The sequence below is a fragment of the Silene latifolia genome, chromosome 3, assembly GCF_048544455.1.
Source record: "Silene latifolia isolate original U9 population chromosome 3, ASM4854445v1, whole genome shotgun sequence".
NCBI classification, from domain to species: Eukaryota; Viridiplantae; Streptophyta; class Magnoliopsida; order Caryophyllales; family Caryophyllaceae; genus Silene; species Silene latifolia.
This window is the reverse complement of record NC_133528.1, coordinates 108357480-108429568: the sequence shown is the minus strand read 5'-3', so window position 1 is coordinate 108429568 and position 72089 is coordinate 108357480. Positions and strand designations below refer to the sequence as shown.

Genomic DNA, 72089 nt, shown 5'->3' with positions numbered 1-72089 from the left:
TACCTTACGCTAGAAAAAGGCAAATAACCCTTGAGAAAGCTCCTAAAACCCAAAATTACTCTTCATCTTCAACCACATATGAGTCACCTAAAATAATTATGTGAAGGGACGATATTAACGAATTATCGTTATATAAAATATGAGGCGGAAATTAATTTAATTATATTTTAAATAAACCAAACTAGCGTCAAAACAAGTTATAGACACGGCCCAAAAGTTATTTTGACAACCTCTACCCACGACTAAAAGGAGTCATTGAACGGTCCTACACCCGTCCCCAAGCAATGGAAACGGGTTTAAAACGTTACTCCGCGCATCCCCAAAACAGAGGCCAAACACACACCAAAACAACCAGCTACTACTCCACCTAATGGGCCACCCAACCATAAACAAAGAAAAGGAAGAAAGGGGAAAAACAGGGGTATGAGTACCCCGTGTCCAACCCAACACCACCCCGTTCAACTCTCCCTCCCCCACGGGCGCTAAGCGACCAAAGAACCATCCCTACCAACACCTATTATGGCTGACCAGACAGGCCATTTCTACCGCCATCCACCATCCCAAAACAGTCCTAGCAATGTATACAACCATCTCCAAGTCTCAACCAATATTCATCCCAAAACAATCCCTGCATGTCAGTATACACCGTCTCAAATATACCACTTACTAGCTAGCATCCCAAATGATCCCTAGAGGTCAGTATACACCGTCTCAATCATCTCCTCATATCAGTATACACCGTCTCAACTATACAACTGACTAATTAACATCCATAAGGATCCCTATATATAATTATACACGGTCTCAATTATAAAACAGACTAACCAGCATTCGAAATAAACATATTTTTTACTAGTAAAATCGAGTAACCTATAATTGTTACCTTTTTCCGATTGAACTAATCATTTATGACTAACAAATCTTATACAAGACCGTCTATCTCAGCATCTACAACCGTCTTATAATAAATAAAGCTGAAAGTATAAATTGGGTTTTTAAAAATACATGACGAAAATGAATGTTACTTACATCGGAATGACGAGAACGACGAGAGGAGCGCTATGGAACAAAAATAGTTGAAAACGGATAAGGAACGAAACACCGACGTCGATTAACAGATCAAATTTTGAAAAGGAAAGAAAAAATCGCCAAAAGAAGAAAACAAAGAACAAACAAGAAGAAAAGAGACGTGCGTTTTCTGAAATGAGACAGCAGCCTGCTAGCCTGCTATTTATTATACGTATCTTTCTTCATCGTTAAGTAATTTCGCTCGTTTTTAAAACCGTCTCGAGTTAATAAAATCGGTTTTAGTAAAAGTTTCAGTAATAAAACGGAATCAGTAATAAATAAATTTAGTGAGTGAAAATAAAATAAACTCAGCTAGTTAACGTAAATAATACAAAATCGGATCGAATTGGAATTCTTAGTGATTTTTACTAAATTAGTGGAATTTAACGAAATTGTTAATTTAGCGGAACAAACTCAAAATAGCTAACTAGACAATTCTTCTCAAGTCCGTCTTGAGCCCACTTAGCTCGACTTTCATAAAGGACTCGTAAAAGGAACATAATTTATTAATGATTATTAAAATTTAACGTAACGAATTATAATGAAATTAATTAATTAGCTGAGAAAATAAAATATATAAATCGTTAACCAACGTAATTAAATACAAAGTAGCAATTAAAATAATTTTATCCAACTTATTAAAATACGGGGTGTTACAATCACCCCATCTTTTAAAAAGTTTCGTCCTCGAAACTTGAAAGTATAAATGAAAGGTTATAAAAATAAAACTGGAATTGGAATCGGTAACCAAAACATTTTAAAGGTTATTTATCGTAAGAATCAAAATTCTTTCAAAAGTTTCAAATAAAATTTTCCGACAGAACCAGATTCTCATCAAGGGAACGAAAGTGTTCTCGTTACGTATTCAAGAACATCACATTCCAAATCAAAGATAAGGTCAAAAGGCAAATCATTTGTATAAATCAAAAATCAAAATTCCTTCAAAAACATTAATGAAGAGTTTTCAAAAATATAAGTCTCATTCATGGAACGGAATTGCTCTTGTCGTGCACACAAGAACGCTAACTTTCCAAGTCAGAGACAAATTTAAAACAAAAACTATTCGCCGACAAGCGTAGAACAAGTTATCAAACGTTTCCAATAACTAGTTCTAACATCAAATCAAAATAAGAGAAAGGTAATCTACTCAAATTTTCTTTTGCAAAAAGCCAAAATAGAAATAAAGGTTTCACCTTTAAACTAAAAGGGGAGTTAAATTCCTGAAATATAATATTAAACTTTGACAAAGGCATTCTGATTAGATCAAAGTGAATAGAAATTGGATAAAATTTACAAAAATCTCGGGTTTAGCGATTAAAATCATGATAAAGAAGTCTATATTCAAGGAACAAATATGGAATTAAATCAAATTTTCATTTTCAAATCCTTAAAAATTGGTTAGGTTTGCAGAAGTGACATAAACTTTTAAGAATGAATCGAAACTGGTAGCTTGAAAGTTTAGAAGTTGTACAAAAAGGAAAGTAACTTAGATAGCATAAAAACAAAGTATGTTAAGAGAGCTCAAACTTAACCAACAAGAGAGCTATAATGACTTTCATAGGGTAAAAATTGAAGTCAAAATTACAAGGATGTCAAGGATAGAGTTTCACAAGATACGAATGTCAAACTTAAAGGAGGAGCAAGATGAAGCGAGGAAATGAGGTATGAACGGTAACGCTTATGATCAAGGAGAAAGGGAAATTAGACAACAAGGAAACTTAAGCAACATGTCAGGGTGTGAGACTAAAAGAGTCGAATCATAAAGATAACTAGTTAACAACCAAAGAAGAGATATTAGAATTAGGGAGGTATTCAAGACAAGGAAATAACGAGTAAACTTTTATACTTAAGAATCAAATCCAACCAAGGTATGAACGAAAGGGAGGAAAACGATTAATGGTATGAAAGAGGATTTTAAGGCTTAATCCATACGCTTCCTAAAACTTAAGGTTCTCTCTAACAAGGTCACGCCTATTAGGGTATTGTACCTTCATAACACAACGACCAAATCCCAAAACAAGGGTCAAGGTAAAATAAATGCTCGCTTAAGGGGTAATAAATCGGTTAGATACTTCTTCCACCTATCTTATCACATATTAGGATTTCCCTAAAGCAAATCTACCACTCAAGTATAAAAGCATCTCTTTATCTCAAGCACTCAACACAACCTCAATTTTTTTTAAAAAAACCAAAGAATGAATTGACAAAGACTTCTCAACAAAGTTCTCAAGGATTAACTAACACCAAATCACATTCCCAATCTATACGGGATTGTTAACATCTAAAAATGGGTTTTCTTCCAAATTCATATTCTAAACTTATCTCATGTTTACTCCTAAGGTGACGACGCTCAACCTACTAAGCTTTCAAATCCCAAACATAAACAACAAAGCCAAGTTCTATAACTTTAATTACATAGGCAACTCATTCCTAACACAAAGAATCCACCAATCGATTATACTCACTTTGTCAAGGAACTAGGTATAAGAATCACTAAGTATGTCTCATCACATTACCTAAGTCTTTCTAACATCACATCCTCTCAAAACCAGGGTTAAGGGTCAGACACAAACAATCTCCTCAAAAGTCGAATTTTCCAACCCAGGTCAACATTCCTCACAAGAAGGGGTACTATCAAATGGCGTTAAGGGGGAATAAGCAAACAACAAAGGACAAGTTAGGAGTACAAGCGTAGCTTTTAAAGTAAAACAGAAGGGAGTTTAGAAGGAGGATAAGCACCAAGAGATTAAGAATAAGGCGAGATACAAAAAGAACGAGAAACATCTTCAAGGAAGTAGAAACATTCTTCAAAGGTTGAACAAATCTTTAATCCTCAGCAATAGGCACTAAATCTTGATTTTCTTAAAATATAAGTGTCCTTTCAATGGAACGGTGATACTCTTGGCGATCACTCAAGAACATCAATATTCCAATTCAAAGACATAAAAATACATTTTTACACCAACAAATGATAAAACTAATTATCAGACGTCTCCAATAACAAGCTTTAACACTAATTGACGTTAAAACCAGTGAAAAACATTAAAATATTTTCAAAACCTTTAGTTCAAAAATTTTTTTATAATAAGGGTAATAACTCCATTAGCTATAGATAAGCTCACGGTCATTGATCCAAGAACGCAACAATTATTAAATGACAATCAACAAACAGGTTAGTACCTAACAAAGAGCAAACACAAAGAGACTACAACATAAGGTCCTAAGTCTACCCTTCTTACCCATCTCTCAAGTATATTATTTTAAGGTCAAGTTATTTATATTGGGGTGCACAAACGTGCGTCGGGAGCAAATATGCTCTGATACCAACTGTGACACCCTCACTTATCGCGGAAAAGTAAACACGTAATTCTAGAATAAAACTGCATGGATATGTTTGTAATAGGTTCAATTGGGTAAAAACCTGTAATTTTAAAACCTGAACCTGTTATAAAGATATCCAAATTGGAAGGTGTCAAACATACAAGGTCTAACTAGAAGTGTCATAACATAACCATCGCTAAAGTCGCGAATAGCAAATTATACAACCAAATGTAAAGAGGGAGACATATGTCCCTAAAATGTATGTGACATAAAAAGTGTATAAGGGTCACAATAAAATAAAACCAATCTAGGTTCCAAGGTTACTTTGCTCGCTAGCTCGTCCATGTACCCCATATATGCATCACCTACCTGTCGTTCGCATTTTATACAAATACGAAAACCACTCTCGATATGATCAGTTGCAAGTACGACCTGAAAGACACCTTGCATTGAGTGGGAGATAATAATAGGACAAGAGAATTGGTGACGCACACTTGTCGAGGACAAGTGGGAGATTGTTGGAATATGTGTCCTCCGACAATAATGCGATCACAACTGTCGATCATGATGATCACATGTTTAAATCTCATTTTAAAGAATACACGTGGGAAGTAATATTTTACTGTCAACTGGTCCACACATATCGGTAATGATTGGCTGAATAGAGTTTGACATTGCTGTCGTGCGACGGTGGTGATCAGTTGATCCCCTTAGGTCATACCTAAAGGGTAACACTCTTAATTGTTTATTTAATTGATCGTATGATGATACGGGTTAATTAAATTACTTAAAATTGACGAACGATTTTGGAAGTAATATTTACGTATCTCGTTATAATTTGATTAAATAAGATACGGTCTAAGTAATCGAATTGTTTTATAAGTTAGATGAAATTATTGTTTACGGAAACAATTGAAACAGAATGAATTGATTATTATAAATACAGAATGTTGTAATTTATGACTCGGGAATTCATTTCGGTACAAATAATTATGAATTACTAGGTTAACTTTATAAGTGATATATTTTATTAATATGTTGATTTTTAGTTGTTAAAAATACATTTTATATACCTAATGTCATGAAACATGTTACATGTGACAAATTGACAAAATAATGTGTAAAATGGATTTTCCATTTTACACCATATGTGCCGAAATAAGGAGGGAGTATTATGCTTATTTTTGTGTTAATTATGTTTAGTGGAAGGCATAATTAAAAGACCTAATGCATAGCCTTACATGCCTATAATTCTTGGGAAGATTTGAAGCTCATGCATTGGCCATTACCCACCCCTCCTACCCGGTTTTCCTTGTAGAAAAGACCAAAGGGTTTTCTCTATAATTTACCTAATATACTACATCATAAGTTAGTGTATTATTCATTCATTCATCATCTAAAATATAGAGTTTTAGAGAGATAAATTACTTCTTCTTCTCCCTTCTCTTAAACCGAAAATTAAGAGACCAAAATATATATTTTGGGTCAATTTTATTAAGATTATTATTATTCTAGATCAAGTAATATTAATCTATTCGGGGGTTATCTTGGGTATTCATCTTTGGGAGAGATTCTACCTTTGAATCTTTGTTCATCCATATAAGGAAAGTTCAAGAACAAGTAAGAAGGAGATCTTACTTGTGCCTTTTGATCTGAATTTTTAATGTGAGGAAAACGATTTCTTCTCTTTATTTATTTATGTTTGCATGCATAAGATCAACATTTAATTTTATGACTAAATTAATTCATCACATATATGAATATGTAATGTAATGAGATATAGATTTCTAACATATACAAGGGACAAGGGCTTACAATTTCAACACACCCCTTGAGATGCTTACAAGGCGCAATGACTATGCTCAAGGGAATTCTTATATCAAGACCTTTGTGATAGGAGGCCTAATCACAATCATGGCTAATGAACTTTGCCTCGGGTTCAATGCCAATGTGAACTATGAAAAGCTTAAGGGAAGCACTTTGATTGATGAGGATGCCATCTTCAACCACCACTGGTGGTGTACTTACAACCAAGCCGGTAGTGTAGAGTGGTTCACAAAGGGTTGCACTTCACTTGTTCTCTTAGGGTTAAACATACCGCCTACCGAGCCCCAATTGAGCCGGTATTCGCCTAGACCGAACTACCTCCTCCCCATTGAGATCCACGTCAACCCACCCCAAAGAGAAGAAGCACCTCGTCAACCTCGTGAGTTGCCGGAATGGGGAGATGCACCACCATCCTATGTACCCATTCCACCCTACCCAACACCACATGTACAATTCACTCCCTAAGATCCAAGAGCTCTAAACATAAATGATTTAATGCAACTCATGCAAAATGTCGATCTTGGAGTACACGAAGGGAGGGTTGACAACTACTTGGCCCAATACCGCGCCTACTACAAAATGGCTCAACAAGGGTACATCAACCCTAGAGGCCTCATCCATCTTGGGCTCGACCACACCTTTTGTTCCCTAACTATGGGAACCAAGAAGGGAACTATGGTGACGAAAGTGGAGGATTCTTTGGCCAAGGAGGCGGATATGACCAAGGAGGGTCTAGCGGACGTGGGTACCACAATGATGATGATGATGGCGAGTGAAATGGCAAGAGGTGTTTGACCACACCACCTCCATTTGTATGATACTCTTTCTCCCATTCTCTCATGTATAGTTGCATTGCATTTTAAATTATCTTGCATTTAGTTTACACCTCACTTGCACTTGTATTATATTTCATATCGCATTAACATTAGTATAGTTTTCATTGTAATATATCTTACATGTCTCATATAGTTAGTTGCATATAGACTAGAATTCATTCATAGCCACTAATGACCAAACCTTTTCCTTTCTACACTAGAAATAGTGCTTAAATCGGTTTGGAGAGGTTTAAACATAGGTGACCATAGCTTAATAGAGAACATGTATCATCTAGTGTAGTTTAAATTGCATTCATTTGTTATATATGTCATATAGAATTGCATTTCGTTAGAGCATGCATTCATTCATATCATTGCATTTGCATTTGTACTTTAAAATTCCATAAAACATTAAAAATACAAAAAACATGTATTTCCTTTTATTCCTACTCCTACATGTACATTGAGGACAATGTCCAAAATAAAGTGGGGGATGAGAATTTATATTCCAAAAATAAAAATTTAAAATTTAAAATTTTTCGAAAAATCCCAAAAATACGTTCTTTAATTTCATTAAAACAAAATCCATAAAAAATTGAAAATTTCAAAAACCAAAAACATGTTATTTAATTTAGTAGTGTAGAATTGTATATACTTGTGTTTTTGTTCTCTTCTCACATTGATACAATACTACATTTGAGGCATTGTCAAGGGAATGTGAAGACCGCTTGGTATGATCGCTCTAATCTCTATTTCCCTTCTATTTATTTTCATTATTCACATGAGGAGGATGAGCTTACATGTCAAGGAGGATGTGGTGTATTTTGTTGTGGCGGTTTGTGTATCTATGTGTTGTTAGGAGTTTGCATTTAGATTATATGGCATAATAGTTGATAGAAGCATATGCATTAGAGTTGTATAAATGTTAGTTGCATCATGACATGTAGTTGCATGGTTAGAAAATTTTATGAAATGCCTATTTGGGAATCTTGACAAGTGTATATAAGGCCCTTGTAGATAATTTTTCTCCTTGAGACTCTGTTTGCTAGAATACCCTCAAGACACCCTAGGATGTGTCATACTAATATCTTTTGACACATGGACTAAGGCCTATTCAAGAGTACCTTGTGGGGTGATAATTCCTTGGCTACCGTTTATTCCAAGGTGACCCTTGATGCCATGCAACCGTTCTTACACTTCTATCTTCATATTTTGTCAACAAAAAGGGAATGGGCACAAAAACATCAAGTTGAGTTCAACTACCAAAGTGAAAATCAAAATCAAAAAGTTTGCAAAATGCATCAAATGAAAAGAGGAGCAAAAATAAACTCCTATGCTTCAATAAAAGCACCCTCGTTACAAATTAGGGTGACTTTGAAAATGTTCAAAAAAATGCAAAAATTGAAAATTGTCAAGTATCAAAATGCCAATCATCAAAAATGGCAAGAAATGTTCTCAAATGTCAAATACCACAAGAAATTGGGGGGGGGGGGGGACAAATCAAAAAGCAAACTACAAATGTGAAACTTAAAACATATTGACCCCTTTCATCCATTGATCTTACTTTGTTGCATGGTGGAAAGGGAGCAACCCTTCTTCTTGTCTAGGCAAGAGGGGGAATTCCGCGATCCTACAGTGTTTCTAACACCATAAGGGACTTGGCTCTTGACAAAAGAATTTAGCAATTGTGGTAAAACGTAACCTAGTTTAACACAACTTGGAGGTGATTTGTTGGTATCCTTTTAGACTTAGTACCTTGGAGAAATGATATCTAGAATGGAGTGTGTACCCTTGAATTGCTTCCCCCTTAGATAATTTCCGCCACTTAGATGAGGAAAGTGGCTATTCTTTTGTAGATGCATCCATTACTTGTTTTGTGTGCTTAATGTTTGGATGCATCGCCATTTTGGCATGCCCCACCTTGCCTTGCAAGAAGGCATCTTACCTCATGGATGTCTTGTTGTGATTTGAAGGGGCGGAGTGAGACCCTCTAATTGTTTCACATCGGTTGTATTATTATTAGGATAGTTTAAATAAAGGTCTAGTTCTAGTCACCTCTTTACTCGGGACGAGTAAAGGTTCGGTTTGGGGATGTTTGATGATACGTGCATTTTATATAGTCTTTTTAGCCTATTTTATGCACGTATTTCTATGCTTTTATCGTGGTTTTATGCTACGAAATGCCCCGAATATGCTACTTTGGGTTATTATGTCTTATTTGCAGGTATGGACCCGAAAGGAGTGAAATCAAGCCATTTACCGTCCATTTTGCATGCATTTGGAGGAAGAGATGATTTGGAGCAGGAAATGTTGCTGTCTTGAGATGCGTGAAGGTGTTCCGGGAGCTAAAAGGACAAGTCAAGGCGAACTAACAAGAATTCTAAGCTGCTGAAGTTAATAATCACTCGATCGAGGACATTCTTAGTCGATCGAGTGGTTTTAGGATGAATAAACAGTCGATCGAGCAGTTATATGGTCGATTGACCAGTTCTCTATATGCCCTTACTCGATCGAGCACCTTCTAGGTCGATCGAGCTGTCTCTGAGTGAAGTTCACTCGATCGAGTGATTTAAGTGGTCGATCGAGTGGATATTGCTGACGGGCTGGGCTTTTTAGTTATATTCCGTCATTAGGTTTAATCCTACTCCTAATTTCTTATAAATAGGAGTTAGGGATTTCATTTGTAATCATCTCTCTTTACCCGGTGGCAGGGATCACGTTATTCTTCCCCCTACCTTTGCTACTGTTGCTTTTATTTCCGGATCAATAATTAGTATTAACTCTTTCTCTTCTTTTCTTACTGTTATTTATGTTTATTTCTTCTCCTTTATTTCTTGTTTCCCCCATTCCCATGTCTAGCTAATTTCCCCTAGTATGTTAGGATTAGGGAAGCCGTGGTAGCAATGCTTTAACTGTATTAAATAGATTAGCCTTGCGATAGGAATTGTATTAGGCAATCTAATTGTTATCTGGTCGAATGTATGCATGCAGGAGACCCATAATTCTAGTTAACCCCGACCTAGATCGAAAGATTGGAAGGGAAGGCTTGCTTAATTACAATAGGGTATTGCAGTGAGGGCGAAAGTTAAGCTGTTTACACTCTAGGGCGGTTTAAGGACCGAAAGGTGACGACCATAGCTCTTCTTATTAATAGTCTAATCGCCTTAGTATTCTCGATAATATAAGATCTGATAGCTGCCACGGTGGACCGACTCCTAGCATACTCCCTTCTCTCTTGCTGTTAATTTCTCTTATTTATTTCCCTCGCTTTAGCTTTTAGTTAGAATATCGCTTTCAAACCCCCATTAGTGACATTAGACAGATAAATAGACAAATAGATAGTACACCGCCTCCCTGTGGAGATCGACCCTACTTGCCGCTGACTTCTGTTAGCAGTAACTTAGGTATTTTATTTTTGGTACCTGACGACGGTACCAAATTTTGGCGCCGTTGCCGGGGAGGCAATCTATTTATTTATTTGTTTAATTTTATCTGTTTTTAGCCTCGATTTTTCCCTTGAGGTCGTTTTTTAATCTTTTGTTTAGTGCTGTTTTGATAGGCCTTACAGGTACTACCTAGACAGTTCTAGGTGAAAGACAGTCAAAGGGAAGGCTTGAGTACCTTTGACCCACCACCGATATCCCATTTTATGGAACAGACGGTGATATACGGCGGGAGATGTGGTTCTGCTGAGCACAATGCAGCTGTAGTTGTGCCGCCACATCCGCCCTATCAATGGCCACCGCAACAAGATTCCCCTGAGATACAAGAAGAAGAGGTTTATCTCACTGAGAGCAGTTTTTCTCGTAAGGAAACCGTGTTGCCCAATGATGAGGATGACTTCTATGACTCGGACGACGAGTTCCTATCATATTTCACTACCCCACGCGAAGATTTCAGCACAGACAGAGGTATCACTTGATCGAGTGACAATTATTGGTCGATCGAGTGATTTTTCAGAAGAACTTGCTCGATCGAGTGATATCACAGCTCGATCGAGTGGAATGCAGGAGGATAGTCCTCGATCGAGTGATTCTGCCACTCGATCGAGTGAATTGCGGGAAGAAATTGGTCGATCGAGTAATAATTCTGCTCGATCGACTGATTTGGTCATTGGGAGCTGTAATTCGTCATTTGGGCTTGATTTAGATGACGACTTTGACGATGATAATGGTTACGGTGAGTCTCCCTTATTCAAAGCCGAGCTGGATGCGCTTGAGGCCGAGATTTACGGGACGAATTCCACTGAGGGCGACGAAAGGACAGCTGAATCGGTATTTGCTCCTAGCACGGATGAGGTATTACACTCTTTTATCATTGATTCCATCGAGAGCAATCTACCTGAGGTAATTAGCGATAATTTTATTATTGTTATTAATCAAAATATGCTACCTCGTTTGACTCATGCTATTCCTTTTAATGCTATACCCCCTCCCACGTGGACGAATAAATTAGCAATTATTCACCGTCCTTGTCGTCTCAATTTTGTCAATCTGAAATGGAGCCCTACTTATTTGACAATTGCTCCCGCGCTCCTATATTTTGTGGATAAATTTAGGAGCGCCCATAGGAAATTTGTTAGACTTAAATGCTTACATATTTTTATTTCCTATTTCTGTAATCCACTTTTGTGCTACTTATGCTTTTGTGTAGCACATGCGCAGCTATTTGACAGGTTGCTGCGCGCTTTGAGTTGCTTTGATTGTAACTAATTAGAAGGCTCGAAGAAAAAGAAGGTCGAGCTGGGACCTGACTGAAGCTAGCGCTACCCGGGAGGCAACCCGGAGATTTTATTTTGTTTTTATTCAATTTCAGTTGTAATAAATGGTTCTTATACCATAAAACTATCTCAGTAAGCTTGTTTTTGTTAGTTTGCGGGCTGTTTTAATTCCATTTTGCAGGAATTACATCGAGAACCAGTCGATCGAGTAGTCATTCTACTCGATCGAGCACTTTAGCTGAGAGATCCTCTCGATCGACCACCTGCAGAAACAAATCCTCTCGATCGACCACCTGCAGAAACAAACCCACTCGATCGACCACATCACCATTCGATCGAGTTGTTCTTGGATGCCCACCCACTCGATCGACCACTGTTGGACGGATATCGAGTGTTTTTTTTTTTTTTTTTTTTTTTTTTTTTGACTTGGATTAGCTTCCTGAGACGGTTTTCCGGACCTTAGCAACCTCCCATTTCATGGTCGGTTTGGGGAGGTCCCCTTATTCTGCGTATCTTGTGAGTTTTCCGCATTTACTCTCTTTCTCCTTCAGTTTGCGTTTCCTTTCCATGTTTTGGTACAATGGGGGCATTGTACGGTTTGGTTTGGGGAGGTTGTGCATCCATATCTGTGTCTGCATATTGTTTTTATTTGCATTTCTGTTATCACGTTTAATTTTCTGTTTGCATTTTTATTTATTTCAAAAAATTTAAAATTCCATAAAAATTGAAAATTTCAAAATTTCAAAAATTTCACGTTTAATTTAGCATATAGGTTGAGTCGGAACGGTAGATTTCCATGATGATATTGCACTACAACTGTCTTTTTGCTTAAGTCTTGCAATAAACTGTTATCTTATTAGCTTTGTCTCTTTGCATATCTACGAGTTAATGTTTAATTTAGCTGAACGAATAGACTTGACCTGAAATTTTGGCAACCTACTTATAATTTCTAAGGATTAGAGCCTTATAAACTGGTGTCATTTATGACCAGTTTCATGTAGGATTGTGAGTAGTATACTCCTTGCATAACATGTATCATCAATTTGCACATATATGAAATTCAATTGCTTTTTGCTGTCATACATTCGGGTTAGTGGTTGGTGTCACATGCAGGGAGGTGCTTACAAATTCCCTTTCTTTCATTTTTACCCATTTAACTCCACATTAGCCAAATTTGCCAGTTGACCCTTAGCTACATCCAAATTTAGCCTGCCTTGTCAAGCTAGTTTAGATTGTTGTTTTGCGGTATATATTTCATTGCATCAAATGTTGGCGCATATTCTGTTGATTCGGAGTTGGTATCTATGAAGAAAGGGAGGATGAGGAAAAAAGACGTGAAAAAGAATGAAAGTGAAAAAATGAAATGAAAAAAAAAAGAAGAAAAAAAATGATGTGAAGAATGAAGAAACCGAAAAATAAATAGAAAAAGAAAAGAAAAAGATGTTTAAAAATGGTTGACGGTTTCTGCTCCTATGTTTTATTTATATCTTTTGAGGAGTGTTATCAGTTTGGTTTGGTGAGATTTATGCCAATTGAAGGGCATGTGCTTAATTTCAAAATTGAGTTGGAAATGGATATGTTTCATATGGTTTTGTTTAGGCACTAGCTTGGCCGCCTATACCTCCACATTCCCATAAATGTTTCGCCTTTTCTTACCCATTGCCTCACTTTACCATATTTTTGTAAGCCCTCGGCTGTGACAGGACCTCGTTTGGTTGGAATGTATGTATGGTAGTTAGAATTGTCTATCATATTAGTTGCATGCATGTTTATGTGGGTCGTAGTTTAGGTGAGCGACTATTTTTCTTTCTCTCTTACATATATATGTTCACCCTTTGCTTCATGAGAGAAGAGTGACCCGTGAGAGTCCATTGTTAAAGGTCTTGCAAGGTCGACGGTTCAGCTTTATTTATAAACATCCTATAACTCGTTTGCATTTGACTTTTTGCTATAAGTGTTTAGTTTGCTTGCATTAAATTGGCTTAAGTGGGCATTTGTAGCTAGCTCTGAGTTATTTTTTCCGTTCCATTAGCGTATAGTTTTTAGTTTACTCGGGGACGAGTAAAGGTTTGGTTTGGGGAGATTTGATACGTGCATTTTATATAGTCTTTTTAGCCTATTTTATGCACGTATTTCTATGCTTTTATCGTGGTTTTATGCTACGAAATGCCCCGAATATGCTACTTTGGGTTATTATGTCTTACTTGCAGGTATGGACCCGAAAGGAGTGAAATCAAGCCATTTACCGTCCATTTTGCATGCATTTGGAGGAAGAGATGATTTGGAGCAGAAATGTTGTCTTTGTCTTGAGATGCGTGAAGGTGTTCCGGGAGCTAAAAGGACAAGTCAAGGCGAACTAACAAGAATTCTAAGTCATTGAAGTTAATAATCACTCGATCGAGGACATTCTTAGTCGATCGAGTGGTTTTAGGATGAATAAACATCGATCGAGCGATTATATGGTCGATCGACCAGTTCTCTATATGCCCTTACTCGATCGAGCACCTTCTAGGTCGATCGAGTGCTCTCTCAGTGAAGTTCACTCGATCGAGTGATTTAAGTGGTCGATCGAGTGGATATTGCTTGACGGGTGGGCTTTTTAGTTATATTCCGTCATTAGGTTTAATCCTACTCCTAATTTCTTATAAATAGGAGTTAGGGATTTCATTTGTAATCATCTCTTTTACCGGAGGCGGGGATCACGTTATTCTTCCCCCTACCTTTGCTCTCGTTGCTTTTATTTCCGGATCAATAATTAGTATTAACTCTTTCTCTTCTTTTCTTCTTACTCATATTTATGTTTATTTCTTCTCCTTTATTTCTTGTTTCCCCCATTCCCATGTCTAGCTAATTTCCCCTAGTATGTTAGGATTAGGGAAGCCGTGGTAGCAATGCTTTAACTGTATTAAATAGATTAGCCTTGCGATAGGAATTGTATTAGGCAATCTAATTGTTATCTGGTCGAATGTATGCATGCAGGAGACCCATAATTCTAGTTAACCCCGACCTAGATCGAAAGATTGGAAGGGAAGGCTTGCTTAATTACAATAGGGTATTGCAGTGAGGGCGAAAGTTAAGCTGTTTACACTCTAGGGCGGTTTAAGGACCGAAAGGTGACGACCATAGCTCTTCTTATTAATAGTCTAATCGCCTTAGTATTCTCGATAATATAAGATCTGATAGCTGCCACGGTGGACCGACTCCTAGCATACTCCCTTCTCTCTTGCTGTTAATTTCTCTTATTTATTTCCCTCGCTTTAGCTTTTAGTTAGAATATCGCTTTCAAACCCCCATTAGTGACATTAGACAGATAAATAGACAAATAGATAGTACACCGCCTCCCTGTGGAGATCGACCCTACTTGCCGCTGACTTCTGTTAGCAGTAACTTAGGTATTTTATTTTTGGTACCTGACGACGGTACCATTTGATGTGACTCTTAATTGCGCACATTTAGTCCCCTAGTTGAACCTATTTTACATACTAATATAGAATTTCATGGCCATTTTATCCGTCAAATCCTTTCTACTTTGCTTTTCTAGTGCATTTTATATGTCTTGTAGGAAAAGAGATAATGGGGCGGAATTCCCATCTATAGCGCGTATTCGGAAGCTTTTTGACGATCTTAGATGGACTAGTATGAAGAGGAGGCAAGAACGACGACCAACGAAGTAAGAATAAAGAGTATACATAGATCGTAGGCTTTAAAGCAAGAGGATGGAACACTGTGCCAAGATCCGTGTGTCCTAAGCACCAGACGAGCGGATTGCCATGTCCTGATCCGAGCGGCCCTAAGACGAGACGAGCGGATCAAGGAGCTTTGATCCGAGTGTCTTCTTTGTGATCCGAGCGGATCGTGTTAGGAGTAGCAACGTGATCTACGATTTTCCCCCGGGACTTGCAATTCCCTATTTAAAAATTAGCATTGTTATTTACTAATCTATCCTTGTTTAACCTAATGATGTACCACTATATATACTCTATTTGTAATAATCAAGGGAATTAAGGTCCCTTTAGATAGACCAAATCTCTCTTAGATAAAAACCATTCTTAGATTAGATTAGAAGTACATTAGAATAGATTAATCTCCATCATTCCACAAAACTACACCTTAATCTTTCCTTAATTATTGTTCAAGATTTATTATTGGGTAATTGAAGATTATTGGGTTATTATTGGAGAATTGACAACTCTTCATCAATCAATCAAGTTTTCTTCTATTACTCTTTCCTTTCCAATTGTTCATCTTAAGTTTGGTATAATTTCTCTACTCTTTACTCTTTATTGTTTATTATTTCCTCTTTCTCTTATCATGTTTATACTTGTTGTGATGATTGACACCATTAATGACATATGTTCCATGATAATGAGTGAGTAGTTATTTAACTAGGATTAGTGGAGGATTAAGGGAGATAATCATGGGATAGATTTATGCGTAATGAGTTCATATGAATACTTGCTTATTGTTCCTCAACTTATGCACATATCATGTTTGATGAAATGCTTGATTGACAACCTAGCATGTTTCTCTTACCTTTTCAATGCGGCTTGTAAGATATATACAAACTCAAGTCTTATTAGACCTTGCATATTGTTGAGTAGGGAAAACCCAAATGGACTTGTAGGTGTTGTACAGTCACAGATGACTCGGCTCCGAGATGTAAGTTTCCCTAGGATTTGGTTTATCATGCACGTGGTTTAATAGGAAGAATTAAGTCGACTTGTAGGTGTTATAGAGTCACAAATGACTCGGCTCCGGGACCCAAACCTTCTTGTGAACTATATGACATGAACTAACTTAATTCCAACAATAATAAAGTGTTTGCATCTATATAACTCATTTTTGCTATCTTACCATGATTCTCTTATGAACCCATGACATCCTAGTATCCTTTATTATTTGTCTACATCTTTATTTGCTTTATTTCTTGTTTTACTTCATTACTTGCATTATTTTAGAACAAACCCCAAACCAAATCAATTGTGACACTAGCATAAATTGAGATAGATAGACATACAACCCAAAGCACACCGTCCCGTGGATCGACCTCGACTTAAGCACTAACTAGTTGTTTGTTGAGAAATATAAATGTGTTTGATGGAGTGAACAACGACATCAGAGGGAGATGCAAATAGGTAACTTGATCAAAGAATTGAGCGACCTGATCTATCCTAGCCTGATAGGGTGCTAGACTATCGCTTCGGATTTTCCAAGATCCAGGGATTTGGTTAATGATCAAAGATGAGTCCTCGTGAACTCGAAGGTTCTTGATGCCTAAACTTGCTGCTGCTTGTAGACCAATGAGGCAAGCTTCATACTCTGCTGCATTATTTGTCACCTCGAAGTTGAGTTTGACAGAAAGTGGTGTATGCTCGCCTTCAGGAGAAATGAGCAACACTCATATTCAAAATCCTCTTAAGTTGGATGCCCCATCAAAGTAAAGGTCCCAAGAATCCATACTGGTTTGTAAAATATCCTCATCTGGAAACGACCACATGTCTATTGCTTGCGTATCCTTGATGGATTATCTGCAAAGAATTCAGCCACGACGCATCCCTTTATGACCTTCAAAGGTACGTATTTGAGATCGAACTCCAAGAGCATTAAGATCCATCTTGCCAGGCGTCCATTGAGGACGGGTTTCTCGAAGAGGTATTTGACAGGATCCATTTTAGAATACACTTTGACTGAATAGCTAAGCATGTAATGGCGTAGCTTCTTCGTTGCCCACACAAGAGCGAGGCGTCTTGAGAGGTGAATACTTACTCTCGTACTCTAAGAACTTCTTACTAATGTAGTAGATATCTCTTTCTTCTTTACCATAATTTTGTGTGAGCATAGCCCCCATGGCTATTTCGGTAACCGTTAGCTATAAACCAAGAGGTTGATCTTGTTAGAGAGGCATTATCACTGGTGGTTTGGCCAATATCTCCTTTATCCTGTCAAATGCCTTTTGACAGTATTCATCCCATATGGTATGGTCTGTTTTCTTGAGCTTTTTGAAGATAGGTTCGTAGATCACAGTGACCTTCGATATGAATTGACTTATGTGCTGTACTTTGCCAAGGTATCCCCTAACCTCCTTTTCTGTTTGGGGTTGTGGCATCTCGATTAAGGCCTTGATCTTGGATGGATCAATTTCTATCCCCCTCTGGCTGACAACGTATCCCAGAACTTGCTTGATGTTACTCCGAATGCACATTTCTGAGGATTGAGCCTCGTGTTGTACTTGCGCAATCTGAGGAAGAATTTGCGAAGGTTATCAATGTGCCCTTTTCTATCCTTATATTTGACGATCACGTCGTCCACGTATACGTCCACTTCTTTATGCATCATGTCATGTAGCAAAGTAGTCGCAGTGCGTTGGTACGAAGCTCCGCATTTATTACCCCGAATGGCATAACAGTATAGCAGTAAGTGCCCCACTGAGTGACGAAGGCTATCTTGTGTATATCGTCTTTCGCCATTTTGATTTGGTTATATCCTGCATACCCGCCCATGAAGGATAACAATGCGTGATCTGATGTGTTATCTACCAATATATCGATGTGTAGTAGAAGGAAGTCGTCTTTAGGACTCGCTTTGTTTAAGTCACTGAAAATAACACAAACCCGGATTCGCCCATCCTTTTTGGGTACGGGGACTCTATTAGCCACCTAGTTTGAATACTCAGAAACATTAATGAATCGAGCTTTGAATTGCTTATCGACTTCTTCTTTAATCTTTAGAGCCCATTTTGTCCTCATCCGACGAAGCTTCTGTTTTATAGGTTTGAAACCTGGCTTGATCGAAATGCGATGTTCTGCAATATCCCTGTCGATCCCTAGCAAGTCCTTGTAAGACCAAGTGAAGACCTCTTTAAACTCGTGTAGGATGTCGATGAAATTGGCCCTTTCAGTTGGGTCTAGGGTCGTCATTATCCTAAATTCTTGGGGTTCTAATTTCGTTCCTATGTTGATAGTTTCGGTGTTTTCTATAACTGGTGCCCCTTCCCCCTCTTCTAGTATTTATTTAATTATATAGGGAGGTAATTCGATTTAGTCTGGGTGAGGATCACCCTCATTATCACCGTAAATAGAATTGCATTCTGAATAACACAAGGAGTAAGCAGAATCTGATTTATTCCTATTAAAGTGTGAAAACAGCTTAAACAAAGAAGCCATCTGCGCTGTAGTCAGTGGCGGTAAAGGGACAGTTGCTGGGACATTTCCCAAGCTACTGTTACTAGGCGATACTATGCTAAGAGAAACAAAAGGGTGGGGAGTGACGACAGGAGGAGACTCTCTAGCGAATTCTCTAGACTTAGATTCCGACTCCGACTCTGATTCCAACTCTGACTCGAATTCATCGTTTTTGGGTTCTCCTTTGAACATCTCTCCTTCTCCAGTAGTGACCGTGAAGAGCTTTCCTTGATTGTTGGACCACTTGATCGACTTTCTCCATCCTTTCTGCTGGTTTGAATCAGTGTCGGTGATTAGTGTTGTAGGGTTGAAATGATAGTCTTGAAGTATCATGGTAATGATGTCATCCTGCGTTGCCTTGACGAATCAATCCTCTCCAAATAGGAGGCTAATAGCCTGTTCGTCGAGACAAGGTGTTTGATGAGTTTTGATTGTAGGAATCGTTTTTGGAGGAATGAAGTAGTAATCGTGGACGACCTCGATTCCAGCTAGTTAAATACCTTTATACCTCCAAGGTTCGGGAAATGCATGAAAGTATTCACAATCCCCTTCTCTGACGAAGTATCCATTTAGTGTAGGGAGATAGGGTTGCATCTGGATTCCTTTACTTTTGCGATTCCGAACATGAGTAATAATTTCAAGGGTTTCGGCTTTCGTGGGTTTGTACCCCAACCTTGGGAGTTACCTTCCTTAAAAGGTGCAAAGGTATTTTCTCTGATAGGGTTTAGTGGTATTCCTGGGAAGTATCCCTCAGACTTGAGTATGTGGTTGACCACTAACTTGGAGTATGGGTCGAAATATAAGGGAGCCAGCTCGCTCTCTATAAGGTTTATGATTTGAAACCCTCCAAGCTCCTACACTGGATCTTCAACTACTTGGTTGCTTGACATTTTCTCTATTACGGCCTTGATAGGGGACGAAGCGATCGTCACTACCTTGCCATCTAGAGGGATCTTGTTCTTTTGGTGTAAGGTGGATGTTACTGCTTTGGAAGCATGAATCCAGGGCCTACCCAAAAGTATATTCAAAGATGCCTCGATGTCCACTATCTGAAAATTAACCTTTCGCTCGATTGGCCCAGTGGCAATAGTAAGGTTAACTAGCCCCACTACTTTACGTCGCTTTCCATCGTATGCTCGAACGCCTTGGTTAGTTGGAGTCCAGTCTGATTCTTTCATGCCTAAATTGTATGCGGTTTTTAGTGGTATGATATTGATTGTGGAACCATCATGCACCAAGGTCATCGGTACATTTTTCTTCAAGCATGTGATTGTGATGTATAGGGCGAGGTTATAAGTGACGCCAAAGGGAGGCAGGTCCTCATCTGAGAAAGTAACTGGGTTACTGATGTGACTCATAATTGCGCACATTTAGTCCCCTAACTGAGCCTATTTTGCGTACTATTATAACATCCATAGCCATTTTATCCGTCAAATGCATTCTATTTTGCTTTCCTAGTGCATTTCGTATGTTTTGTAGGAAGGAAGATAATTAGGCCGAAATTCTCGTCTCTCGTGCATATTTGGAAGCTTTTTGATGATATTGGATGGACTAGTATGAAGAGGAAGACAATAATGATGACCAAGGATGTAGGAATAAAGAGTATATAGAAGGATCATAGGCTCAAGAGCAAGGATGACGAGAAGGAAGTCATTGCAAGAAGAAATTGCTCGACACCAAACAAAGGGTTACTCCTTTCGCTCCGAAATTATGCTAGATGAAATGGCGTCGAAAATTCAAGTGATCTAGGCCTTTGAATCACTCCAATAAGGGTCCGGATGAGAAAATGACGTCCGTTTTTCAATCCGAGCTCAAACAGAGAAGTTGTCCGCCAATCCGCTCGACCCGAGACTCAAGACGCTCGTCCCCTGAGACAAGACGCTCGTCCCCCCCCCCCCCCCCTCCAGGACGCTCGACTTGAAGCCTTGTGATCCGAGCGTCCCGTGCTCATGATGCTCGTCTTGAGGCCTTGTGATCCGAGCGTCCCGAGACCAATCCGCTCGGATTCCTCTCTAGTGCCAACCGTCCCTCGGCCTAGATGCTCAGGATGAGCATATTTTCTGGGGACCACCAAAAAGGAGACTAGCATCTCCTTTCGAGAGGAGCATTTCCTCAACTCAACAATTAGCATTGTTATTTACTAATCTACCCTTGCTTAACCTAATGATGCACTACTATATATACTCCATTTGTAATAATCAAACCACCAAGTTTCCTTAGATTAAACAAAGCTTTCTTAGATTAAATCAACTTTCCTTAGATTAGATTAGGAGTAGATTAGAATAGATTATCCTTTAATCTTTCCACAAAATCACACATTAATCTTTCCTTAATTATTGTTCAAGTTTCTTACTTTTGGGTAATTGAAGATTGTTGGGTTATTATTGGAGAATTGACAACTCTTCATCAATCAATCAAGTTCTCTTCTTTTATTCTTTGTTTTATTATTTGGAATCATCTTCATAGGTATAATCTCTTTTACTCTTGCTTTAATTATTGTTAATCTTTCTTACTTGTTCATCATGTGTGGCTTTGTTAGTATGATTGACAACCTTATTAACATGTTAAAGTTGATCATGAGTGAGTAGTTTCTTTAGCTAGGATTAATGGGTAATTAAGGGAAACCAACATGGGGATTGATTCATGTTTAATCTAATATGTTAACATAATTTATTTGCTTGCTTGTTGTGATTCCAACTTATGCACATGTTATGTTTGATGAAATGCGAGCCTATGAATCCTTGCATTTTTTACCCATCACTTATCTTTTCAATGAGACTTGTAAGACATAAACCAACTCGAGTCTTATTAGACCATGCATAATGTTGAATAGGGAGGATTAAGTCGACTTGTAGGTGTTGTACTATCTAATCGATTCGGCTCCGGGACCCAAACCTTCTTAGGGATTGTAAGATATACACTAACTCGATCCCATCACAACAATAATTTCTTGCCTATAATTGATAACATGTTTGTATGATCAACTCCCATTATTCCCCATGAACCCATGATATCCTAGCACTTTTAATCATTTGTTTACGTCCTTCCTTTTATTGCTTGTTTTACTTTATTGCTTGCATTAGTTTAGAACACAACTACAAACCCCAATAATTGTGACACTAGCATAAATTGAGATAGATAGACTTAGAACCCAAAGCACACCGTCCCATGGATCGACCTCGACTTACCACTAACTAGTTGTTTGTTGAAAATATAAATGTGTTTGATTGGATGTGTGACGACCAACTCTTGTCCCGATCAAAATGGTGTCGTTGCCGGCGACGGTGTTATGTGATTAAGTTCTTACTTGTTTGTCTATTTTTATTTGTGCGTTAACCTTGAGGAACTTGTTCCTCAAGGTTCATCTTTACCGTTTTATTGTAGTTTCCATGTTTGTAGTTGTATCTTTATCTTGTCTATGATGATGACCCAAGACTTGGTACATGGAGTATGTGGTGGATCTTTTGAGTATGACTATGGGTATGGGGAGTTTGAGAAGCAAGTCAACACAAACCTACCATACTACTCATACAATGAAAATCCTAACTACTACCCCAATTTTTCCCACCAAAATCACCACATCCAATATCCACAACAACCACCCACTCAATACCCACTTTACAATGAATTCCAAATGCCACAATACAACCATTTTCACACCCACCCACAACAAAAAGATGAGCCCAATTTTGACATTCAAGATATGGTTCTCCAAATGATGGGAGATCAACAAAATTTCTTCAAACAAGTGCTAGAGGAGAGCCAAAATAGGGACAACTGATCATGAATGCGAGTTTAAAGGAGTTACCTTTGATGAGAAATGGGAAGAGCCAATATCCTTGAGCTCTTGTGAGTATGAAAGTGTGGTATTTGATGAGGAAGATATGAGGTTGAGTAAGCCAAATACTCTTAACCTTTGTGAGTATGAGGGTGTGACTTTTGATATGAACATTGAGATGGTGAAGGAAGAATTATTGAAGAGAAGTAAAGCCCCTATTTATGATTCATATGAAGATAGTGATGATGACAAGCCTATGGAAGAAGCTTATGCGGAATATGCGCCTTTCAAGGACTCATGGAATGAAGAAGTGGAATGGAGTTGTGATATTTCTTCACTTGAGGACCCCATCCTTGAGAAGTTTGAGGTATGCTTCCATGAGGAAGATGAATGTCTCTTTCCTATTGACCATATAGACCTTTTCGCACCCACCATGGAACCTATGATTATTGGAGATAATATAGTGGATCTTCTCCAAAAGGTCAAAACATCATACAAAGGATACTTGGTGAAAAAGCTCAAAGACAAACTTGCAAATGAACTTGCTTGTGGAAATTTGGCACCCACAATTTCAACTCCTAAGGTATCCGGTCATCAATGTTATGAGAATTCTCCTTCTACTCTTGAAGGATTGATAAATCCAAATGCTATCATCATCACAAAAATTGAAGGAGAAGGTGGTGAGTGGATGTCTCCGGACAAATATGAGCCATACATTATACCTAATGTTGACAAGAATCATGGGCTTATCGGTTTGAAGCATGTCAAAGGCTCAAGTGCTAAGGGCAAGGTGAATGAGAGAGTAAGTGGCAAGCTACCTTGGCCAAGCTTCATATTAAATTGGAACAAACCGTATTCATGCTTGTTTGAAGATTGTGTTCAAGCATTTGACTGGTTATTGAGAGCATTGAGCAACATGTACAACATTAATAACCATGGCAACAAGGAATGAGCTTGGTGGAGTCCTCCCTCAAACCACCATTTGTAAGATATCCTTTCCTTTGACTTTGCATTACTTTTACACTTGCATTTAGTTATATACATATACATTTAGATTGCATTTGTATTATATTTCATATTGCATTTACATTAGTTAGTTCATATAGTATAGTTGCATTGTAATATATCTCACATGATTCATGTTAGATAGTTGCATATAGACTAGAATTCATACATAGTCACTAATGGCCAAACCAATTCATTTCTACACTAGAAATAATGTTTAAATCGGTTTGGGGAGGTTTGATCATAGGTGACTTAAGCATTTAGCATGCATCATCTAGTATAGTGTAGATTACATTCATTTGTTATATATGTTATATAGAATTGCATTTAGTTAGAGCATGCATTCATTCATATCATATCATTGCATTTGTACTTCAATTTCCATAAAATTTTAAAAATCCAAAACAATGTACTTTCTTTTCATTCCTACTCCTACATGTACATTGAGGACAATGTCCAAAATAAAGTGGGGGATGGGAATTTATATTCCAAAAATGATAAAAATTGAAATTTTTTGAAAAATACAAAAACATGTCTTTTTGTTTCATAAACATAAAAACCATAAAAAAATGAAAAATTGAAAAACCTAAAAACATGTTCATTTCCTTTGTAGCGTAGTCTCGTATATTTTGTATATATTGTGTTTCTCCATCCTTTTCCACATTGATTGACTACGCCACATCCGAGACATGAGGATATTAAAGACCGCATGGTATGACCTTTCCAATCTCCTTTTTCCTCTTTATGTTAATGACTATGTGGCTTCATTTTGATTGATACGGTAAAAACAATGTGAATTTAGGATTGCATCTCGATTATTTGGCATACTAGTTGGTAGGAGAATATGCATTAGGATGTATATATGTTAGTTGCATCATGGCATATAGTTGCATTTAGGAAAATTTTGTGAAACCGTCTATTTGGGAAGCTTGATAAGTGTATATAAAGCCCTTGTAGATACTTTTTCTTCTTAAGACTTTGCTTGTTAGAATGCTTGTAAAACACCCTAGGATGTGTCATACTAGTATCTTTTGACCCATGGATTAAGGCCTAGTCAGGAGTACCTTGTGGTGTGATAACTCCTTGGCTACCGTTTACTCCAAGGTGACCCTTGAAACCATGCAACCATCCATCATCCATATTCTAACACATTTTGTCATCAAAGGGAATGGGCACAAAAATTGTTCAAATTTGAGTTCAAGAAAGGAAATGAAGAGTGAAAAAGTTTGCAAATTGCATCAAAAGAAAAGAGGAGTAACAAAAATGAAAACTCCTATGCTTCAAATATAAGGCACCCTTGTTACTAATTGGGGTGACTTTGAAAATGTTCAAAAGAAAATGCAAAAGTTGAAAGTTGTCAAGTTTTGAAATGCCAAACATCAAAAGAAATGGCAAAGAAATGTTCTCAAAATGTCAAATGCCATAAATTGGGGGGGGGGGGGGGAAGCAAACTCCCACATGAAACTCAAAAATCTATTGATCTCTTTATCCATCGAATCCACTTTTGTGCATGGTAGAGAGGGGATGACCCTTCTTCTTGTCTACGCAAGAAGGGGAATTCCGCGATCCTCCAGTGTTTCTAACACCATAGGTAGTCTACTCTTAACGAAAGCATTTAACGATTGAGGACAAAGGTATCCTAGCTTGACACAACTTGGAGGTGATTTATTGGTATCCTTCTAGGCTTAGTAGTTTGAAGAAACTATATCTATAATGGAATGTGTACCCTTGAATTGCTTCCCCTTTAGATAATTTCCGCCACTTATATGAGGAAAGTGGCTATTCTTTTGTAGATGCATCCATGACTTGATTTTTTGTGCTTTAATGCTTGGATGTGTCACCATTTTGGCAAGACCCACCTTGCCTTGCAAGAAGGCAACCTACCGCATGGTTGTCTTGTTGTGAGTTGAAGGGGCGGACTGAGACCCACTAATTGTAGGATAGTTTAAATAAAGGTTTAGTTCTAGTCACCTTTTTACTCGGGACGAGTAAAGGTTCGGTTTGGGGATATTTGATGTGACTCATAATTTCGCACATTTAGTCCCCTAATTGAGCCTATTTTGCATACTATTATAACATTCCATAGCAATTTTATCCGTCAAATGCTTTCTACTTTGCTTTCCTAGTGCATTTCGTATGTTTTGTAGGAAGGAAGATAATTATGCGGAAATTCCCGTCTCTCGTGCATATTTGGAAGCTTTTTGATGATATTGGATGGACTAGTATAAAGAGGAAGGCAATAATGATGACCAAGGATGTAGGAATAAAGAGTATATAGAAGGATCATAGGCTCAAATGCAAGGATGACGAGAAGGAAGTCATTGCAAGAAGAAATTACTCAGAACCAAACCAAGGGTTGCTCCTTTGGCTCCGAAAGTATGCTAGATAAAACGGCGTCGAAAAATCAAGTGATCTAGGCTTTTGAATCACTCCAATAGGAGTCCGGATGAGAAAATGACGTCCGTTTTTCAATCCGAGCTCAAACAGAGAAGCTGTCCGCCAATCCGATCTTCCCGAGACTCAAGACGCTCGTCCCCTGAGACAAGACGCTCGTCCCCCCCTCTAGGATGCTCGACTTGAAGCCTTGTAATCCGAGCGTCCCGTGCTCATAACGCCCGTCTTGAGGCCTTGTGATCCGAGCGTCCCGAGACCAATCCGCTCGGATTCCTCTTCAGTGGCAACTGTCCCTCGGCCTAGACCCTCGGGATGAGCATATTTTCTGGAGACCACCAAAAAGGAGACTAGCATCTCCCATCGAGAGGAGCATTTCCTTAACTCAACAATTAGCATTGTTATTTACTAATCTACCCTTGCTTAACCTAATGATACACTACTATATATACTCCATTTGTAATAATCAAACCATCAAGTTTCCTTAGATTAAACCAAGCTTTCTTAGATTAAATCAACTTTCCTTAGATTAGATTAGGAGTAGATTAGAATAGATTATCCTTTAGTCTTTCCACAAAATCACACATTAATCTTTCCTTAATTATTGTTCAAGTTTCTTACTTTTGGGTAATTGAAGATTATTGGATTATTATTGAAGAATTGACAACTCTTCATCAATCAATCAAGTTCTCTTCTTTTATTCTTTGTTTTATTATTTGGAATCATCTTCATAGGTATAATCTCTTTTACTCTTGCTTTAATTATTGTTAAATCTTTCTTACTTGTTCATCATGTTTGGCTTTGTTAGTATGATTGACAACCTTATTAACATGTTAACGTTGATCATGAGTGAGTAGTTTCTTTAGCTAGGATTAATGGGTAATTAAGGGAAACCAGCATGGGGATTGATTCATGTTTAATCTAATATGTTCACATAATTTATTTGCTTGCTTGTTGTGATTCCAACTTATGCACATGTTATGTTTGATGAAATGCGAGCCTATGAATCCTTGCATTTTTTAACCATCACTTATCTTTTCAATGAGACTTGTAAGACATAAACCAACTCGAGTCTCATTAGACCATGCATAATGTTGAATAGGGAGGATTAAGTCGACTCTTGGGTGTTGTACAATTTAATCGATTCGGCTCCGGGACCCAAACCTTCTTAGAGAGTGTAAGATATATACTAACTCGATCCTATCACAACAATAATTGCTTGCCTATAATTGAGAAAGAACATGTTTGTATGATCAACTCCCATGATTCCCCTATGAACCCATGATATCCTAGCACTTTTAATCATTTGTTTACATCCTTCCTTTTATTGCTTGTTTTACTTTATTGCTTGCATTAGTTTAGAACACAACTACAAACCCCAACAATTGTGACACTAGGATAAATTGAGATAGATAGACTTAGAACCCAAAGCACACCGTCCCATGGATCGACCTCGACTTACCACTAGCTAATTGTTTGTTGAGAATATAAATGTGTTTGATTGGATGTGTGACGACCAACTCTTGTCCCGATCAGTTACTTATCTTGATGGAGTTTTGGAAGACTAGGTTGATGATGTCGTCGGGTATAGAGTCGTGCGCTATATTTAATTTAGCCAATGCTTGCAGTAAAGCCTGGCGATGAGGAAATGAACTCGCAACTAGTTGCCAGATTGAAAGATCATCCTTTGTCTTTTGAAGTTGATTTAACAAATGGTCAGGAGATGCATCTTCGCCATTTTTTGCTGTGATGACATTGGTTTTGGTAGCAACTAAGCCACTCGTTTGTCCTTGAGTGACATTTTGGTATGGGCGTCCTGAGCGAGTAAGGTGGTCTACATCTTGATCTTCACTAGCCTGGACTAGAGGATGTTCTTTGGGGTAAACATCTTCATTGTAATCTGCCCATATTCCATTGACGATATGAAGCTCTCTTAGGCTTATGATTTCAGCCTCTAGGTTGATTATTTGCTCGACTAGATTATCGGTCATTGCGACCACTTCTTGCATTGTGGATACTTAAGATAAGGTTGGGACCGGTGGCCTGTCTTCCCTAGGTTTAGTTCTTGGATTGCGTAGGGATACCACTAGAGCTTCTAGCTCTGAGACTTGTCTACTTACACTCTTTCCCCATGCGATAAAATCAGTGATTGTAGGGGAGATGGTGGAATGACTCCCTTTATTTTCTAGTGCATTAATCTCATCTTCAACTGAAAAAATGAGGTGTGAGAAATCCAAGGTGGATTCCTCATCTGTGATCATCAGAGTTCCAAGAGGATTCTGAGTATTGTTAGGCTTGCTTGCAGGAGGTATAGGCGGGCGCCCATCTTCAATCATATCCTGAATGGCATGCTTTAATTTGAAACATTTCTCAGTATCATGCCCATTGCCTCTATCGTACTCGCAGTAAGCATTTTCATCCCAGAACCTAGACTTCTTCTATGGGTCAGGTGTAGGTCCGTCAGAGTTTTCCTTATTTCATCAGTCTTTTTAGAGCATTGGAGTACGAGTCACCAAAGTTAGTGAACCTCCTTTGTGGGTTATTCTTCTTAGTAGACGATTCGACAAGGTTGGCCTCGTCGGTCTTGCTAGTAGAGCCATAAGAACGACTCGTTATACCTTGATATCCACGACCTATTTTTTTGAACAAGAGCCCTTTACGGATGCCATCCTCAATTCTCGTTCCTAGTACAGTTAAGTCTTTGAAAGACTTTATATTTTGGTACCGTAGATGGTTCGTATAGATTGGCCTTAAATTGTCCACGAACTTTTCAACAAGTTAGCTTCGTTTCGGCGTTCGACGAGTTGCGTGCTAGTCTTTCTCCACCTACTTAGGAAGTCGGTGAAACCTTCTTTCTTATTATGGGTAAGAAACTCGAGAGGGTTCATATTGACTTGAATTTCAGCATTATCTGCGCATTGTTTGGTAATCTCAATTGCAGCATCGTCCTAAGTAGCAATTTTATTGTGATCCAAGGAGTAAAAACATTGCTTAGGAATAGTATCAAGAGATGAAGGAAAGATCCTTAAGAACATTTATAGCTTAATGCCTTTGATAGACATGTAATCTTTGAATTCACGAATATGATTCAAAGGGTTTTCATGCCCCTTAAACTTTGGGATGTTAGTGATGTTGAAGTTAGTTGGCAGTTGAGCATTTAGTGCCTCATATTTGTGACTGTTTTCTCTGTAGATGTCATCTCCCTTGAGATACATTAGTTGCTCCTCCAAATACTAGAGTCGCTTTCCAGCTTCAGTAGGACCTCGATGAAGATTGGTTTCTTGTTGTCCAACAGAGGGTGGAATATTATCGTGTACGAGCATGTCGGGAATGGGATCCTTTGTAGGAGGAAGTCTAGTTTCTACAGCAACAATGCGGTTTTCGAAAGCATTAAGGCGATCATAAGCTTGGTCTTGGCTTGTCTGGAGACGAAGGAGCGCAGCTAGGATTTGATCATTACCATTTACGGACGGTTGGGGTTGACCATTAATGCTTCCATGACTAGTTCCCACCATTTTGGACTGATGATAAGAAATCGACGATGAATTAAAACACGATCGGCCATTTTTGAACACTTACTCAAAAAGGACTCGACTCGTAAAGTGGGTGTGTGCCACTATGTCAAGAGAGATTTTAAAATAACAAATTTTGAAATGTTTGTCCTAGATAACTGTAGTGTAGTTGTAGGAGTACTGACTTGAAGTGAGTTTTGAAATAGGTTTGACGCCCGAATTTGGACTCGACATTTGGACAGAGTTTCGGCTTATTTTGCTCTATTTTAGGCCATTTTGAAAATATTTACGTTTTGAAATGGATTTTGTTTTACAAAATTTCGTCATGGTTTTGTTTACAAAATGGTGATCACGTACATGATACAAACATATATATGGGCATTATAACGGTATGCGGAGTGTATTTAAAGGGTTTTTGCTTAAAAGGTGGGTTGCCATACCAAGCAATCAAACCTTGGTCTATCGAGAGGTCCGCGCCAAACATGAGTAAGGTCGGTTCCTAGTCCATTTCCTTGAGTAGTGAAAGCTCTTGATACAAACATGAGTATGTGCCGCGGTATGGTTGACGTCAATCGCTATCCATCTTTAACCCCATATAATAATTTGGACCGCTCATACGGGACGATTGGTCGAAAGGGTTGGGTAAGCCTAGGAAGGCCGAATAAAACGACCTAAGAAGGTCGAGTATTGAAAATCGACAACTTTCTCGTATAAACTATTCCCTAACCTTGTTCAAGTTTCACCCTAGGTAACACGTAAGTGTATCATCCCCGGCGTAGTCACCAAACTGTGGACATGGGCCACCTGCACCGTGCGCACCCGCGCATTGGTTTTGAGACGGTGGCACTTCTCCCACGGAACCTTGGTTTGCCAAAGCACGTCATGGGTCATTACCGATTTGAGAGGCATTGAAACCAGTGAAAGGTTGAATAAGCCTGCATTTGTGGAGTCGCCACCAATTTATTGTGGAAAAATTGGAAACCGTTCAAATACCTCGTGTCATGTCAAGACACAAAGTAATGACATGAACACTAAGAACTCGTTACCCTTAGCATTCCATGTCTAGAATGACTCTCGAAGATGCCAATGGACACGGATGTCCAGAGATAACTGGAGTAAGGGGTGAGGGTATGTATTCAGATGCCCTTTAATTTGAATACCTAATCCCGCTCGCCTCGATAGCGGTCCCTACAAATGATTAGGGAAATTGTTCATATTTGATATGTCATCTATCTAATGCATGCAATGCAACAAACATAGATTAATCCTAGCATGTCAAATTAGACTATGTCGGTGAACAAACAATATAGCACTCAATTTGGGTCGAAGTTGGAAGTTAGATTAATTACATGTAAATGCCATACAATTAAATCATACATAATCATGTTTATGATAAATGAATTAAAATAATTAAAATTACAAAGAATAACAAGGATTATTTGATCTACATCAAAAGCACGCTCAAAGACGGGATTTTAAAGAAAAAAATAAAATGAAAATAAAATTGGAATTTAAAATATGAAAATACGTCAGATTAGAGGTGATAATACGGATAATATTTGATTTAAACCGTAATTAGGAGCTACGTTAAAGCGAGAAAGAATTCAGGGACAGAAACCAACCCAGAACAGGCGCAACATTTGCTCCATCCCTTGGAAGAGGCGCAGCACTTCATGCGTCTGTTCTTGAGTTGAACTCTGGCTGTGAAGTCAGAACCGCGGGTTAGTTATCATTCGTTGGTAAATTTAAGATCGATTATTGATATTAGACTCAAGTTGAAGTGTTTTAATTGATTACATGCATCTGGAACCGTCATAAAACAAATAAAAACGAGAATTTATAGCGATTTACATAATTATTATTATACGATGTCGGGTTTCATAAAGATCGAAACTTTGAATCTTGAAAACTGAATTATATTTGGCAAACTGAAATAAAGAAAACAATGTACAAATAACGAATTCTAAAGAGTCGATATGAGAAAATTGAACCTTTAAAATCCGGGTTTGAATAGATGACGAAAACCCACAAATATTTAATTATAAGGGATTTATGTCGAATTATCCATTATAATTTAAAAAGATTAGTTAAAAGCATGTTTATATACTAAAACAAACAAAACAACGAAGGAAACGAAAGAAATAAGAAAACGGGGCAATTGCAGGAAGTCGAGGAAGAAGAAGAATAGCACGAGCAGCGGCAGCCTCAGGAAGAGGCGCAACAGATGCTGCGACTCTTCAAAGAGGCGTTGGTGCTGCTGCGTTTCTTCTCGACGTCAAATCTCCGTTGTTTTATAAATACGATTTTTAAAGATGGATTTTAAATCGGTTTTTGAACGTGATTTTGATATAGATCTACATTAATTGATACAAGTGAAAAGTACTATAATAAAATGGGATTTTACACCCTCAGACTTACATGTTAGCATCACGAGATTTAACTAAATCTGTTTTTAGTGATAACTCGACTCGATCTATGCATATATGAAAGTGCCCTTGAAAACGGATTTAGAAGATTGATTTAATTGATTGTGTAGTGGTCAAATTGGTCGGTCATACAAACGTGACTGGTACTCAGAATGATCTGAACTTACGTGGTCGATTGATCAAGCACGTAGGCGTCAAAATGCAAGAGCGCGGTCTTAGAATGCAAAGGGAGAAGAGAAGGGCTGACACTCGCGTGCCAAATATGGAGGCCGAAGGTCTCTATTTATACTAAACACATGAAAGAGTTTAGAAATGAAACGGATATGGAAACAAATCACGAAAATATTCTGCAATGCCTAAAAAGAGGGATGGGGAAGAGGCGCGGCAGCCACTGTGACCCTTGGAAGAGGCGCAACACCTGCTGCGTCCTTTCCCCAGAGGTTTCATCCTCAGCAAGAAAGAATTCCGCGTTTTAATTATGGAATTTTGGTAGATATGCGCTTTCTTATTCCATAAAACACAAAATACAGAAGATATTTTCTTAAAAATGAAGCGGTTTTTTACCCGGTGATGTGACTCATATTTGTGCACATTTAGTCTCCGAATTAACCTCGTTCCCATGCTTTCTAGCGACTATTAGGGTCATTTCTTATCTTTAGTTCCCTTTTTTGCATATTCTTTGAGGTTTTGTGTCCTTGGTAGGAGAGGATTGCTATCCTTGCATTTATGGAGAAAAATGGAGCTAAATGGATCGCATCTAATGACCAAGCATCGAAGAGGAGACCAATATTAAAGGCCTAAGCAAAAAAAACAAGTGAATTGGGCAATGATGAAGATTCCCGCGGCCCTAAGTCAATCCCCACGGATTGTTAGGCAGTCAAGAATAGAGGAGGAACCCTGTCCCAGGATCCGGGCGTCCCGAGCTCAGGACGAGCGTCCAAGCCCAGGATCCAGGCGTCCTAAGGCTTAGCTCGAGCTGATTCCCTTACAGTTCTGAGCATACTCCAGGCCAGGACACGCGTGTCCCTGGGGACTTGCTACTCAGCTCGCGCATATCCCTACGTGATTTGCGAATCGTCAAACTTCTCTTAGGGTCTTCACCGTCATTTAAGCCTTTAGTAACCCTAATCCTTGAACTTAAATTTAGTATAAATACCCTATTGTACTACCTAGATGAAGGCCATCTTAGAATCAAGTCCTAATCTCCTTCTAAATCTCTTAATTTAGTCTTAATTTAAGTTGTAATACACATTTTAATGTTAATCACATCTTAATCTTTCCTTAATCTCTCAATTGTTCTTAGTTTTAGTTGGGTAATTAGAAGATTATTTGGGGTTTATTGGAGTATTGACAACTCTCCATCAATCATCAAGTTTCTTTCTATTATTCTTTGCTTTATTATTTGGATCATCGCAAGTTGGTATAATCCCTTTTTACCTTTGGTTAATTATTGTTATTTACATTAATTATTCATCATGTTTTGCTTTGTTAATATGATTGACATCCTTATTAGCATGTTAAACTTGATCATGAGTGAGTAGTCTCTTAGATAGGGCTAATGGGGAATTAGGGGAATCAATCATGATATTAGATCTATGCTTAATTTAATATGCTTTCACAATTTAATGCTTGCTTGTTGTGATTTCAACTTATGCACACTTTATGCTTGATGAAATGCTCGATTGACAATCCTAGCATGATTCTCTTATGTTTTCAATGAGGCTTGTAAGATATAAGCCAACTCAAGCCATGTTAGGCCATGCATAGAGTTGAATAGGAAGAGACTAAGTCGACTTGTAGGTGTTGTAAAGTCTTGATCGACTCGGCTCCGGGACCTAAATCTTCCTAGGAATTGTAAGATATACACTAACTCGATTCCATCACAACAATAAGTTGCTTACATCTATTTGAGAACATGTTTGTATGATCTATTTCCATGATTCCCTTATGAACCCATGACAGCCTAGTGCCCTTAATCAATTGTTTACAAACCCCTTTTATTGCTTTACTTTATTTTCATTAATTTACATTCATCTTGTTGATTAGTCCAGATTGCATCTCATCTCAACCCAAATTTGTGACACCCTAAGACATAACTACTTACAATTGAAATCTTAAATCGATACCCGTCCCTTGGGATCCGACCTTTGATTATCACTCTACTAAATGTAGTTTTTAAAGATATAAATTTTGTTTTGGTTGAAAGCAATAACGACACACAAACACACACCAAAAATGGCGCCGTTGCCGGGGACGGTGTTCAATTGATTTGATTTTCGTTAATTATTTTTAGTTGTGTCTTTCTTTACCTTATGGAAGTCAATCTCCTCAAGGTTGTTCTAATTGTTTCCTAGTTGTTTGATATTTTGCATGACTAGGAGATCACAAGGTAATCCATTACCTATTGATTTCGAGATTGAAAGTACCTTAACCAACAATAAAAGAGTTGCTAGAGGTATTTCAAGAGTTTTGGGTATTGGAGAGATCGTGGACATTCAACGAAATAACATTGAGTTTGTTAACCCTTTTGTAAGAGAAGGAGAGGATAACCCAATTCCAAACCAACCACAAAATCAACCCACAATGCCTAAATTTTCATCTCATTCCGTACCAACCGAGGAGAACCTACCAAACGGTACTCCTACACCAGCACATTTAACCGGTAATTTTATTGCCAAATCCACGTTCATACAATTAGTTGAGTGAAGTCAATTTGGAGGGATGCCTAGTGAAGATCCTCATTTACATATGGGGACTTTTTGTGACTATTGTGATGCAATTTCTTAAACCGGAGTTACTCAAGATCAAATTTGGTGGGTATTATTTCCTTTTTCCTTGATCGGTACCGCAAAGCAATGGTTGAAGAGCCTAGACAATGCTACCATTGGTATTGATTCATGGAAGAATTTAGCACTTGCCTTCTACAAGAAATTCTATCCTCCAGAGAAGACTAACATGTTGAGAGCCCAAATCACCGGGTTTAAGCAAAGGGATGAGGAATCATTATATGAAGCATGGGAGAGATATAAGGACACTTTTCGTTCTTGTCCACACCATGGACTTAGTGAGCGGTTCCTTGTTCAACAGCTTTGGAACGGCTTATATAATGACTCACGCAATGTGCTTGATATGGGATTCAACGGGGGGTTTACCGAAGTTGATGACAACCAAACATGGGCCAAAATTGAAGAGATGGAGGTTCATAATTCCCAATATAGTCGGCCTCGAAAGGCCACTAGAGGAGGAAAGCATGAGGTAGATTCCATCACACAATTGGGTGCTCAACTAAGTGCTCATATCGATACCATCAACTTGAGGTTCGAGAAGGTCATGGCTAAGCTTGATGAAGCTTCCAAATCACCCAAACAACATGTCAATGCTATGATGGCATCATCCTCAATGCCAAATGGAGTATGTGAAAGTTGTGGAACCTTGGGACATGATCAAAACGAATGTAGGGGAACAAATGAACAAGTGAATGCTTTTCAAGCATACAAGAATAGCACCCCTTATTCCAACTACTATAATGAAAATACCAAATTCCATCCAAATCTCTCATACAAGAGCCAAAATGTTCAAAATCCTCAACCAACGTACACCCCACCTCCAATGAGAAATCCAACTCAAAGACCCTTTTTCAACCAAAGCCAAGGATATCAAAATCAACCTTCCTACAACCAATCCAATGACCAAACCTTTGATGTTCAAAAAGCGGTCCTCCAAATGCAAAAGAACCGACAAGAATTCTTCACCCAAATGCAAAAAGATAGCCAAGCTAAAGAAACCACCATCAACAAAATACTTGCCCACACCAAAATTTTAGATACTCAAATAACTCAACTAGCATCTTCTAGCTCCCAAAGACAAAAGGGGCAATTACCTCCTCAAGGTAACCCCCCAAGACATGAAACGGTTAGTGCCATCCATTTGAGTAGTTGTATAAGATATGAGGGTCCAAAGAGGCCAATTGATGAAGATATTGTGGATGATAGTAGCAAGCAAGGAGTTGTGGAGAACTCTAAGGTAGTAGAGCCTACTACCAATGAACTTTCAAAGAAGAGAAATGAAGAAAAGGCCAAGAATGTTGATAAGAAGCCTATTGTGATTACACTTCCATTCCCAAGTCGACAAGCTAAGCCTAAGCTTGATGAGCAACTTGGAAAGTTCATGGAAATTGTGAAAAACTTAGAATTCTCAATCTCATTCACGGAATTGATCAATTATGTTCTGGTTTATGTAAAGTACATGAAAGATATTCTTAACAAAAAGAAATCCATCCGAAAGTTGGAAACTATTGCCTTTACCAAAGTGAGTAGTGCTATTCTTCAAGGGAATTCCCATCCAAAGCTCAAAGATCCGAGAAGTTTTTCTATACTATGTACTATTGGCTACACTACAATAAACAATGCATTGTGTGATCTTAGAGCAAGTGTAAGTGTCATGCCATACTCGGTATGTGAGAGGCTTGGAGTGGGAGAGCTCAAAAGCACCAACATTACTCTTCAAATGGCAGATCGATCAACCAAGATACCTCTAGGGGTATGGGAGGATGTGCCCGTGAGAATTGGCAAATTCTTCATCCCGGTAGACTTCGTCATTGTAGACATAGAGGAGGACTCTAACATTCCTATCATCTTAGGAAGACCTTTCTTGCATACCGTCTGAGTGGTAATCCATGTGAAACATGGAGAGCTCACACTTGAAGTAGGGGATGATACAAGAACTTTCAATCTTGACAAAACCATGAGAGCTCCCCGATTACATGAGCCATGCTTCATGGTCGATCACTATAGCCGAGAAAGCGATAGGAAGAAGTTAGAATCTCTATGCAAAGATCAAGCCAAGGGTAACGAAAAATAACCCATATGGAAGAAGAAAGTAGATGATATTAAAGTAGCACTATTCGGAGAGCATGAAATTTTAAACAACAATGAGAGCTTGAATAGCTCACCCATCATGACAAGTAATGAAGAAGGCCTCATTGGCCATGAGAAAGGAGAGTTGATCTTGCCAACTCATGACATCATTGGGAAATAAGCAAGCAAAGTTTATGGTCTATGGGACGATGAATTTGAAGGATTGGTCAATCCTTATATCGGAAATGCTATGGCATTGGACCAAGGCTTTGTAGATCTTTGTCATCACTTTGACTCGGACTAAAACAATGAAGAAACCGATGTACAAAAGTCTATGCAAGATCTTTACTTTGAGAATGAACAAGCTTTTGACTACTTCTACAAGGCGTTGAGCAACATCAACAACATCTTGGCTTTGCTCCCTTGATACCTCTGACGAGAAGGAGAGTTTGGTGGAGTCCTCTCTAAACCACCATTTGTAATATTCTAACCCCTTAACTATCATTTTATTCCCTTTACTGCATTTTTGTCATTTTTGCATTGCATTTTCATGCTTTGTTCTAAGATTTTTGACATGAGCGCAAGTGAGGGAGGGATTTTAATGTGTTTTAATGTGTAGTGTTTGATCAAGTGTGAGGAAGTCACATGCCTAGGTTAACCAAGCCTTTGTAATGCGACCTATAACAATTAATAAGAAAAGGAAGAAGGAATGACGCGGGAAGAGGATCCCCACGAGCAGACCTGAGCTCGTGGGAGCTAAGGGGTAAGACGAGAGTCTCCAGACTTAGGACGCCCGTCCAGGCTTTGGGTCATGGGAGCTGGGAAGCTTCAAGTTTTGGTAAAATTCCGGTAAGAAAATCTGCCCGAGTTGACTTCAGGACGCGCGTCCTCCAACCTCAGGACACCTGTCCTATTCTCTAGTTGTGGGTCCTCGGAGGCTACAAATTTCGGAGATTTTCCTGTAAGAAAATCCGCCCGTCCCAAAGGTGAACCGAGCATCTCATCCCAGAATCCACTCGAGCCAACCTGATGACGCCCATCCCAGACCTGCTTTGTCCCTTTCAGAATTTCCTGTAAGGAAATCCGCACGAGCCAACGCCAGGACGCTCGTCCCAGACCTGATACATAGCAAAACACGGTATTTTTCCCTTCTTCCCAATTCATTTACCTCTTTCAAACACAAACACAACCATTTTCCCTCACTTCAACCTTCAATCCCCTCATCCAAAAACATCAATTTCTCACCAAAATTCACCACAATCAAATCAAAACTTTCTCAAAACACAATTAAAATATTCCTTCATCAACAAAAGAGCATTTAATCATCAATTTCCTCACAAATTGAGTCAATTTTCTAGGGTTTGTGGCAAATTCCAAGAATCCCTAATTAATTGAGGAATTGATTGAAGTTTTAAGAATCAAGGAGCATTCAAGAATCATCTTGGTTTGTTGATATCAAATTGATAAGGAGCATACAATGGCAAGGACTAAAGGCGGAACTAAGGCACCCAAAAACCCAAATTGTCAAAAAGGCAACAAACTCTTCTAGCATCAAAAGCTTTGGTAGTAGCTCAACCAAGGGAGCAAGCACAAGAAATCGTCAATCCCATTGAGGAAGCTACCCCTTCTATTCCGGTTGTGGAACAATTGCCAAACTATCCGGTGGTAACTTTTTTATCAGACAAACATAGGCTTGCATTTCTATCCCTTGCCAAAAATAAAGTTTTAGCTACCAAGTTTATTTGCCAAGATACTTTGCAAAAATTGGGTGTACTTGAGCAATCTAGAGCCTTTTTCGAGTCCATGGGGTTGAAAACCCTCTTTGATATAAATGAATTGACTTACCCTTCATTGACCATGGAGTTCATAAGCTCCTTGTGGGATTACAAGGTAGAGACTCAAAATTATGTTGAGTTACGACTTGAAAACGAGAGTAGAAGAATACTGAAGGGTGATTTTTGTAAAGTGTTTGGACTTACGAAATATGATCATTTTGAAAATAAGCCTTTGAAGTATGATGCCTCACCCCTATGGAAGGCTATAACCGGTCGTCAATTCGATTTCTTCCGGGAGAGGCATGGCTTGTATGTTCACCATCCGGGTATAAGAACTTGGCAACATGGCTCGAAATAGGAAGAACACAAAAATTCTCCCTAATTCTAACGTTTTGATTTGTTTCTGACGCAACATGGCTCGAAATAGGAAGAACACAAAAAATCCTTCAATTTCATCACAATCATCTCAAAAAAACAAAAAAAATGTAGTTAATGTTTGATTTAATAAGGGGAAACCACCAAAACATCTACGATTTTCATCTGAAGACATCGAATCTGATCTCGAATTGATTGTGGAGGAGAATGATCATGAACCAGATGATGAATCAATTTCTCAGCAAGCGGTAGAGCAGACGACACCAGTTCAACCATTGTTCGTTTAACCAAGGAGGATGTTGTTGGTGAGATCAATTTCTTGTCTAATGCTGTTGTTTGTTACATTCTATGTGCTAATCCACCTAGCTCTACTGGGTATATAAAACGGATATGGCAGGGGTATGGGGTGGATAAGATAGCGTTCATGCCTAATGAAATTTTTCTGGTAATATTTAAGACTAAGGAGAAACAGCAAATTGTTTTGAATAATGGTCACCTAATTTTTGACAATAAACCGATTATTGTGAAAGCATGTGAAGCTGATATAGATTTAGTGAAGCATGACGTTAAACGTGTTCCTATCTGGATCAAATTATGGATTAGATGTTAAATTTTGGGGACCTGAGTGTTTGAGGAAAATTAGTAGTACTATGGGGACATATCTTAAGAGTGATGAAGCAACTCAGCATCGGGATTTTTTAGGTTATGCTAGGATTATGGTGGAGGTGAATGTTGACCAAGAATTCCCTACTGAGATTGGCTTCATTAATGAGAATGGTAAGCAGCAGACAGTCAAGGTGATGTATGACTAACTCCCTATTACGTGTGTAGCATGTAAAGGGATGGGGCATGCTACTGCAAAATGTAGAAAGGGGGAAGCTAGACCTGTGGCTAATATATGGAAGCCAAAGGTTGTTGTTCCTAGGAAACATTTTGTTAAACAGGTACCAAACCAAAAGTTGGTAGCACCAGTTTAGCAGAAGAGTCCTGTGCAGAGACCTACTCAATAGAGTCCTTCCCCCGTTTCTATTGGGATTGTACACATGTGGTAGTATCCAAACCAGTGATAGAACAGTCTATGCGTAGAAGGCTCATTACCAGATTGATGAGGCAGGAAAATGGTGAGAGGAGAGTCTTTACTCCAAGGGGTCTGAGTTTCATAGACGCATTGAGTCACTCTATCCAGAAGACACGAAATAGGATAGTTGAAAAGAGGGAGTGCAGTAGAATTAAAGGTGATAATGGGTAGCTGCGGTTTCTGGAATGTTAGAGGCTTAAATAGTATTAATAAACAGTATGAAATAAAGAGGTTTCTTAACCAGAATAATATAGGATTGTTTAGATTAGTGGAAACAAAAATAAAGAGTCATAGGTGGTTTAAAGTTAAGAATAACTTGTGTGACAACTGGTCTATATGTACTAATTTTAGCTTACACACTGGAGGTAGAATATGGTTATTATGGGATTGATCCAGTTATGTTTATTGTCAATGTGAAGGATACGATTGCTCAAGTAATTCATACTGAGATTTATGAATAAATTAAGAGGAAGAGTTTTTGGTACACATTGGTATATGTGTTTAACATAGCAGTTGAGAGGGAGAGCTTATTGAAATGTCTCAGGCAATACCAGAGGACTATCATAGGCCCTTGGATGGTTTGTGGTGATTTTAATTCTATAATGGATATTAATGAATGTATTGGAGGGGCTAAGGTTATAAGAGCTGACATTGTTCCTTTATCTAAGGTCACTCATGTTTGTCATTTGTTTGATCTTAAGGCAAATGGTGCCTTCTTTAATTGGAATAACAAGCACGAAAATGGGGAGAAAGTGTATAGCAGAATAGACAGAGCTTTAGTAAATGATGAATGGATTAATGAATACCCTGACAGTGTTGCAAATTTTCTCCCTGAGGGGTTATTTGACCACTGTCCTTGTTTAATCAATTTTGAAAGTCAGCATCCGCAAATGCCTAAGCCATTTGAGTATTATAATATGTGGGCTCCAGCAAAGGATTTTGATAGTATTGTGAGTAGGTGTTGGAAAACTGAAGTTCAGGGGGCCCATATGTTTAGAATGGTCACTAAATTGAAGTTACTAAAAGGGGAGCTGAAGAAGCTTAACAGAGAGAAATTTAGTGACATTGAAAACCTTATCAATGTTACTAAGATTTCTCTTAAAGAGTTTTAACTGAAGCTGGCTCAAGATCCTTTAAATAATGAGCTGTGTCATGCTGAAAAAGTCTGTGCTGCTGAGTTAATGGAGTTGGTGAAAGCCAGGAACATGTACCGTAGTAAAAAAAGCCAAAATGGCTTGGTTTGATGAGGGAGATGAGAATACTTCTTTCTTTCATTCCGTGATTAAAATAAGGAGGAGTCAGAATAGAGTGCATAGGGTGAAGGACATGAGACAGTAGGACTTTTTATCAACTGATGACATTAAGAATGCTTTTGAGGAGTTCTACAAATCTCTTTTAGGAGAATCTAAACCTGTGGAACATGTTAATTAGTCAATTGTAAGAATGGGGAAATGTCTATCTGCTGAGCATAGAGCAAGATTAACTGCTCCTCTCACTGACACAGAAATCAAGAGGGTAATGTTTGACATACCTGGTTACAAGGCTCCTGGTCCTGATGGGTATAGTAGTCAGTTTTTCATGGATGCCTGGTATAATGTGGGGAAGGAAGTCAGTGGAGCAATAAGGGATGCTTTTAGTAAAGGAAAAGTACTGAAACTATGTAATACCACAATCATTACTTTAGTCACAAAGGTGGAGATTCCTGATAATGTAATGCAATTTCGTCCAATTGCTTGCTGCAACACTATTTGTAAATGCCTTTCAAAGGTGATTTGTAATAGGTTGAGTGCTATCTTGCCTAAGATTATAAGTGGTTCACAGAGTGCGTTCATAAAAGGGAGGGACAGTGTAGGAAACATATTAATTTGTCAGGATCTAATCAGGTTGTACAAGAGGAGAGCTTGTTCTCCTAGACTGTTGATGAAACTAGACTTTCAGAAGACATATGATTCAGTGGAGTGCGAATTTATCAGGATATGTTAACTGCTCTAGGTTTTGCTGCTCAAACCATTGATCTTATTATGCAATTTGTGTCTACTCCGTCTTAGTCCATAGCTTTACATGGGGAAATCTTAAGCTTCTTCCACGGGAAAAGAGGCCTCAAACAAGGGGATCTCTTATCTCCTCTACTATTCACTGTTTGTGTTGAGTATCTCAGTAGGATTTTGGGAGTCATTCAGAGGCACAAATTGTTCAGACATCACCCTTTATGTAAGCACATTAGTTTAAATCACTTATGTTTTGCTGATAACCTCATTATGTTCCGTAAAGGTGATAGGAAGAGTATTGAGTTGATGATAAATGCCTTTAATTTTTTCTCTAAGGCTTCTGGATTGGTTTTGAATAGTGCAAAATCCAATTTCTATTGCAATGGCTTCGATGAGCAATTGATTAAGGAGGTGGAACTTGAAACTGGGATGAAGCAAGGTACAATACCATTTAGATATCTGGGAGTGAATTTTTCATCTACTCGGCTGTCTGTATTGGACTGTTATTGTTTGGTGGAAAAGGTGGTTGACAGGATTAGAAGCATGGGTGCTAGAAAACTCTCTTACTCTGGCAGGCTAGTTCTTATCAAAACTGTCTTGAGTACTTTGCATTCATACTAGGCTAGGATTTTCATTTTGCCTAAGACTGTCATTGGCAGGATTGAATCCATTTGTAGAAGATTTTTGTGGCATGGTGCAGAGCAGAAAGAAGGACCAGCCTTGATCTCTTAGGATGCTGTGTGTAAACCCATTAAACATGGTGGTCTTAGGTTGAAGAAGTTACTAGACCGGAATAATGCATCCTTAGGGAAATATGTTTGGTGGATAGAACAAAAGGCTGATCATTTATGGGTGATGTGGGTACATTTAGTCTGTATTAAAGGGAGTGTTTGGAAGAATTATAAACCAAGCATTAATATCAGTTGGGCTTGGCGTAAAATTTGTCAAGTAAAGACTGCCTTACATAAGCTCTTTTATGGAGCACAATGACTGGTAGGGGGATATTCAGTTCAGCAGGGATACCATTTCCTTCGACCTAATGAGACAGAGGTTTCCTGGGCTCCTCTGATGACAGTGAGGTTGATTGTGCCCATGCATAAATTCTTCATCTGGCTTATTGCTCAGGAAGGGATTTTAACACAAGATAGGTTGCAGAGAATACAGATAACTCAGAGCAATATTTGCTATTTGTGCGGGATGGAACAGAAACACCATGAACATTTATTCTTCAAGTGTGTGTACAATAGTAAATGCAAGGATTTAGTAAGCAGCTGGTGTGCTGTACAGCTTCCTGGAAAGCATTGCATTGAATGGTGGATCAACTGGAGACATAGAAGCAGGGGTACGAAGAAAGGAATTGCACTGATTCTAGCAAGCCTGATGACATGGATTTGGTGGAGTAGGAACAAAAGAAGATTGGAAATGTTGCTTACTAGGCCTGAGCTTCTAGTTGCTCAAGTGAAAAATGAAGTGAGGCTGAGGTTTACTAGCATGAATTTTGTAAGTAACAATACGAGTGTTATGCAATGGGTGAATATGATATGTAAGAAATAAGGTGATGTGGTAATTACCTTATAAAATGTTGTAAGGGACATGAAGTTTAATTAAATGGGAAGCTTACTTTTCCAAAAAAAAAAAGAACTTGGCACAAGTTTGTGGCTGATACTTTAATTGCTAGGAAAGGAGCTAACCACTTCACCGAACTCGACTTTGTCTACCTCGAGTCCTTTACGAGTGTTAATGAAAAGTCCACCCGTAAGTACAACATTCTTCAATTATTGATTGAGCGGTGGTTAGAGATTGATAATGGGAAAGAGGGAGCGGCCTTTATTATAAATGGGGGCTTGGTGACAAGGTTAGCTAAACACTTTAACCCGGAATTCAACAAGAATAATACTTACAAACCGGTCAAGGGAAGCAACCTTCTTGAAAAGAGTACTTTGATTAACAAGTTTCATTGGGTCAAAAATGACAATCTTGACCATAAATTTGAATGGCTCACCAAGGAAGCCAAGTCCATTATCTTTCCAACCAAGATTTGCCGTATCTCCACCCATCGAACCAACTACCTCATTCCCGTCTCCAAAGAAGTGGAATTGATAATCAAGCAACAAAGGGATCCGATTGCAAAGCCCTCCTCCTGTACCATTGTGACTCCATCCTATCCTTTTGCCTACCAGAAGTTTAAACCAAGTGGCTCTAATGTTGAGGTAGGCAAAAATTACTTGACCCAATTGATGCAATGATTGCATAAAAAAGCTTATGAAGACCGGGTGAATGCTTATTATGCCCAATATCCACCACTACTATATCTTGCTAAGCAAGGACTTCTTGATTCTTCATGTCCTTTGCCTAGTTGGGCGGATAAGAAAGTGTTCTTCCCTAGTACTTTTCAAGATGCCGACAAGGATAGCCGGGTGGTTAATGAAGGGGAGATTGTTGTTGCGGAAGATGAGGAAGGTATTGGTTCTTTCCATGAAGAAGAGCAAAGTCCGAATTCCGATGATGATGAAGTTGATGAATCCTCCGGTCTAATAGAGGTGGATAATGATGAAATTGATGATGATGATGATGATAATAATTTCGTTGATGATGATGCCAGTAATGAGGCCAATGATGATGATGTTGCGATGAGCGACAATTGAAGGTTGACAAAGCTTAATGGAGGATACCACAAGTTCGGGGTTGATTGCTTAGCATCAACCTATTCCATTGTGAGTCTCCTACCCCTCCTTTAGCTTTGTTTTTATATCATGTTTTTAATTTTTATCTTGATCATATGTAGAGTCATTTTAGGCTCTTGGTAATTTTGAGTTTGGAGTCCTAACACCATTCAAAGGACTCCTACCTCGGTCCCATTGAGGTGTTTATCTTTTTGCTTCCATTACAAAGAATCCAAAATGACAAATTAGAATTCATGCATTACATTCATACTTTGTGCATGACCCCCCCCCCCCTCCCCTTCTTTTTGCACTAGCAATAGTGTTTTGTTCGGTTTGGAGAAGTTCACTAACAAGGAATGCGAGTCAATTCAAATTGGCTCTCCACCTAATCCAAAGCATGCATCATATAGGATAGATTAGATTGCATCACTTGTTATATATTTCATATAGTTTGCATACTAGTTTAGAAATCATGCATTTTCATATAGATTGCATTGCATAATTTCCTATCGTATTGACCATTGAGGTCAATGCCCATACTAGTATGGGGATGGGTAATTCTAACCTAGCTTTCAAAAATCGAAAAATGATAAAAATTGAAAAATTCTCAAAAATCTAAAAAACATGTTAATTCCTGTATAGTGTAGAATTGTATATTTTGTATATATTTATGTTTCTCCGTCACTCTTATCACATTGGACTGACTACGCTATATTCGAGGCATGAAGGAAATAGAAGACCGTATGGTATGATCTTTCTAAATATCCTTCCTCCTTTTATATATTAATGACAATGTGGCTTTATTTTGGTTTATGTGGTACAAATTAATGTGTTGTTAAGAGCTTGCATTTAGTTTATATGGCATACTAGTTGATAGAAGCATTTGCATTAGGTTGTATATATACTAGTTGCAGCATGACATGTAGTTGCATTCTAGGAAAATTTTGTGAAAACATCTATCTGGGAAGCTTGATAAGTGTATATAAGGCCCTTGTAGATAATTTTTCTTCTTGAGACTTTGCTTATTAGAATATCTCCAAAACACCCTAATATGTGTCATGCTAGTATCCTTTGACCCATAGACTAAGGCCTAGTCAAGAGTACCTTGTGGTGTGCTAACTCCTTGGCTACCGTTTATTCCAAGGTGACCGTTGAAACCATGCAACCATCTTCCACTTCTATCATATCTTTCACACAAAAAGGGAATGGGCACAAAAATTCTCAATTTGAGTTCAAGCATCAAAATGAAAATCAAGAAGTTTGCACAAATTGCATCAAAGAAAAGAGGAGTACAAAAATGAGGACTCCTATGCTTCAATACAATCACCCTGTTTACAGATTAGGGTGACTTTGAAAATGTTCAAACAATGCAAAATTGAAAAAATTACCAAGTATCAAAATGCCAAACATCAATGAAATGGCAAGAAATTGTTCTCAAAATGTTAAAATTCCACAATAATTTGGGCGGAATAACAAATCAAAAGCAAACAACCATTATGAAACTCAAAATCATATTGATTCCTTTATTCATTGATTCCACTTTTGTGCATGGTGGAGAGGGGACGACCCTTCTTCTTGTCTAGGCAAGAAGGGGAATTCCGTGATCCTACAGTGTTTCTAACACCGTAGGGAGTCTACTCTTGACAAAAGCATTTAGCGATTGTGCACAAAGGTACCCTAACTTGACACAACTTGGAGGTGATTTGTTGGTATCCTCCTAGGCTTAGTAACTTGAAAAAACCATATATCTAATGGAGTGTGTACCCTTAGATTGCTTCCCTTTTAGATAATATCCGCCACTTGGATGAGGAAAGTAGTTATTCCTTTTTGTAGATGCATCCATTACTTGTATTTGTGTGCTTAATGATTGGATGTATCGCCATTTTGGCAACCCACCTTGCCTTGGAAGAAGGCATGTTACCTCATGGCTGCCTTGTTGTGAGTTGAAGGGGGGAGTGAGACCCGCTTATTGTTCACATCGGCTATATTAGTAGGCTAGTTTAAATAAAGGTCATAGTTTTAGTCACCTCTTTACTCGGGACGAGCAAAGGTTCGGTTTTGGGATGTTTCATGTGACTCATATTTGTGCACATTTAGTCCCCGAATTAACCTCGTTCCCATGCTTTCTAGTGACTATTAGGGTAATTTCTTATCTTTAGTTTCCTATTTTGCATATTCTTTGTGGTTTTGTGTCCTTGGTAGGAAAGGATTGCTAGCCTTGCATTTATGGAGCAAAATGGAGCTAAATGGATCGCATCTAATGACCAAACATCAAAGAGGAGACCAATACTAAAGGCCTAAGCAAATAAATCAAGTGAATTGGGCAATGATGAAGATCCCCGCGGCCCTAAGTCAATTTCCAAGGATTGTTAGGCAGTCAAGAATAGCGGAGGGACCGTGTTCCAAGATCCGGGAGTCCCGATCTTAAGACGAGCGTCCACGCCCAGGATCCGGGCGTCCTAAGGCTCAGCTTGAGTGGATTCCCTTACAGTCCCAAGCATACTCCAAGGCAAGACGCGCATGTCCCTATGGGATTTGCAAATCGTCAAACATCTCTTAGGATCTTAATCGTCATTTAAGCCCTTAGTAACCCTAATCCTTGTACTTAATATAAATACCCTATTGTACTACCTAGATGAAGATAATCTTAGAATCAAGTCCTAATCTCCTTCTAAATCTCTTAATTTAGTCTTAATCCCAGTTGTAATACACATTTTAATATTAATCACATCGTAATCTTTCCTTAATCTCAAAATTGTTCTTTGTTTTAATTGGGTAATTAGAAGATTATTTGGGGTTTATTGGAGGATTGACAACTCTCCATCAATCATCAAGTTTCCTTCTATTATTCTTTGCTTTATTATTTGGATCATCTCAAGTTGGTATAATCTCTTTTTACGTTTGCTTAATATTGTTATTTACATTAATTATTCATCATGTTTTGCTTTGTTAATATGATTGACATCCATATTAGCGTGTTAAACTTGTTCATGAGTGAGTAGAGTCTTAGTTAGGGTTAATGGGAAATTAGGGGAATCAATCATGGGATTAGATCTATGCTTAATTTAATATGCTTTCACAATTTAATGCTTCCTTGTTGTGATTTGAACTTATGCACATGTTATGCTTGATTAAATGCTCGATTGACAATCCTAGCATGATTCTCTTATCTTTTCAATGAGGCTTGTAAGATATAAGCCAACTCAAGCCTTCCTAGACCATGCATAGAGTAGAATAGGAAGAGACTAAGTCGACTTGTAGGTGTTGTAAAGTCTTGATCAACTCGGCTACGGGACCTAAATCCTCCTAGGAATTGTAATATATACACTAACTCGATTTTGAGCATGTTTAGTCCCCGAATTAGCCTCGTTCCTATGCTTTTTAGTACATATTTGGGTCATTTACTATCTTTAGTCCTTTGTTTTACATATTCTTTGAAGTTTTGTTTCCTTGGTAGGAGAGGAGTGCAAACCTTGTATTTTCATGGCAAAATAGAGCTAAAATGATCAATTCTAATGACCAAGCATCAAAGAGAAGACAAGACTAGAAGGCCTTTGTACATAATGTAGTAGATGGGCAATGATGAAGAAGATCCTTGCATTCCGACAAAATCCCGGAGGATTGTTGGAAGAAGAAAAGAAGAAAAGAAGAAATGGCAAGACTGGACTAAGATCTGAGCGTCTCACCTATCGGGACGCCCGTCCAGAAGCTCCACAGGACGCTCGTCCAAACTGCCAGGCCGCTCGTCCAGCCCCGATACAATCCGCTCGTCCCGACCTTTTGGACGCTCGGATTGTCCTCCAGAGCAACACGTCCTCTTCCTTCTTCATTCGAGATGCGCATATTTTTGAAAGACTAGCTAAAAGGAGACCCGCATGTTTTCTTGAGAGGAGCGATTCCTCAAGGACTTAATCGTCCTTTAAGCCCTTAGTAACCCTAATTTGTGCACCTAATCCCCACTATAAATACCCCCATTAGTCTAATTAGATTATCATGCTCTTCTTGTCAATCTTTAGTGTAGTTTATATTATTCTAATCTCTCTTCAATCTTGTAATCAACTTCTAATCAAGTCTTAATACAAATCTCATTTCCTTAATTTCTCTATTGTTCATCTTTTATTTTGGGTAATTGAAGATTATATGGGTTTATTGGGAGATTGACAACCTTCCATCAATCATCAAATACTTCTATTATTCTTTGCATTATTATTTTGGAATCATCATTAGGTATAAATCTCTTAATCCCTTTTTAATTATTGTTAATCGTTTTCATTTATTCTATATGTTTTGCTTTGGTAATATGATTGACAACCTTGTTAACATGTCAAACTTGATAATGGGTGAGTAGTTTCCTTAAGTAGGGTTAATGGGGAATTAGGGGAAACCAACATGGGGCATGATTCATGCTTAATTTAATATGTTCACATAATTCATTTGCCTGCTTGTTGAGATCTCAACCTATGCACATGTTATGTTTGATGAAATGCGAGCCTATGAATCCTTACATTTTTTACTCATCACTTACCTTTTCAATGAGACTTGTAAGACATAAACCAACTCGAGTCTCATTAGACCATGCATATAGTTGCGTAGGGAGGATTAAGTCAACTTATAGGTGTTGTACAATCTAATGATTCGACTCCGGAACCCAAACCTTCCTAGGATTGTAAGATATAAACCAACTCGATCCTATCACCACAATAATTGCTTGCTTATAATTTGAGAATATGTTTGTATGATCAATTCCCATGGATCCCCTATGAACCCATGACACCCTAGTACTTTTAATCAATTGTTTACATCTCATTTTAGTCATCTTGCTTGTTTAATTTATTGTTATTTAGTTTAGTGATCTTCTTATCTCAACCCAAATTTTTACACCCCTAGACACCACTACTTGCAATCGAAAATCCTACATCAATACCCGTCCCTTAGGATCCAACCTTTACTTACCTCTTTACTAGTAGTAGAGTTGTTTGTGAAGTTATAAATATTGTTTTGGTCTAGGTGCTCCTAACGACAAGTAACCGAAATCTAAGCTCAAAGCGGACTCGACCAAAAACGGCGCCGTTTCCGGGGACGGTGTTAACTTGATTTGATTTTCTTTGATTGTTATTAGTTGTGTCTTTCTTTGCCTTGGGGAAGAAAAACACCTCAAGGTTTGTTATAATTATTTTCAAGTTGTTCGATATTTTGCAAGATGGATATTATAGATTGTTTTGTTGAGGACCACTTGAGTATACCTTTCTTCAAAGACCCCGTGCAAGCATTGGAAGCCTTGGAATCAAGTGAGGCCAAAAATATGCATTGGGAGTTGGAGGTAGATCTTCTTGAGGCCGCTCTAGCTAACAAAGAACTTACTCATGAGCAATCCGAATTAGTACATAACATCCTTGTGGAAGCATATCAACCTATGGAACAAGAGCAAGCAATCATAGAAGACATCATACAAACTGAAGAGCAAGAAGAATTTGTCATGGAATTTGAGTATGATGAGATTAGTGAGCTTAAAGAACAAGTTGAATATGCCATGAGAATGGAGTGTCTAATTGAAATGGAGCAAGTTCTCAATGAACCTTCAATGGATGAAAGTGAGGTACAAGTTCTGACTTTAAAACCCCTTCCCCCAAATTTAAAATATGCTTATCTTGACAAATCTAAGACCAAACCCGTGATTGTTAATGACAAACTTGATGGAAACCAATTGGGAAAATTGCTTGATGTGTTGAAACAACATGAAAAGGCTAGAGGTTATAGTCTATATGACCTTAAGGGGATAAGTCCCAACTTTTGTATGCATAGAATTCATCTAGAGGAGGACCATAGACCTACCATCAAATCTCAAAGGAGATTAAACCCCCACATGCAAGAAGTTGTTAAAGGAGAGGTGTTAGGACATATTTGTTGATGATGACATGCCCAATTTAATCGTGTTTCTAAGTGTACCATTTCAGGAATAATGCACCCTCCTCAAGCAAGAATTAATCAATGTCAAAGTCAAGAATGCATGATAATTTCCTACCCAAGATTTAGAGTCAATTGTGTCATCTAATGTACAAGTTATGGAGTAGAGTATTTAAAAGCAATAACAACAGTCAAGACTATTGTTACCCTTATAAGTAACAATAGCCTGGACTGTCACCATGGTCCGTAACACTTGAAATTCAATTTCCTTTCGAAAATCCTTTTTATCCTTTTTAAATGGCTTGGATAATAATTAACAACTTTCAGATTTCTTCTCTAAAGATTTGGGTTTCTAGAAAAAGGAAATGGTTCAGCTAATTATCAATTCAAATTGTTTCCTCTTTGTGCCAATTTGTCTCCTTAGTCTTTTATAAAAGAAAGTTTCTTTTTGCCGTTTTTGTGAAATCTTGTCATCTTGTGACTTGTTTTCCACTCTTTGTTTTCTGAAAAATCAAAGTCTTCTTTTGGATAAATACAAACCTTATTTTCTTCTTTTGCCTCTCAATAAAACTCTCTCACTTATGAACCGTTTGATCTTGTAAGTTGTCCATATCAATTCTTGTTAAAGAATCAGTCCGTGGAAACTTGATCCTTGTAAACGTTCTAAATTAGAGTGTTGAGTTCTAGGACGGAGTAGTCCTTTAAATCTTGTGGCAACCGGAGTAAGTTGTGAGTTGTTGAGTTCTAGGACGGAGTCGTCCTCTAACTCGTGTTGCAACTGGAGTAGGTTGTTGGTAGTTCATAGACGGAGTAGTCTTAGAACTTGTGTCGCAACCAGAGTAGGTTGTTGGTCCTTTTGTTGTTAGTGTTTCAAAGTAGTCGGAGTAGATTACATCACTTATCAATAAAAAAGATTGGACGTGGGCCTTGAGAGTGTCGGCCGAACCAATTCAAAATCGTTGTGTTGTTTATCTCTTCGCTTTTTATTCCGCGGAAACTTATTTACTTGTTTTGTTAAGTTTTGTTATTTGCTTTACTCTTGAGTAACAGTTCTATATATTGTCAAATTCATTCTGTAGCTTGTACTTCAAATGTTAAGACGAATAGCAACAGTCAGAACCATTGTTATCTTCAGGCTTCAGCAAGTATTCATATTTCAATACTCATTTTCTTCGAGCTTCCGTGATACACACTTAATCATTTCATTTAATTGATGTATCCATTTGCTCTTAACATTGTTCATCAACTTATCTTTAAACAATAGAGATTTAAGTTGAAATCTTAAGTTAAACTCATTCATCATTTTAAATATAACATTTGCAAAGCCATCAGTAACAGTCTCTCTCACTGTTGCTCTAGTCAGTTCAACAATACGCCTTTTAACTTTCATTTAAAAGGGGTGTTTGTTAGATAATTGAGATATCATTTCATTTGACTAACTTAAATCAATTAAGTTTGGTTATAATTTTTAAAATAGTACCTAATTCAACCCCTCCCCCTCTTAGGTACTTGAATCCATAAACTCAACAATTGGTATCAGAGCCTTGTGCTCTTGATCGAGGCTAATCGCCTTAGAGTTTGATTCGTGGGTAATGGATTCCGAGAAACACTCCAAGATCCCGGTCTTTACCGGTTCGAATTTTGGATGGTGGAAACTCAAAATGGAACATTACATCAAAAGTATCGATTATCAATGTTGGAACATCATCCAAAATGGACCTCTTGTTATTGAGGAAACCGATATGCTAACCGGTTTCACCAAAACAAAAGAGGAAAGAAATTACAATGAAAATGACTTCAAACTTGTCGAGAAGAACTCCAAAGCAATGTCGATTCTTCAACGTTGTGTTGGTGAGGGGGAAGTTAGTCGTATCTCTGGATGTCCTACAATAAAATCTATTTGGGATTCTCTTGTACTTGCTTATGAGGGGACTTCCCAAGTTAGGAAAAACCGTATTGACCTTCTCATGCAACAATATGAGAAGTTTAGAATGTCAAAGCAGGAGTCCATAAATGGCTTTTCTTCACGTTTTTCTTGTATTATTAATGAGCAAAAAAGTCTAGGAAGGAATTTCGAGTCCGAGGACATCGTTCGGAAAATCCTTCGTAGTCTCACCTCTAATTGGCAACCCAAAGTTACTGCTATAGAGGAAGCCAAAGATTTGTCAACCCTATCTCCTCATGAACTAATGGGATCACTAATGGCTCACGAGTTCAATCTCGACAAGCATTCTAGTGAGTCTTCAAAGGGAAGGAGACTCGCTCTCACGTCCTCTCCAAGCGATGGAGAAGACGAGGAGGATGACGAGCTTGCTATGCTCTCAAGGAATCTAGCCGGGTTAGTCAATGGTCAAGAAAATAAAAGGTTCAATAATAATTACTCGAAAAAATGCGTTCCTAAGAAACAATCTAGTTCCACCGTGGGATGCTTTAAGTGTGGTGATAAAACTCACCAAATTAAAGAATGTCCCATGTGGGATGAAATCAAATCAAAGGAAAAATGAGATAAAGTTAAAAAGGACTACAAACATAGAGTCATGAGCGCCATTTGGGGAATGTCCCGACTCCGAGGAAGATGAGGAACTCATCGAGGAGCAACTAGAGTCTAAAATGTGTCTTACAAGTCATCTCAAGGACAAAGTCTCAAAAACTTCTAAAATTTAACATCTTAGATGTCTCATGCCTCACCCCGATGATTCCGACTCGGACTCCGACAATGAGGTAAAACATGTACAAGCCAAGGTTAGATCTTACTCCAAAGAAAAGGTATGTAAGCTTCTTGACAAACTCTTTGATAAGTGACGTTCACAAAATGATAAGCTTGATGTCATGCAAGACGAAATTGAAGAAATTGCACAAGAAAACATTTAACTTTAAAAATGAACTAAAAGCAACAGACAGTGTCACTGTCACCTCTGAGGCTTATGATGAGGTAAAAAGAGTCAACAAATTGAACAAACAATTGACTAAAGAACTTGAGTGTCTTAAAATGATCCCCACGGATGTCTCTGACCTTGAAAATGTCAACCCCACCTTGGTGATGCAAAATTTCCTTGCTAACCAAGGAATATGATGACCTTTTGAAGGACAAAGATGTTCTCAAAGATGAATTGGATGACCTAGTCGTTGAGATAATTGACTTAAGAGAAACAGTATCTGAAACTGTTGCTTCCAACAAAGATCTAGCTAAGTCAAATGAACATGTCAAACATTTTGTCAATGAAAAGGAGCGTCTTAAACATGAATTATGTGATCACAAGAAAGATATAGAAGTTCTTCATGAAAAGCTTGCCTTTTTCAAAAAGGGTATGCTCGAATGTAGCACTTCTATGTCTAATGCTTACAAAAGATCCGAAGAATTCATTGATCTAAACAAATGTCTTGATAAAATGACATCTAAGTATGAGGATTCTAAAGAATGAATTGGATACCTTGTGTCGAAACTCAATGCTCACACTCATGACTTCATAGTGCAAAAAGATTGTCAATAGAAGTTAAAAAGAATGATGAACTTTTAAAAGAAAAATCTGTTTTCAAAGGCGTCATTAATGACCTAGTTGATGAGGAGAAGAACCTAAAGTAACAGTGTCTCACACTGTCACCTCCGACAGTAACAATGAAGTCTCAAATGAACTTGTCACTAAATTATCTAAGGAGAATGATTGTCTTAAGGTTAACATAGATGCCTACAAAAGGGAAATTAGAATGCTTCACGAAAAATTTGTCAAAATTCAACATGATTCTCCCGAATGTAGTTCATCTAGTTCTAAAATCATTCACCTAGGTAAATGCATCTCGGATCTTAAGCTTAATGTTCAACAAAAATATGAAACTTTCATGGAGCTTAAATCCGAGTATAACATAATGAAAAGGGAGCTTGAAAGCTCTAAAGAAAGAAACAAGTATCTCACTTTCAAAGTCGAGGAACTAAACAAGGAGCTTGTTGAGGCTAAGTATGTTTCAAAGAATTGGGAACGTAGTCAAAATGTTTTAAACATTCTAACAAATCAGCCCAAAAGATGTGATAAGGTTGCCGGTCTAGGTTTTAAATGGAACAGTCAGTCGGACTGTTACATCCAGAAGCCTAAACCCGACTTTAGGAGAAGGAAATATGTTGGTCTTCTCGAATATATTATTTGCAACTATTGTGGTAAGAATGGTCATGTCTTTAATGCTTGCAAGAAAAGACATAATGACATTAACAAGAACATTAAAGTTGTAAAGCAAATGTGGATTAGGAAAGACATTGTGAGATATGTTGATCATAAAAGGGGACCCAAGTTTGTTTGGGTTCCTAAACTCAAAGTCTAATCTTGTGTAGGGCTTGGTGAGAGGCGGCCGAAATTGGTACTTGGAGAGTGGATGCTCTCGTCACATGACGAGTGATAGAAGTCAATTCCTCTCACTTAAAGCTTATGATTGTGGCACGGTAACGTTTGGTGACAACAAAAAAGGTGAAGTAATAGGCATTGGAAAAGTTGGTAAGTCATCATTACTTTGTGTCGACAACGTGCGACTTCTCAAAGGTTTGAAGCATAATCTCCTTAGTATTTCTCAACTTTGTGATAAGGGTAATATTGTTGAATTTAGTGCTAATTTGTGTCGTATTGTTGATACTACAACCCATGAGTTGATTCTTGAAGGTAGGCGTGTCAAAGATGTTTACTTAACCGATTTGAACATGCTATCCAGTCATACTATGTCTTGCATAGGTGTAATGAAAAATGACTCTTGGTTGTAGCACAAAAGATTTGGACATGTTAGTGCTAAAACTCATAATACCCTTAAAAGACTTGACCTAGTTGAAGGTTTTCCTAACATGAAGTTTGAATTTGATAAGTTATGTGATGAATATGCTAGATGCAAACATGTTAGAAGCTCCTTTAAATCCAAAAAGTGTACATGTCATATTTGATGAATCTACCATTCTTGGACAGGTAAAAAAACAAGGATGAAGATGATGATGATGATGATGAGTTCGAGATTGGTCTTGTTCGAAAGGACTTTGTGTTTGAGCAAGTGGAAGCAACGAATAATGACGCTGATCAGCAACAGCCTCAGGACTGTTACCTTCAAAGGAAAGCAACAATTCAGGGGGAACACGTGGTACACCTGCTACTTCCTCTCAGGATACAACAGACCCAACGAATGTTGCTTCCACCTCCAGAATTGAATCAACTCAAAATAGTGCTGATGAAGACCACTCTAAGAAAAAGGAAACAGTCACTGAGACTGATACTTCTGAGGGGGAACAAGAAACCATTGTTCCAAAGAAGTGGAAACATCAAAGCTCTCATCCACTTTCAAATCTCACAAGTGATCTTAACTCTGGAATTCGAACAAGATCATCCCTCAACAATCTCGCCTATGTTGATGAGTATTGTGCTCACAATGCCTTTCTTTCTTAAGTTGAACCAGCCAATGTAACAGTCGCCTTGACTGATGCTGACTGGTTAATAGCTATGCAAGAAGAACTCAATCAATTCAAGAGGAATGAGGTATGGCACTTAGTCCCTAGACCATCCAATCGTACTATCATTGGTACTAGATGGGTCTTTCGCAATAAGCTTGATGACTTGGGAGAAATCGTAAGGAACAAGGCTAGACTAGTGGTGCAAGGTTATAACCAACAAGAGGGTATTGACTATGATGAAACCTATGCACCGGTAGCTAGACTTAAGGCCACAGGATTACTTATAACTTTTGCGACTCACAAAGGCATTAAACGTTTCCAAATGGACGTCAAAACCGCTTTCTTAAATGGATATTTAGAAGAGGATGTCTTTGTGGAGAAACCTCCGGGCTTTAAAGACAATGATTTGCCTAACCATGTTTTCAAATTAGACAAGGCTCTCTATGGTTTAAAACAAGCACCTAGGTGTTGGTATGATAGATTGTCTAAATTTCTTATTGAAAATGGTTTCAGAAGAGGCTCCGTTGACAAAACATTATTTTTAAAGTCACAGTCAGCTGAACTGTTTGTTGTCCAAGTATATGTCGATGACATTATATTTGGTGCAACAAATGAACTCCTTTATGTGTACTTTTCGAAACTAATGAAATCAGAGTTTGAAATGAGCCTGATGGGTGAGCTAGGATTTTTCCTTGGGCTCCAAATCAAGCAATCAAAGGATGGAATCCTGATCCATCAACAAAGTTCATTAAGGAAATTCTTAAGAAATTTGGGATGACAAATGGTAGGTCTCATGATACACCCATGGTAGCCGGGTCCAAATTGGACAAAGATGAACTCGGTAAGAATGTTAGTAAAAAGGTGTACAGAGGTATGATAGGCTCACTTCTTTACTTGACCGCAAGTCGTCCCGACATTCTCTTTAGTGTTTTTTTATGTGCTAGGTTCCAAGCAAATCCGAAAGAATCCCATTTTAAAGCCGTTAAACGAATTCTTCGGTATTTGATTGGAACACAAGATCTGTACTTGTGGTACCCCTTATATTGTCCATTTGATCTTATACGTTTTTCCGATGCGGATTATGTGGGTTGCACGGTAGATCGAAAGAGTACATCCGGGATTGCGACATTCTTGGGTCCTTGTCTCATCTCATGGGGCTCAAAGAAACAAAATACGGTGGCTCTTTCAACGGCCAAAAGTGAGTATGTTAGTGCCGCACATTGTTGTTTTCAACTTCTTTGGGTAAGACAACAACTTCTTGACTTTGGAATTATTTACGACACCGTTCCCATCATGTGTGATGATACGAGTGCAATAAATATTTCCAAAAATCCGATTCAACATTCTAAGACTAAGCATATTGAGATTCGTCACCATTTTATTCGTGATCACGTAGAAAAAAGGCATATTAAACTTATTTCTTGCAAAATCTAAGATCAAATTGCCGACATATTTACTAAACCACTTGCAAGAGAACAATTTGAAAAACTTAGGTTACAAATTGGTTTAATTAATTGCATGTAATCTTTGTGTGAATTTAACTAATCCCTTATATGATTGACTAGAACGGGTTTGCTATCTTTTATTCTAGTTTATTCATTCTATGTTATGTCCATAATCGATAAACCATGTGTGTGCTTAATAATCACTCAACCGCATGTCTAGTCTTGTGTTTAATGGTACATACCCTATTGAATGAGGATACCTCCCCTCTCAAATCAATCCGAAAACCAACCCTTTCAACCACCTTCAAATGGACGTCTCTTATACTCTTCAAATTGCTCAAAATCCTTCATTTTCAATACCCAAAGACTTCACCCCTTCGCATTCAATTCACTTATGTTGCAAAGGTCTATGTGAAACAAAGAGCCAAACAATTACATGTTCTATATATGCATCAAGAGATGAATGGGATGTTGGTTAGAAAAACGGAGATAGATGAAATTGATAATTGAAGTTGGTTAGAAAAAACGGAGATAGATGAAATTTTTCTTTTTTTTAAAAAAAAAAAAATAAAAATGGGAAGGCAGTATGCGAAATTTCAAAGTGATTATTGGAAACGAGATAGATGAAATTGAAAAATGCGACGGTCTTGAGAAAAGAAGTAAAGCAAAAAAATTGGCAGAAATTGAAAGAAAGTCACAGTGTATGCCACTGTTTCTATGCTCAAAGGTCAAGATCAATTTTTGTCAAGAATCTTCATGAAATGAGAGCAACATATAAGAAGTTGATGTTCCCTCTTCACATGTTGTGTACTAAGGAAAATATAAGAAGTTGATGTTCCTTCATCATATGTTGAGAACTTATATCGGTGCATACCTTGGTGGTTTCAATATACAAAGTCCAATGCAACAGTAGAGATGACTGTGACTCAGACCTTCATTGTCAAACCTTAACCATTTTGCTATCTTCTTCATTATCCTCAAAAACGATGACCAAACTTCCACACCCCGAATTTACCCATAATCAAACTTGTCTTTTGCCTTACACCTGTTGTCCCTCTCTCATTATCATTCGGTGTTGTACTCATTAAACTATGGTTTAGCCTTGTTGAACTTTGTGTTTGAACTCATGTTTAAAACTTTGCTTTGTGTTGACCTTGTTATCATGATGCAACCATGGTTGTCTTTCATGTGACGTCTCATGCATGGTTATTCTGTGTCCGGGGGTAGCCTCTTACCTTTTGATGACGTCAAGAGGGGGCAAAGAGAAAATTCATGTTCTTTCTACTTGCTTATTGATTAAACTGTTGCTATGTGGTGGAAAATATATGTTAGTAATATTGTTCTAGACTTTGTGTGTTTCTTAAGTCTACATTGCTCTTATTTCTACCTTCATGATTTATCTTGGACTGACCACTTAAGGGGGAACTCAATGGGATCATTAATTTTATGGGGCTTGTCATCATCAAAGGGGGAATTTGTTAGGACATATTTGTTAATGATGACATGCCCAATTTAATCGTGTTTCTAAGTGTACCATTTTAGAAATAATGCACCCTCCTCAAGCAAGAATTAATCAATGTCAAAGTGAAGAATGGTTGATAATTTGCTACCCAAGATTTAGAGTCAATTGTGTCATCTAATGTACAAGTTAGGGAGTAGAGTATTTAAAAGAAATAACAACAGTCAAGACTACTGTTATCCTTACAAGTAACAATAGCCTGGACTGTCACCATGGTCCGTAACACTTGAAATTCAATTTCCTTTCGAAAATCCTTTTTATCCTTTTTAAATGGCTTGGATTTAATTAACAACTTTCAGATTTCTTCTCTAAAGATTTGGGTTTCTAGAAAAAGGAAATGGTTTAGCTAATTATCAATTCAAATTATTTCCTCTTTGTGCCAATTTGTCTCATTGGTCTTTTATAAAACAAAGTTTGCTTTTTGCCATTTTTGTGAAAGCTTGTCATCTTGTGACTTGTTTTCCACTCTTTGTTTTCTGAAAAATCAAAGGCTTCTTTTGGATAATTACAAACCTTATTTTCTTCTTTTGCCTCTAAATAAAAGTACCTTCTTTTGTTTCAAGTTTGGGGAAGTGTTGGTCTTCATCACATGTGAAGACCTTTGCCTCACAAACCCTAGCTTGCCTCCTCTTGTATGCCTCCTCTATAAAAGGAACCCTTCTCTTCATTTTAAAAGCAAGACTTTTCAGAGAAATCAAAAGTATTTTTTGCAAAATAAGTTTTTAAGAACTCGAAATTTTCTTTGCAAAAATCTTCTAAGTCTTCAATTGTATCAGTCGAAATCACTGTTACTTCACAGTGTTGTACCCTCTCATCTAGAAATCGTTTGTACCAATAAGTTGTCCTTCTCAATTCTTTTAAAGAATTAGTCTAAGGAAACTTGGTTTGTAAACATTCTAGTTAGAGTGTAGAGTTTGCAAAATTGTTTTCAAGTTTTCAAATCGTTTTGATGTTTTGCAAAGCTTTCAAAGTCTTCAAGTATTATAGTCATAACAACTGTTGCTTTAAGTATTAAACTCTCTCACTTATGAACCATTTGATCTTGTAAGTTGTCCATATCAATTCTTGTTAAAGAATCAGTCCGTGGAAACTTGATCCTTGTAAACGTTCTAAGTTAGAGTGTTGAGTTCTAGGACGGAGTAGTCCTTTAACTCTTGTGGAAACCGGAGTAGGTTGTGAGTTGTTGAGTTCTAGTATGGATTCGTCCTCTAACTCGTGTGGCAACCGGAGTAGGTTGTTGGTAGTTCATAGACGGAGTAGTCTTACAACTTGTGTCGCAACCAGAATAGATTGTTGGCCCTTTTGTTGTTAGTGTTTCAAAGTAGTCGGAGTAGATTACATCACTTATCAATAAAAGAAGATTGGACGTAGGCCTTTAGAGTGTCGGCCGAACCAATTAAAAATCGTTGTGTTGTTTATCTCTTCGCTTTTTATTCCGCTGCAACTTATTTACTTGTTTTGTTAAGTTTTGTTATTTGCTTTACTCTTGAGTAACAGTTCTATATATTGTCACATTCATTATGTAGCTTGTACTTCATATGCTAAGACGAATAGCAACAGTCAGAACCATTGTTATCTTCAGGCTTCAGCAAGTATTCATATTTCAATACTCATTTTCTTCGAGCTTCCGTGATACACACTTAATCATTTAATTTAATTGATGTATCCATTTGCTCTTAACATTGTTCATCAACTTATCTTTAAAAAATAGAGATTTAGGTTGAAATCTTATGTTAAACTCATTCATTATTTTAAATATAACATTTGCAAAACCATCAGTAACAGTCTGTCTCACTGTTGCTCTAGTCAGTTCAACAATACGCCTTTTAACTTTCATTTAAAAGGGATGTTTGTTAGATACTTGAGATATCATTTCATTTGACTAACTTAAATCAATTAAGTTTGGTTAAATTTTTTAAAATAGTACGTAATTCACCCCCTCCCCCTCTTAGGTACTTGAATCCATAAACTCAACAAGAGGTTATGAAATTACTTGATGCGGGAATCATATATCCCATATCGGACTCTTTGTGGGTTAGCCCCGTTCAAGTGGTACCTAAGAAAGGAGGTACCACGGTAGTGACAAATGAAAAGAATGAGCTAATACCCACAAGGAATATCACCGGTTGGCGTATAAGTATTGACTATCGAAAATTGAATTCCTCAACAAGAAAGGATCATTTCCCCTACCATTCATTGACCAAATGCTTGAGAGGCTAGCCTCCAACAAGTTCTTTTGCTATCTCACCTGATGTTTGCAGATGACCTCCTCATGTTTTGCAAAGGGGATGCTCCCTCTATTATCCTCCTTATGAAGGCTTTCACCTCCTTCTCTAATGCTTCTGGTTTGAAAATGAACAATACCAAGTCTGAAATGTTTTTTAGTGGGATGAACTCTGACCTCAAACATGATATATTGAGAGCTACTGGATTTCAGGAGGGTACAATGCCTTTCAGATATCTAGGGGTTCCAATTCAACCTGGCAAAATCAGTAAGAAGGATTGTAATTGCCTAACAGAGAAAATTATCAACAGGATTAGAGGCCTGGGTGCCAAAAAACTCTCTTATGCTGGCAGAATCACTCTCATCAATTCAGTTCTAAATACTCTCCATAGCTACTGGGCTACTATGTTCTTAATTCCTAAAGCTGTAATCAGGAGGGTAGAAGCAATATGCATAAACTACTTCTGGGATGGGAGTCCTGAGTACCATAGAGTCCCTCTAGTAGCTTGGGATAGGGTTACTATGCCCAAAGATGCTGGTGGTCTTGGTGTTAAGAAAGTAGAAGAATGGAATTGGGCAGCTGTTGGTAAACTGGTGAACTGGGTGTATACCAAAGCTGATAGATTGTGGATACGATGGATCAGTACTGTCTACCTGAAAGAACAAGACTGGCAATCTTACTCTCCCCCTGCAGATGCTCCTTGGACTTGGAAGAATGTCTGTAAAGTCAAGGAAAAATTGAAGGATGGATTTGGTGAGAATTGTTGGTTAGCTGATGAGCATGGTTATACTCTCAAGAATGGTTACAAATGGCTATGCATTCAACAATCTAAAGTGGACTGGTATCCTCTGGTTTGGAATAGCTGGAACATTCCCAAGCATTCAATCATTACATGGTTTATTATGCAGGAGGGGCTAAATACCAAAGCTAAGTTATACCAGATTGGCTTTTGTGAGGACAATCTTTGTTTAATCTGTGGAGAACAGTCTGAAACGATCAATCACTTATTCTATGAGTGTCATTACAGCTGCAGAATCAGGACAGCTCTTGCTGTCTGGATGGGAAGAGCTTTTCCTACCATTACTGATCTTCTGAATGGTAGGGCAGGCAGTCTACAATGGAAGGCAATGGCTATGATTTTCAATGTGTATCTTTATATGATATGGCATCAGAGAAACCTCACCAGACTCCATCAGTCTGTTGTGAGGCCTGAACAGTTAGCTGCTCAGATAGAGGAGCAGGCAGGAAGAAGAGGGTGTAGCAAAGCTGGCCCTGGGATGGATAATATCACTAATGGATGGCTAAGCTGCTTGCAATGAGGGCTTGGTTATCTGTTATGCTGTTCGTTTTTTTGGTTGTATCGTTTTTTTGGTTTTTTGAGCTCACCAGGGTTTGAACCCCTAACCTTGTAAATGTATCTTGGTTTCTTGATATAATATATATACTCACATTTCACCTAAAAAAAAAACAAGTTCTTTTGCTACCTTGACGGGTATTCATGATTCTTTCAAATCCCTATACACCCGGATGACCAACACAAGACCACCTTCACATGCCCTTATGGTACTTTTGCATATAGGAGGATGCCTTTTGGCTTGTGTAATTCCCCCGCTACTTTTCAAAGATGCATGATGAGTGTCTTCTCCGACTACCTAGAGACCATAATGGAAGTTTTTAAGGATGATTTTAGCGTTTATGGAAAAGACTTTGACTCATGCTTGCATAATCTTTCTCTTTTATTGCAAAAATGTGAAGATGTTAGTCTCGTTTTAAGTTGGGAAAAGTGTCACTTCATGGTCAATGAAGGAATTATTTTGGATCATTTAATCTCAAAAAAGGGCATCGAGGTCGATAAAGCTAAGGTTGAGGTGATAGAGAAACTCCCACCTCCCGTGAGTGTTAGAGGGGTGAGAAGTTTTCTCGGTCACGCGGGTTTCTATCGCCGTTTCATAAAAGATTTCTCAAAAATCGCGAAACCCCTCACTCAACTCTTACTTAAAGATGCCCAATTCCATTTCACTAATGAGTGTGTTGAATCCTTTAATAGAATCAAGGAAGCACTAATCTCGGCACCGATCATTGAACCACCGAATTGGGAACTACCGTTCGAGATTATGTGTGATGCTAGTAACTACGCCGTTGGAGCGGTTCTTGGCCAACGGGTAGGGAGAGCTCTACATGCTATCTACTATATAATCAAGACCCTTGATTCTTCCCAAGTGAACTATGATACCACCGAGAAAGAGCTTCTTGCCATTGTCTATGCTTTGGACCAATTCCCTTCCTACTTACTTGGATCCAAAGTGATTGTCTTTTCGGATAACCGTGCCCTTCGACATCTCTTGATAAAAAAAGAGGCAAAACCAAGGTTGTCAAGATAGATTTTGCTTCTTCAAGAATTTGACTTGGAAATAAGAGAAAAAAAGGAGCCGAGAATGTAGTGGCGGATCACTTGTCAAGGATCCGGTTTCATGATGAAGAAGGAGAAACAACGATCAAAGACTCTTTCCCCGATGATATCTTGATGGCTATTCAAACACAACTTGAGAGACATATCACCCCATGGTTTGCCAATTATGCCAACTACATTGTTGGAAGAGTACTCCCTCCAAACTTAAACTACAATCAAAGGAAGAGGTTTTTATTCGAAGTAAAGAGGTATTTTTGGGATGACCCAAATCTTTACAAGGAGTGTAGTGATGGGCTCTACCGAAGGTTCATCCCTCAATGGGAAATTCAAGGAGTTTTGGAAGGATGCCACTCATCACCTTACGGTGGACACCATGGAGCAAGGAGAACCATTGCAAAAATTCTCCAATCGGGCTTCTTTTGGCCTATGATTTTACAAGATGCAAGGGAATTCATCCTTCATTGTGATGCTTGTTAAAGGATGGGGAATATCTCTTGGAGGAATGAAATACCACAAAGGGGCATACTAGAGGTGGAGATCTTCGACATTTGGGGGATCGACTACCAAGGGCCATTCGTGACATCCAAAGGAAACAAATATATCCTTGTGGCCGTAGACTACGTCTCAAAATGGGTGGAGGCAATTGCCACCCCAACCGATGATGCAAAAATGGTCACTAAGCTCTTTAAGAAAATAATCTTCCCAAGATTCGGAGTCCCTCGAACAATCATAAGTGATGGAGGAACGCATTTTCACGAAAAGAAGCTCACATCCCTTTTGACCAAATATGGTGCTCAACATAGAACTGGCTTAGGATACCATCCTCAAACAAGCGGTCAAGTTGAAGTTTCAAATAGAGAGATCAAACAAATTCTTGAGAAAGTTGTAAACAAGACTCGTAAAGATTGGAGCATGAAGCTTGATGACGCTCTTTGGGCTTATAGGACGGCCTATAAGACTCCCATAGGAGCTTCCCCTTACAAACTTGTTTATGGGAAGGCATGCCACTTGCCAATTGAGTTAGAATACAAAGCTTTTTGGGCAATCAAAGCTCTCAACCTTGATCTCAAATTAAGTGGTCAAAGGAGGATGATACAAATTCAAGAGTTGGAAGAATTCCGGCTGCAATCTTATGAGAATGCCAAGATCTACAAGGAAAGGACAAAGTTACTTCATGACAAGAGAATCAAGCAAAAAGCCTTGCACAAAGGAGATAAAGTCCTTCTATTCAATTCCCGATATCGACTCTTTCCCCGGAAGTTGAACTCTAGGTGGATGGGTCCTTATGTGATCACCGAGGTAGGAAAGTATGGAGACTTTGAGATCAAATCGGAAGATGGAAGCAAATTCAAGGTCAATGGCCAAAGCTTGAAGCCATATTTTGAGGGAGCATTCATTGGAGAGGTCAAGGTCACCTACCTTGGGCCACCTCATCCTTGAAGAGATCATTAAAAAGAGAGTTCGGTGGAGTCCTCCCTAAAACCACCACTTGTAAATATACTAACCCTTCTTACTTGTACTTTTAATTTTATTGTATTTCTATCATAAAAATGATTCTTTCCATGAGAGTAAGTGAGGGAGGGTCACTAATCATTTTGATGAATGAAGGAACTAATTTTCAAGTGTGGGGAAACATTTCTATCCGAGTGAAGGAAAAGCAGGTGGAATCCGAGCGTCCTGGGAGGAAGACGCTCGTCCGAGTAGAAATCTGAGCGTCGCACAGGGAATCCGCTCGTCCTACGAGAGCTGAAAAGCAGCTGTTTGGTTCTGATCTAAAATATGAGCGTCTCAAGTGCTAATCCGCTCGTCTTGATCCAGACGCCCGTCGCATTGGGAATCCGCTCGTCTCGTTAGCAATAAATTCTGTGATTTCTCGCTGTAAGAAAGTCTGAGCGTCCCCCAGAGAAGTCGCTCGTCCTACTATTGTAAGAAGCTCGTCCCAACCTGTATACGATCGTCCTGGCTACTTGAAAATCTGGAATTTCTCTCTGTAAGAGAATCCGAGCGTCTCCCACAGAATCCGCTCGTCCCAGTACCCATAAATCCGAGCGTCCTGATGACGAATTCGCTCGTCCCCCTGCGTCTTTTATTCCCGATTTTCGTAATCTAATTTCTCCCCCACCACACAATTTGTGACACCTCATCCTTCTTTCCACTTACAATATAAAAACCCCCTCTCTTATGACTCCAAAACATATCAAGCACTCATTCACTCCACAAAAAAAAACCCCAAATTCTAGAGTTCCAAAAAGATTCAAAAGCAAGATCTGATTCACAAAGAGCATCTCCATCTTTCAACAAATCAAATTCCAAATCTACAATCAAAGAATAGGACCGAGAGGATCTTTATTTAGGGAAAGAAGAATACCAAGAGTGAGAGGAAGCTCATCTACTTCTCACATAAACACTCAAAGGAGGGAACATGAAGAGATTGTGGATCTCACCAAGCTTGACGATTTCTCCAACATTGAGTTTGTGAACGATGTTCAAAGGATTGTCTTTCACCGACTACTTGGTAAGAATATTCATCCTACCAAATTTCTATGCCATAAAACATTAAGAAAGCTTGGAATATACCATTAAACGGAAGCCCTTTTTGAGTTGTTCGGTCTTTCTACCTTGTTTCACTTACATGAGCAAACCTATCGACCTCATGTTCTTGAGTTCTTAAGTTTCTTAAAGATCACAACTTTGAACAAAAAGATTTGCATAGAGTTTAGATTGGAGAATATAACAAGGATGATGACTCTTGTTGAGTTTGCAAATGTGCTCGGTTTGGATGTTTCGCCTACCCGAACATCAAGACCAAAGAAGTATAATGTGGCACCATTGTGGAGAGCCATGACCGGTCGAGACTTTTTGTATATCAAGGAATGTTTGGCATTTCACATCCAAAACCCTATTCTAAGGCTCACTTACCGGTTCTTATCCGGAACTATCCTCGCACGCCGAGACCCGACAATTGTGAATGAGCTTGATCTCGTATTCATGGAATCATATCTTGAGATCTAAGGAAGAAGTGGATATCATTTTAATACACCACTTGTACTCCTTGAGAAATGGGCTAAGTTTCGAAATGGGGACAACGATGGGATGAAGCATATCGTCAGTGGAGGACTCATTACAAGACTCGCAAAACACTTTAATCCATGGTTCAATGAGAACAATGTGTACACTGCCCTTCCAGGAAATACAAGGATAAATGAGGAGCTAATCCTTGTGTAACATCATTGGATAACCCACGAAGGTCTTGAAAAGAGAATGAAATGGATAACAAAAGGGAGCAATCCTATCTACTTGCCAATGAACGGTTTACCGAGAATTTCACTAAGGAAGGGCCCTCTATCCCCAATCCCGTCATACCTCATCCCCAAAAACCCGAACCAAGCAAATCAAGCACCACCACAAACCCAACAACAACAAAACGAGCCACAACAACAAAATGAAAAGATCAAGATACCTCCCTACCCTTTTCAATACGAACCATACAATCACCCTGACCCCTTCATCCTTCCTCAAGACGATTTTATGACGGGAATTCTCCAAGACATGCATCTCTGTCAGTATGAAGCCGCCTTGGATAGCTACTATGCTCTATACCCACAATTCCACCATTTGGTTCAACAAGGGAAGGTTAGCGAGGAGGGAATGTTTCCCTCTTGGGCCCAAATGGACATTCTCTTCCCGAACTCAGCAAGGACCAATAAAGGAGAAAATGGGCAAGAAGGCGAAGGGAGTGATAAATCTTGTGGTGGAGATACGGTGGAGCTCAATAGTGAGGGAGATGAGTTCATGGACTTCAATACGAGTGATGCATCCAAAGAAGCTTGGGATAGTGACCTAGAGGGGGATGATGGCGATCTCTAGAGGTCTCTTCATAGCTTGATGGAGCGGGCAAGAGGCACCCATCAAGGCTTAAGTGAAGTTTCCTCTATCTCTACTCTCTTTAATTTTCATGAAAAGAATTTGATGTTTTGATCATTTGTTGTACCATATTTGTTTTCATTTTGTGAAGTCCTAGCAACATTGGAGGACTAACACCTTGGCTTCATTAAGGTTTTCATTATTATTGTTCCCGACTTGTAAAATCCAAAATGACAATCTTTAGTTTCATACATTGCATTCCATGTGCATGAACTCCCCCGAAATTCATGACATTAGAAATAATGTCTATTTTGGTTTGGGGAAGTCCATGCATATGCATTGGGAGCTAATTTAAATTAACAAAAACACATGAATCATGTAGTGTAGTTTAGTATAGTTTGCATTTAGTTTAGAAATCATGCATATTCATTGCATAATTTCCTATCGTATTGGCCATTGAGGACAATGCTCATACTAGTGTGGGGATGGGAAATTCTAACTTGACTTTTATTCAAAATCCAAAAAAAAAAAATTTCAAAAATTTCGAAAAATCCAAAAGAAATTGCAAAATTGAAAATCCAAAAACAACTTCATGCTTGTAAAACACCCTAGGATGTGTCATGCTAGTATCCTTTGACCCATGGATTAAGGCCTAGTCACGAGTACCTTGTGGTGTGATAACTCCTTGGCTACCGTTTATTCCAAGGTGACCCTTGAAAGCATGCAACCATCATTCATCCTTGTTCTACCACATTTTGTCATCAAAGGGAATGGGCACAAAAATTGTTCAAAATTTGAGTTCAAGAAATGAAAAGAAAAGTAAAAAAAAAAGGAGTTTCCAGAAATTGCATGAAATGAAAAGAGGAGCAAAAATAGACTCCTAAAGCTTCAAATATAAGCACTCTCCCTACAAATGGGGTGACTTTGAAAATGTTCAAAAGAAAATGCAAAAAGTTGAAAGTTGTCAAGTATTGAAATGCCAAAAATCAAAAGAAATGGCAAAAAGAAAGTGCTCTAAAAATGTCAAATGCCACAAGAAATTGGGGGGAAAAACAACAACAAAAGCAAACTCCCAAATGAAACTCAAATACTATTGATCCCTTTATCCATCGAATCCACTTTTGTGCATGGTAGAGAGGGGACGACCCTTTTTCTTGTCTGGGCAAGAAGGGGAATTCCGCGATCCTCCAGTGTTTCTAACACCATAGGGAGTCTATTCTTGACAAAAGCATTTAACGATTGAGGACAAAGGTACCCTAGCTTGACACAACTTGGAGGTGATTTATTGGTATCCTTCTAGGCTTAGTAGTTTGAAGAAACTGTATCTATAATGGAATGTGTACCCTTGAATTGCTTCCCCTTTAGATAACTTCTACCACTTAGATGAAGAAAGTGGCTATTCTTTTTGTAGATGCATCCATTACCTGATTTTGTGTGTTTTAATGATTGGATGTGTCGCCATTTTGGCAAGACCCACCTTGCCTTACAAGAAGGCATCCTACCTCATAGTTGTCTTGTTGTGAGTTGAAGGGGCGGAGTGAGACCCGCTAATTGTCTCATATCGGCTATATTAGTAGGATAGCTTAAATATGGGTCCTAATTTTGTCACCTCTTTACTCGGGACAAGCAAAGGTTCGGTTTGGGGATATTTGATGTGATCAATATTTGAGCATATTTAGTCTCCGAATTAGCCTCGTTCCTATGCTTTTTAGTGCATATTTGGGTCATTTACTATCTTTAGTCCTTTTTTTGCATATTCTTTGAGGTTTTGTTTCCTTGGTAGGAGAGGAGTACAAACCTTGCATTTTCTTGGCAAACTAGAGCTAAATTGATCGAATCTAATGACCAAGCATCAAAGAGAAGACAAGACTAGAAGGCCTTTGTACATAATGTAGTAGATGGGCAATGATGAAGAAGATCCTTGCATCCCCGACAAAATCCCGGAGGATTGTTGGAAGAAGAAAAGAAGAAATGGCAAGACTGAACTAAGATCCGAGCGTCTCACCTATCGGGGCGCCCGTCCAGAAGCTCCACAGGACGCTTGTCCAAACTGCCAGGCCGCTCGTCCAGCACCCACACAATCCGCTCATCCCGACCTTTTGGATGCTCGGATTGTCCTCCAGAGCAACACGTCATCTTCCTTCTTCATTCGAGATGCGCATATTTTTGAAAGACTAGCTAAAAGGATACCCGCATCTTTTCTTGAGCGGAGCGATTTCTCAAGGACTATCATCATTTAAGCCCTTAGTAACCCTAATTTCTGCACCTAATCCCCACTATAAATACCCCATTAGTCTAATTAGATTATCATGCTCTTCTTGTCAATCTTTAGTGTAGCTTATATTATTCTAATCTCTCTTCAATCTTGTAATCAACTTCTAATCAAGTCTTAATACAAATCTCATTTCCTTAATTTCTCTATTGTTCATCTTTTATTTTGGGTAATTGAAGATTATTTGAGTTTATTGGGAGATTGACAACCTTCCATCAATCATGAAGTACTTCTATTATTCTTTGCATTATTATTTTGGAATCATAATTAGGTATAATTCTCTTAATCCCTTTTTAATTATTGTTAATCATCTTCATTTATTCTTCACACCTTGTTAACATGTCAAACTTGATAATGAGTGAGTAGTTTCCTTAACTAGGGTTAATGGGGAATTAGGGGAAACCAACATGGGGGATGATTCATGCTTAATTTAATATGTTCACATAATTCATTTTCTTGCTTGTTGTGATCTCAACTTATGCACATGTTATGTTTGATGAAATGCGAGCCTATGAATCCTTGCATTTTTTATCCATCACTTACCTTTTCAATGAGACTTGTAAGACATAAACCAACTCGAGTCTCATTAAACCATGCATATAGTTGAGTAGGGAGGATTAAGTCGACTTGTAGGTGTTGTAAAATCTAATCGATTCGACTCAGGGACCCAAACCTTCCTAGGATTGTAAGATATAAACCAACTCGATCCTATCACAACAATAATTGCTTGCTTATAATTTGATTATGTGTTTGTATGATCAATTCCCATGAATCTCCTATGAACCCATGACACCCTAGTGCTTTTAATCAATTGTTTACATCTCATTTTAGTCATCTTGCTTGTTTACTTTATTGTTATTTAGTTTAGTGATCTTCTTATCTCAACTCAAATTGTGACACCCCTAGACACCACTACTTGCAATTGAAAATCCTACATAAATACCCGTCCCTTGGGATCCGACCTTTACTTGCCTCTTTACTAGTAGTAGAGTTGTTTGTGAAGTTTTAAATATTTTTTTGGTCTAGGTGCTCCTAACGACAAGTAACCGAAATCTAATCTCAAAGCGGACTCGACCATTATCACAACAATAAGTTGCTTGCATCTATTTGAGAACATCTTCGTATGATCTATTTCTATGATTCTCTTATGAACCCATGACACCCTAGTGCGCTTAATCAATTGTTTACAAACCCCTTTTATTGCTTTACTTTGTTTTTATTAATTTACATCCATCTTTTTGATTAGTCTAGATTGCATCTCATCTCAACCCAAATTTGTGACACCTTAAGACATAACTACTTGGAATTGAAATCTTAAATCGATATCCGTCCCTTGGGATCCGACCTTTGCTTATCACTCTACTAAGAGTAATTTGTAAAGATATAAATTTTGTTCTGGTAGAAAGTAATAATGACACACAAACGCACACCACTCGGACTCCAAATGAACTCTAATTACTGTCAAAATGACCGTATCGGCGCGTAGATGACGACCAAGGGGTTGACTCGGGTGTTTGAGCTATCACTTATCGATGAACTTATGGACTGTCATAAAATCGTTCCGTGTATGAAACATGCGGCCCAATCATCACTGGGTGGTTGGCGGGAGGTGTAGAAATGAGGTAATTACAATAACGCGGGATCATATTTCCATGTCTTGACCCTAATGGTTTAGGTGTTATATTTCGAGCTTGAGGGGAATCCTTATAATCCTAGACAAGTCACTCTCTAACATTATCTAGAAGGACGTAGGGGTGAAGCAATGTTGGTTATGATCCTGAGGGGAATCCCTATGATCCTAGATAGGTCTCCTTATGATAGTCTCTGGAAGGACTTAGAGGTAGAGAAAGGTTGGGTGTGTTGTTAATTGACCAGTAGGGATGGCAATGAATCGGGTTGGATTGGTTTTTTTAAGAATCCATATCCAATCCACAATTTTAGTGGATCACCAATGCATATCCAAACCCTATCCACATCCAATAATCTATGATCCATATCCAATCCACCATTTTTTTATATTTACCATATCCATACCCGATTCACGATCCAACCCAAAACTTGATCCATAACCCGGTCCATACCCATTTCAAACCCGACCCATACCCATTTCAAAATCTGGCCCATACCCATTTTAAAGCGCACGCGATACAATTATAATTATGTTTTTTTTTTCATATATACATATATGATATATATTTCTATCACCTTTCGCATCTATATGGTTTCATACTTGATGCAAAAAAAAGTCCATAATGTAA

At 38.2% G+C, this 72089-nt stretch overlaps 1 protein-coding gene and 1 non-coding gene across 2 annotated transcripts; one reads left to right on the top strand and one right to left on the bottom strand.

Annotated features, from left to right (window-relative positions):
• Positions 1–34999: 34999 nt before the first annotated feature.
• LOC141650188 (small nucleolar RNA R71) lies at positions 35000–35106 on the bottom strand. The gene has a single exon (XR_012546236.1). It is a non-coding gene; the product is annotated as a small nucleolar RNA R71 (small nucleolar RNA).
• Positions 35107–40730: 5624 nt separating this feature from the next.
• Positions 40731–41240, top strand: LOC141649466 (uncharacterized). Its single transcript, XM_074458156.1, has one exon. It carries the CDS (start codon positions 40731–40733, stop codon positions 41238–41240), a length of 510 nt encoding a protein of 169 aa, XP_074314257.1.
• Positions 41241–72089: the final 30849 nt, after the last annotated feature.

What these genes read in the sequence shown, in the direction of transcription:
- LOC141649466 (XM_074458156.1), top strand. Translation starts at nt 40,731, where the DNA reads ATGGATATTAATGAATGTATTGGAGGGGCTAAGGTTATAAGAGCTGAC.